The 72,089-nt window shown below is 33.0% G+C and overlaps 4 protein-coding genes across 6 annotated transcripts; 2 read left to right on the forward strand and 2 right to left on the reverse strand.

Annotated features, from left to right (window-relative positions):
- Window positions 1-10,862: 10,862 nt before the first annotated feature.
- LOC127097054 (epsin-3) lies at window positions 10,863-12,140 on the forward strand. Its single transcript, XM_051035568.1, has 4 exons — window positions 10,863-10,969; window positions 11,133-11,255; window positions 11,351-11,512; window positions 11,615-12,140. Exons 1-4 carry the CDS (start codon window positions 10,863-10,865, stop codon window positions 12,108-12,110), a joined length of 888 nt encoding a protein of 295 aa, XP_050891525.1. The 3' UTR covers window positions 12,111-12,140.
- Window positions 12,141-29,980: 17,840 nt separating this feature from the next.
- On the forward strand, window positions 29,981-36,659 carry LOC127097030 (COP1-interacting protein 7). 2 transcript variants are annotated; one of them, XM_051035546.1, is made up of 14 exons: window positions 29,981-29,996; window positions 30,081-30,438; window positions 30,984-31,163; window positions 31,335-31,455; window positions 31,536-31,575; window positions 31,691-31,743; window positions 31,823-31,878; window positions 32,147-32,299; window positions 32,427-32,623; window positions 32,737-34,208; window positions 34,375-35,322; window positions 35,681-36,083; window positions 36,202-36,267; window positions 36,400-36,659. In XM_051035546.1, exons 2-14 carry the CDS (start codon window positions 30,392-30,394, stop codon window positions 36,465-36,467), a joined length of 3,804 nt encoding a protein of 1,267 aa, XP_050891503.1. In that variant the 5' UTR covers window positions 29,981-29,996; window positions 30,081-30,391; the 3' UTR covers window positions 36,468-36,659. The 2 variants fall into 2 exon arrangements, with proteins under 2 accessions (XP_050891503.1, XP_050891504.1); XM_051035547.1 differs by lacking the exon at window positions 29,981-29,996 and having other exon boundaries at window positions 35,684-36,083.
- An 891-nt stretch (window positions 36,660-37,550) lies between these two features.
- LOC127097031 (putative protein phosphatase 2C-like protein 44) lies at window positions 37,551-39,324 on the reverse strand. 2 transcript variants are annotated; one of them, XM_051035548.1, is made up of 4 exons: window positions 39,052-39,324; window positions 38,632-38,916; window positions 38,312-38,555; window positions 37,551-38,226 (listed from the first exon to the last, which is right to left on the reverse strand). In XM_051035548.1, exons 1-4 carry the CDS (start codon window positions 39,082-39,084, stop codon window positions 37,967-37,969), a joined length of 822 nt encoding a protein of 273 aa, XP_050891505.1. In that variant the 5' UTR covers window positions 39,085-39,324; the 3' UTR covers window positions 37,551-37,966. The 2 variants fall into 2 exon arrangements, with proteins under 2 accessions (XP_050891505.1, XP_050891506.1); XM_051035549.1 differs by having other exon boundaries at window positions 37,551-38,214; window positions 39,052-39,320.
- Window positions 39,325-48,963: 9,639 nt separating this feature from the next.
- Window positions 48,964-50,119, reverse strand: LOC127097033 (probable 60S ribosomal protein L14). Its single transcript, XM_051035550.1, has 5 exons — window positions 49,928-50,119; window positions 49,753-49,854; window positions 49,526-49,655; window positions 49,296-49,408; window positions 48,964-49,164 (listed from the first exon to the last, which is right to left on the reverse strand). Exons 1-5 carry the CDS (start codon window positions 49,928-49,930, stop codon window positions 49,111-49,113), a joined length of 402 nt encoding a protein of 133 aa, XP_050891507.1. The 5' UTR covers window positions 49,931-50,119; the 3' UTR covers window positions 48,964-49,110.
- Between the last annotated feature and the right edge of the window lie 21,970 nt (window positions 50,120-72,089).

Below are 72,089 nucleotides of genomic sequence, written 5' to 3' on the forward strand. Positions count from 1 at the left end.
ATTAGTATGGTTATGTTAGTTTGTCATAAGACAATGTAGCGCTATGTTAAGCAATCGTAAGTGGACTAATGTAGTAGTCACACCTATCTGAGGTCGGTCAATAAAACTATAGGCAAATAAACACAAGTTAGAGATCATGACTAGTAAGCCAAGCTCCTAAAACTTGCCATGCCAAAACAAAAAGGGAAAGGCCTTGTATGGACTTTAGGTTTTTGGCTTGACCAAGAAGCAACCTATCTTGGACACAAAACAACTCACTTGATCTTGGATCAAGTTGAGTTTGGTTTGGATCAAAGAAGGTTAAACCTCTCATTTGTCAAGACCAGCCATAAGACATTAACTCATTGGCCAAAAATAAAAAGAAATGGGATGAAGATGAAATGGATGGAAAGAGAAAATAAAGTATCAAACTCAATTGATCAAATGTGAACCAAGTCATCATCAATCAATGCCAAACATAAATGAAATGAAGATTACAGGTCAGCAAGTCAATCATAATTTTTTGGTATTTTTGGAATTAAAATAAAATGCAAAATAAAATAAACAAAATATGGTCAAACCTCAAATTTAATTCAAATCAACTTCAACAAGTCCAATTAAATTCTCATAGGTGTAACAAGGTCAAACAAACTTTGACAAATTTTTTCAACAATTTTTGAAATCAAAAACTATTTAAAAACAATTAAAAACAATAAAAAAGAACATAATATGAATTAAAATCTCAAATAAATCTCAAATCAATTAAGAAATTGAAGAGACTATTTTTCATTCACTTGTCATCATCCATAGGTGTTATGAAAATATTTTTGGATTTTTCAGATATCAAAAAGTATTTTAAAATGAATTAAAAATATTAAAAACCAAATAATTCACAAAAAATATTAAATGAAGTCACAAAAATAATTAAAAATCAAAATATGAAACTAGATTTTTCAAGAAATTTTTTGGCACTGGTCTCATATTTTTGTGACTTCAAATAAAATATTTATGAATTTTTGAATACAAAAGGAATTAACTGAAATTAAAAGAAAATAAGAAAAATAGGAAAATCCAGCGCCATCAGATCATCTCATTAATTGACGTGGCAATGATCATATGGCTCTAAGGCGCGGATACATGGTAGGTGTGAGTCAAACGCGCAGCACATTGTATTAAAACAGGTAAAAACATTGGACGCTCGTGATTAAAACGTTTCAGCATGATCCAAAGGCTGGAAGGCTACCACGTGGGGATGGTGGTGGAAACCACCATCTTCTCCGGCGATCCAACAAGATCCGGCCACCACGCGCAGGAAATTAAAGTGCAATGAAAATAAAAAAAGAGGACATCAAAATGAAGTTGAGGTGATGTACATCACCCCTGTAACCATGGATCATCCTCACAGTTCCTATTTAGAGAGAAACATGAGCTTGAAGATCATGGTGCATGAACTGAAATGACACGATTTGTAAAATTAAGACCACCTCTGGCTTGCCTCATACACGAGGACTTCAGAAAACAGCACAACCCAAAGAGATTCACATTATATTGCAAGATCTAAATCAAAAAAGTTTGAGGTTTTACCTCTGAAATGAAGCTTCAAATAGCACGAATCCTTCAAGCTCTTGATCTACTTTTGCTCTGGAAGTGTGATGATGATGCTAGGTTAAGGAATTGAGCTTTGAAAATCAACTAATGATGTTGAAATTCAAGCTTGAAAAAGAGAAAGAAAATTGAAAATTCCTTTAGTGAGGGTTTGGATTTCAATTCAGCAACAATTCAGATCTCCACTTGGTTCCCATTTGAATGAGAATGCACACTTATTTATAGCTGAAATGTGATGCAAGGCAATGGTTCCCTCATGTGCATGAAGTTTGAATCCTCCTTGCATGGGCCTGTACAGGCGCATGTGAGGCCCAAGAATGAATGCAAATGCATGCTGAGATCAAATGGAATTGAATTGGACGTGCACCATGGACTGCACAAGCTTGCACATCAAGTTTTAATGTGAAATGCAAAAATGAACATAAATATAAAGCTCTTCTAAACTCCCACATGGAAAGTCAAAAAAATTAATGTGAGTAATGGTTGTAAAGTCCTTGAAATAAGGAACAAAAGTCATGTTGTGCAAAAATTCATTTGGAGTTTGTAACTTAATGAAAAATGGCTGTGAAAGTTTGGGTACAAAACATGTTTAAGTCACCTTTGAAAATTTTCTCTAAAAACAATCATCTTCAAGCCCTTATGTTTCTATGATGAAAGCCTCAAATGGAGAAACCTCCAACAATAGAGTTGTAGATCTTTCCAAGATGATCAATTTAGACTTAAAGTTTGCATCATTTGGACTTTTCATGAGAATGTTATGGGCACTTGAAGTTTGACATTTTTCAAATTCAATGACTTAGGTCTAAAGTGACCTATAATGTTTTGTATTATCACATGTGTTTCTTTTAGGATTATGAAATTTTGTCCAACATAACATTTTACGTAGACATCTTAACATTTCCAATTCATTTTGTCTCACCTAAAAATCACAAATATTAAAGAAGTTAGGTCCTTGGGAAGTTGACCCAAAATTAGGGTTTCAGTCAAAATGACCTATAATGTTTTGAAATTAATGATGACCTTACAAGTTTCAAATGGATTTTTGATGAACACGAAAGTTGTTAATATGGTTCTTAAGAACATTTTTACTCTTGGGGTCATCTTCATTTGACAAACACATCATAAGTTGTATCTCAGTGATCTTCAGTTTAGTCAGATGACTTGACTGGTCAACTTCTATAGGCCAAACTTCAAATCTTGATGAATGAATGATTGAGGATCCTCAAATAGGCTCATATATGCATAAAATAATGAACGAAAGAACTTCCCTTGATTAAATTTGATCATAGGTCGAGGTTGCTTCATGAGCAAGGCACAGTCAAAGCACAGTTGACCCAGGGTTTCCTTGGGAAACAATCCTCAAGCCCTTTGGGTTATCTTGATCAAATTGGAAAATTGAGATACTTGGGAATGATTTCCACAAAGAAAATATTCATGGGGAATGATTGCAAAATAAAATGTATGCATGCAAAATAAAATCTTCATGGGGAATGATTGCCACAAAGAAAAAGAAATTGGGAGAAACATGAAAAGTCCATAGGAGTAACACACTCACTAGAGAGACAGAGACTCTAGGGGAAAACATGATAAAATGGTGAGCAGGTCACGACTTTAAAACTTGTTGGGAGACACGAAGGGATTCCATGAAAATAAATCAATGGAAAGACTCGAGCTGACGCAAAGATGCATGTATTGGGGAATATGCCAATATAGCAAAACTATCCACAAAGGATACTTCAGATAAAAATCTGGACTCAGACGGGGATGTCCACAAAGGACTCAGCTGAAAAGAAACAACGAGATATTACCGGCTATTGGGTAATAAACTCAAAGAGAGACATGTAATCAAAACATCGGTTACTGGGTGAGAGAACAACACGCTCAGGGAGAAAGAATATCTAAGACTGGTATAAGGGTGCGAGATATCAATCATCCAAAACATCTGAGGAGGACCCAAAAAGGCACATCTCAACTTAGGAAAATCTGACTCCACAGGGGACAAAAAGTCATAATAGGGAGCAGAAGGAAGGAACACCAGGGATACCGGTTACTGGGCATATAATAGGTGACCAACTTGGCGTGAATTGGGAACATATCCAACACACTCATCATCCGAAAGGAGGGTTGAAAAAGCAAACTCAACTTACCGGATGGACATTCGATTCCACAAGGAAATACGGACCTTACTCAACTGGGGAAGAAAAAGACTTCGACTGAAGAGCACATGAGATATATTATCTATTACCGTCATAACGTAGATAACATACTCGCAAGGAAGATTATCCACAACCAGTTACTGGATTAATGAAGGATAAATCAACCGAAAAGAAAGGACATCGGGATACCGGTTACTGGGTATAAAATGATGGCCAATCAGAAGGAAAAACGATCATTACCAAACAAGGGTACATGAAAGATGACTCGGCGGGGATGAATTGCTTGATAAAAGCAATTATCCAAGAGATATATCACCGGTTACTCGGTGGTATACTCAAAAACGAGGGAGTATCAATATCGGGTACTAGGTAAAGATAACCAACAAAGAGGGGATTGCATCTACCGGTTACTGGGTAGAAAACCACAGAAATAGGACTTACAACTACCAGTTACTGGGTAGAAGGCCATAAGATCCACTAGGGAAGAGATGGACAATTACTGGTTACTGAGCAATTAAACAACTGAACCACAGGGAGCTGCAGGGGAATAACAAGAAAGGAGTCAATCAAGGAACAAACTAGAAAGAAACGATTAAACAAGACTCATCCTAATGAGGATATAACTCAGGGGGAAAATTCCAAACCCATATATAATTGGGGTGGAATACTGAAACAATAATCATCCATGAGGACATAACTCAGTGGGGAAGAAAGAAAGAAAGGTAGACACTTTCTGATTACGGGGCTAACTCTATATGGAGAGATCAGACACAAAACATCTTCTTGGGGATGAACATTTCACCAATAGCAGGGGATAACAAGCAAAGATATATGGCAAAGAATGCAAACATGAATATCTGAATGCTATGATTATGCGTATATATGCATGATTTGTGTATGATTAATGCTGACAAACAGACATATCTAACACAAACAAATTTGGGAATCACGAACGGGCATCCGGCACAACATCAAAAAGGAGGGCACAACCTATAGGAGAACTCAGTCCTGATGAGGATGCATCAAATATGGGAAGACATCGATCACCACTGGAGACAGGCAAAGTCACAGCTTCCGACTGTCGGGGATTTTCCAACAATTCTCGGGGGCAGGTGATCGAATATCAATAAGATCCATCGTAGCAGAAACTCTACTGGGGAACAACCGCCAAACATATACCCATCCATCAAAACACTCCCTTCTAACTGCTGGAGAGACCAACTCTGCCAAGGGGAGAAAAAACAAATTGCTCCGTTGGGGAAGGAAACAACACACCTTCCTCATCACCTCTCAATACTGGAAGAGACTTTAAGACTCGGAGGGCACACAAATTACCAAGCTTGGATCAGGCAACCTTGTAGGCGATGCTTGAAGGAAACTGTCCTGGCTGAGGGAATCAGAAATGAATCCTTCGTCAACACGTGTCATGCTGGGGACGAAAAGGGAAACAAGACCCTTCACCGAATGCTCTAGGTAACTTCTTGCTGAGGAAACAAACGGAAGCTGATGAAGAGGATATAAACATGCCAGAATATGAACAAATGTCTTACCTTTTGTAAATCGTACTATCCTTGAGAGAGCACTGAAGACGTTTCGACTATCCTTTCAGTCATTGTGAATGTTCATTTTGTTTTAAAATAGTTTATAAAACTTCATTCGTTTAAAACAATGATATTTATCAATTAAAATATGCAAACATTTGTTAAACAGAAACAAGTAAGAGTGCCAAGAATTGGACAAAGGCTCAAATTTATTTAATAGAATGGTAGTCCGTAAATGGCGAGACTCCATGGATCTTTACAAATTTGAAATTGGTGATATATATTGGAAAAAGGGCTACATTAAACATAATGACCATTTCTCCACCAACTCTGAATCCAATGTATCTGAAGCTTCAGTTGACGATGACTGAGCGAGAATCTTTGACAGAAGACAGATATAGAACAAAGTCTTGTCAGGATGCAGTTACTTACCAAATCCCTAATTTTTGCCTAGATTGCCCCAAGGTGAGGTAGTCAATCTAGTATATATATATATATATATATATATATATATATATATATATATATATATATATATATATATATTCATTTTTTCATGTCTCTAACTTTTGCCTGGACCGTCCTTTCGGGTTTTCAATCCACCGAGACGCTCATTTTTGCCTAAGCCGCCCTTTCGGGTTTTCGACTTAACGAGCTATTCTGTTTTTATTATTTTTAGGTGAAGTATTTCTTTACTGCATCTGAACTCACAGGACAAGTGAAATCCTCCCCATTCATAGTTGTAAGCAACAAAGCACCGCCTGAAAAGGCTCTCTTAACAACGTATGAACCTTCATAGTTTGGAGTCCACTTGCCCCTGGAATCGGGCGCGAAAGACAAACCTTTCTTGAGCACAAGGTCACCCTCTCGGAACACACGAGGCTTGACCTTCTTATCAAAGGCTTTCTTCATCCTATGCTGATACAACTGACCATGGCACATGGTAGTTAATCTCTTCTCTTCAATCAAGTTCAACTGGTCATAACGACTCTGAACCCATTCAGCCTCAGCCAACTTGGCTTCCATCAAGACTCTCATTCCTTGGTATTTTTTGAATATTACAGGTCAACAAGTCAATCATAATTTTTTGGTATTTTTTGAATTAAAATAAAATACAAAATAAAATAAACAAAATATGGTCAAACCTCAAATTTAATTCAAATCAACTTCAACAAGTCCAATTAAATTCTCATTGGTGTAACAAGGTCAAACAAACTTTGACAAAAAATTTCAACAATTTTTGAAATCAGAAACTATTTAAAAACAATTAAAAACAATTAAAAATAACACAATATGAATTAAAATCTCAAATAAATCTCAAATCAATTAAGAAATTGATGAGACTATTTTTCATTGACTTGTCATCATCCATAGGTGTTATGAAAATATTTTTGGATTTTTCAGATATCAAAAAGTATTTTAAAATGAATTAAAACTATTAAAAACCAAATAATTCAGAAAAAATATAAAATAAAGTCACAAAAATAATTAAAAATCAAAATATGAAACTAGATTTTTCAAGAAATTTTTTGGCATTGGTCTCATATTTTTGTGACTTCAAATAAAATATTTATGAATTTTTGAAAATAAAAGGAATTAACTAAAATTAAAAGAAAATAAGAAAAATAGGAAAATCCAGCGCCATCAGATCATCTCATTAATTGACGTGGCAATGATCATGTGGCTCTAAGGCACGGATACATGGTAGGTGTGAGTCAAACGCGCAGTACATTGTATTAAAACAGGTAAACATATTGGACGCTCGTGATTAAAACGTTTCAGCATGATCCAAAGGCTGGGAGGCTACCACGTGGGGATGGTGGTGGAAACCTGTTTAAGTCATCTTCAAGCCCTTTTGTTTCTATGATGAAAGCCTCAAATGGAAAAACCTCCAACAACAGAGTTGTAGATCTTTCCAAGATGATCAATGTAGACTTAAATTTCGCATCATTTGGACTTTTCATGAGAATGTTATGGGCACTTGAAGTTGGACATTTTTCAAATTCAATGACTTAGGTCCAAAGTGACCTATAATGTTTTGTATTATCACATGTGTTTATTTTAGGATTATGAAATTTTGTCCAACATAAAACTTTAAGTAGACATCTTAATATTTCCAATTCATTTGGTCTAACCTCAAAATCACAAAAATTAAAGAAGTTAGGTCATTGGGAAGTTGACCCAAAATTAGGGTTTTAGTCAAAATGACCTATAATGTTTTGAAATGAATGATGACCTTCCAAGTTTCAAATGGATTTTTTATAAACATGAAAGTTGTTCATATGGTTATTAAGAACATTTTTACTCTTGGGTTCATCTTCATTTTACAAACACATCAAAAGTTGTATCTCAGTGATCTTCAGTTTAGTTAGATGACTTGACTGGTCAACTTCTCAAGGCCAAACTTCAAATCTTGATGAATGAATGATTGAGGATCCTAAAATAGGCTCATATATGCATAAAATAATGAATGAAATAACTTCCCTTGATTAAATTTGATCATAGGTTGAGGTTGCTTCATGAGCAAGGCACAGTCAAAGCATAGTTGAATTAGGGTTTCCTTGGGAAACAATCCTCAAGCCCTTTGGGTTATCTTGATCAAATTGGCAAATTGAGATACTTGGGAGACATATATGATGATTAGGAACTTTGTGGACCATTTTCATGCTTTTTCTCATCTTCATTTAGCCATTATCATTGAGCTTAGGAGCCTCCTAGGAGCATGGGAGCACATGATCACTTGAGCTTCAAAACAAAAAGAGTTAGTGACATATTTTTGTGCTTTTGGTTAGTAAAAAAAATAATAAAAGCAATAATATACAAATACAAGCATGCTTGGTGGTCTCAAACCACTCACACAAGTCCTAACCCCATGGTTAAGGAGCCAAACATGCTATGATCCTTGAGGCAATGCACTGAGCAATGATATGATGCCATGAGGGATCTTAGGGTCAAAATTCGGGTCTTACATTATGCAATTGATCAAAAAACATCATGATCAAGATCAAATCTAACCAAAGTTTTATGCATGCTAAAAATGAATTTTTTCAAAACTTGATTTTGAGAAGTGCAATCATGAAGGAGACTTAACAAATCAAAATTAAATGAAAGATGAAAGTGATAAAACAAACAACAAAATAATCATATATAGATGCTCGCTCTGAATGAATTAGGTACATGCAACTACAAAACTCTTGACACAAACACACTTACGTTTCCACTCATATCAATCTATCAAAGGATGAACAAGGAATTGTTGTTGATCAAAGTCTCTATAGGAGTACGATTGGGATCCTCTTATATCTCACTGCTCGTAGTCTTGATATTACTTTCTATGTTGGTGTGTGTGCTCACTATCAAGCAAATCCTAATATTAGTCATCTCACTCAAGTCAAGTGAATCATTAAGTATATAAGTAGGACATCTAATTATGATCTTTTATATTATTTTGATACCAACTCATCTCTAGTTGGATATTATGATGTTGATTGCCAGGTTATGATGACGATAGAAAAAGTACCTATGGTGCATATTTCTTTCTAGGAAACAATTTAATATCTTGATTTAGAAAAAAAGCATAATTGTGTTTCCCTTTCAACTATAAAAGTTAAGTACATTGCTGCTTGAAGCAGTTACGCTTAACTTTTATGGATGAAACAAATGCTCACCGAGTACAATGTGATATAAGACGTCATAACATTATACTATGACAATTTGAGTACTATTAATATTTCCTAAAATCATGTTCAACACAACATAATCAAATTTATTGATATTCAGCATCATTACATCATAGAACAAGTAGAACAAAAGAAAATCATCCTTGAGCATGTTCAAACAAACAAACAATTAGTTAACATTTTCACAAAAGCTCTTGATGTTATACAATTCGAAAATCTTAGGCCACTTGTATCAAGAAAAATGTTTCTTGCGTCCTTCATCCCAACACGAAAATGTTTCATTTTATTAAAATTTTAAAAAAGAAACTTTCTTATCTTTTATTTTTTCACCTCAATTCTTTATCTAACCTTTCATCTTCCTCTAACATTGTGAATCTCTCCAATGATATGGTTGAAACTAGGAAAGGTATTATTAATTAGATAGTTCCGAAAAAGAGTGAAGTTGTCACAATGCATGTGGTGTTCGAATAAAAGACATTATGATTGAAAATAAAATTGATGGTAAGTATATTGGTATTTATCCTCTCATCAAGCCAAAGGAGTTCAAGCATAAGAAGTTAAAGAAACTTTTTGACTGCGCTCCTCTTTCCATGTCTATATAGCAGGTGATTCTTTTGGTCCTCTTAAGTACATAAAATCTACCAAAGAATCTTAAAAGACTCCTTCAAGTGAGGTCAAAACTAAAAGATCCCATTATGAAGTTCCACTCAACATTGTTCCTCTCAGTGGTGCTTTAAAATATTGAGCAAGGTAAGTCTCTGATCCTATTACCCTTAGTGACCTTACGCTAATGTGAATTAGGATGTAGATGAACTTAGAGAGGTTAGAAATGATATGGTTGATGAGGCGGATAAACTAAATCAAAATATTAAGACTATTAATGACTAATATAATTCGCCTAGTGATAATGTGATAGACATAATCTTAAATGTTGATCTTAAAGTTGATTATGAAAATATTAACAAAGACGGTAGTAAAGATGTCACTAATAATGTATGTGAACGAATTGTTTATAGTAAAAAGGAAAATGTTTAAGTTGATGCCAATTACAAAGAGGAGGAAATTCAAGATGTTGATAAAGATATTAGCAGAGAAATTTTATATTAGTTGTTGAAAGCCTAACACAACCCTCTTTTTATCTGAAATTGAGATCGACTATGCATAGCAAAGCCTAATAACTTGTAAACGCCTATTTATCACCCCAAAAAAAAAACTTACACGTGTCTTGGTATAGAAAAAAATCTTAAATTTTTCAACTGATTGAAAAACCATAGGACATCATTTATTTTTCTTTTAGTCATGTCATTTTTGTTTTAACTTTTACTTCTTGTAAACATTTTTTTGATTATCATTGTTGTTTTATTTTGATCCATAAAATATATTTTTTTAAATGTTTGAATGGATCACATTAACACATGATAAATTACATACATGGATTTTTTTAATGATTCAATACAATTAGATGCGGGTTATTTAACAAGTTAAAGGATATTAAAGTTGTCACCAAATCTTGGGAAGAAGTTAATAACCCAAAGAAGAAAGGCTAAGAAGAATTTCAATTAACTACATGAATCTTAATGGTCAGTATTGTGTGAAGATCCTAATTTTCAGTATAGCCAATATTGTATGAAAATTATGGTCAAACTAAAATTCATAAATTACATTTGGTCAACTTTCTAATATTGGTCCAAATTAACTCACACTGTTCCTACATTCTCTGACCTATAATTTTGGTCATCCATAAATGTGTTCTTATAGGAAGCAATTGTCTCACTTCCATGGTTAATCCTCTTCTCACCATTTTTGTTGGTTGTTTAGCTTATAGTATTATTATTATAGCAACTATTTTATAAAATACTACATTTCATGCATAATTGAAAGTTTGATCTTATATAGTTGAAATGGGTAGCTTATTCCTAGATCAAATTAAAAAGCATACAACAAATTTTCTTCAAGAAAAATACAAATCTGCTAGGATGACATTTACAGATGTTACAGGAACTGAATTGTAAGTATGTGTGCTAACGCACATTTTCTCGCTCATCCCAACTGTTGATTTTAGATCAGTTGGTATTTCAAACTCGATTTTATGTAATAAAATAATCTCATAAAATTTGAATCACGTAAAAATGTTACACTTAATTTATTAACACTTATTTATGATGAATTAGGTTAGCTGAGGAAGCAACAAACAAAGATGATTCCGGCCCTGATGCAAAAACAATGACAAAAATTGCTGAGGCATCTTTTGATATTGATGAATATTGGAGGATTGTTGATGTTCTTCATAGAAGGTGTATATATGTTAATATAAGAAAATAAATTATGAAATTAGTGACACTTGTCTAGAATTTTCAAATTTAATTAACATAAATGGCTCAAAGTGCAGGTTGTACAATATTGATTGGGATCAATGGAGGCAATCTTACAAAGCATTAGTTCTTCTTGAATTCATGCTCACTCATGGTCCTACAGATTTTGCTCAAGAATTTCAATGTGATGCTGAAATTATTGAAGAACTAGGAAATTTGACTTATATTGACAAAAGAGGGTAACCTTTTAGTCTAATTTTGTCATAAATTTTTTTAAAGAGAGAGCTTAAGTAGAGGAGACTCTGAGATCTCAAAAAGATGAATAATATTATTGATTTCAGGTTTAACTGGGGAAGTAGAATGCAAAACCTATCAAACGAAATACTAAAGCTTTTGCAAGGTGGAGAAGCTCTAAAACAGGCACGTTTGAAGGCACTGAAAATAACAAATGAAATACAAGGATTCGGAAGTGGAAGTTCATTGAGCTCTCCAACATCAACAGTTTCATCACCTAGTTCATTTTCATCTGATCAATTAGGCTCACCAGGGTCTTCATCATTTTGCTCATTTTCTACCAATGGTAGTCCTAAGAATGTGGATGAAAAGCATCTTTGGAATGGTCCAGCAATTGAAGAGATTTTGATTGATTCTGATGACGATGTCGATGATGATGATGATGATGATTACGATGGAAAACCAAAAGGATTTGTAAGTGAAATGTGTTCAAAGATTATTGGTGGTAATGGTCGCGAAAAGATTGAATTCAGATGCATTTCTGATGTTGGAAGGAAGGTTCCTAAAAAGAGTTATGATCGCCAATATTCACATTGGTTTTAAAGGAATATTGTTATATATATTATGCTAGAAAAGTTTATATGCATCATGTTTCTTAGTTTTTAGTACTATACAATGATGTCTCTTGTAAATTTCATCACTTATATATGAATGTACACATATGTAATATAAATAACACTTGGCTGGCTTTATCTATATGTTAAACTAAAATGAAATTAGAGTTATTATTCAAAACACATATATTTCCATTAAGACATGCTACATTAGTGATTTATATTTCCCAGCATTCATGCTTATATATTACTGCACTATAATTGTTTACATTATAATTAAACTAACGTAAATTAATAATAAATTTTAAATGAAATTAATACTACACTATAATTACTGCACTGTCAATAGATTAAATATATTAACGTAAATTAATAGTAAATCTTAGATTAAATTAATAGTGCACTATAATTAACATAAAAATATATTTATAGTATTTATTAATTATTTATTAAATAGTAATCAAATTAAATTAATAAAATATAAATCTTAAATATAATTAATGTAATAATTCTATTTTTTTAATTTGATTATTATTTATTAAATCAACGTAAATCTTAAATTATTTATTAATTATTTATTAAATAGTAATTAAATTAAATTAATAAAATGTAAATCTTAAAATAAACTAATATAATAATTCTATTTTTTAATTTGATTACTATTTATTAAATCAACGTAAATCTTAAATTTTTTATTAATTTTTTATTAAATAGTAATGAATTTAAATTAATAAAATGTAAATCTTAAATATAATTAATGTAATAATTTTATTTTTTTCAAATTTGGACAAATGTAATTAATCAAGTTAATAAAATATAAATCTTAAATATAATTAATGTATTAATTCTATTCTTTTATGAATAATTATTTATATCTTATTTATAAATAGTTATTTATGTATTATTAAAATAAATAAATATTTATTTATGTCTTATTAAATAATAGATAAATTTCAAATATAATAAATTTTATATTAAAATTAATATTTATATAATAAATTAATATTATTAAATATAAAATATTTTATATTTTATATATTTAGTATATAAATTCCATATTTAATAATATTAATTTATTATATAATTTAATAATATAAAACATATCATATTATTATTTAATTAATATTATTATTTAATAAATATCATAGACTAAGAATAAATGCAATAGGAATATTTAAGTGGGAAATAAATTCAAAGTGAATCGCATGGCTAGTGGTTGGGTTCAAGTCCCATTGTCTCTATAAATTTTTTTTAATAAAAATAACAACAATTTAGTCCATGTCAATATAAAAAAAAATTAAAAATTATCACATCATTATTTTTTATGACTGAGTTTTTTGAGGGGTCAAAATAGAAAAATCTTCGTAAAATAGAGAGAAAGTGTAGTATTTTTTTGACAAACTGAATATGTCAAAGAAAATGTGTTGGGTGTGGAACAAAAGAATAGACAATCGGGTTTAACTTTAGTATCCTAAATGAAATAGATTTATTAGGTTCAAACTTTGCTGGGTACTCCCTTCGATCACAATTATAATATTAATAAATATAATTACTTTCACACTAACTAAATTAATTTTTTTGATTTTATATATAATTAATATAAAATTTATTATAATATTTTTAGTTGTATTTGATGAATCAACTACCAATATTAAATGTTTTTGAACTAAATAAAAGATTTACAGATAATATAAGTATTAATTAATTTAAAAATTAATAACTTTTATTTATAATCCTGATCAAGATTTAAGGTCATTTTTTTATTTATAACAGCGATGAGACGATGAAGTAGGATGGTTTAGCTAAGGGGTTGCTTAGGAATAAGGCTAGATAAAGGCACAAGTGAGAGTTTTTATTTTTCTACCTCTAAAATCTATCAAGAATTTTTGGAATTAACAAAATTGTTTTTTGGATTCTTAAATCAGAATGTGTTTATGAAATTCCGATTTTAAAACTCAAATATTTTTATTATATCCCATGCTTAAAGTTAAAAACTCATGTTCATTATTTTTTTTTTCATTTTTCCAATTCATACTAAAAGTCTCTCAAAATTTTGAAATTTATTTTCAAATGACAATCAAATTATCGATGGACATTATACATATTATTTTCGTCTGAATGTAAAGGTAATGTGACTCTTATACTTTCTTATTGTATTTTGATCTTATCCAAACCAAAGCATTCCAATAGTGAATTGAAAATTGATAGATGACAATCTCCGTCAATGCTTTATCCTTGAGAGCTTCTTCTCGGTTTGGGGGTGACATGGGAGATGGTACCTGCGAAATAATGTGACGCCCAAGTCATTGACTGAATAAGGTAAGGGATAGTATTTTTAGGTTTTCAAAAGTGTGTACCTTGATTTTGAGGCTGAGGTCCTTTATATAGGGATTTTACTAGTTTTTGACGGTCTTCACCCTTCAGTTCCAATCATAGACGTCCAGGCCGACATATGTTAGTATTTAATTCATTTTATCATTTAATAATTATGTTTTGGTTTCCTGCCTAAATCAGGTACTTTTAGGGTAGGATCGTGTCTGCTCTATATGTTATAGAACTTTTTGCTTTAGAAACACATATTCAAATATGTATTTTACTAGATGTTACCCTTTTCGTAAATATCATTGCCTCTTGGGTTTAAATGGTCTAATTGAGCTCATTCTCATTGGGCTGAGTTTGAGGCTGAGACCAACTTGGACATGTTTTGCTTTTTTCTTTTGACTCATTACTCTAATTGACGAACTTTATTCCTTCCTCGGTCAAAGTAGGAACAGTTGCCCCACATGCCTAGTTTACTGGGATCGAGTTCTAGCTTATGATTATTCTTGTAGCTACTGTTTAAAAGCAGTCCTAGTGGAGTTTTTCCCATCTTCAACTTGTCTTTTCCATCTAGTCTTTTTGTATTCTTATACCTTTTTGTAAACAAATAATGTGACTCTTCGAAATTTGTCTCCTCAATCATCTATAACGGGTCGTCTTAAGGCTAATAACTTGATGGTCTGTTTATAGGACTTTTATTATAGGTGACTCTTACAATATTCTTGGTTACGTGTACTTTGTTCATTGGTTGGTGCTCGGTTCTCCATTTATTTCATGTATAGATGTTGGGGTTTTTCCCTCTCTTTTTCTCCCTCGTGTGAGTATAAATATTTCAAGGTACTAAGATTTTCATATTTTTCTCTTTTGTTCTTGCTTCATCATCCTTTACAACTATTTTTACTATTCTTTTCAACCACATTTGAAGTGTTCTTGATTCACTCTTTTATGACTACTTCATCGTCTTTAATTGGTAAATTTCCTTAGTTTTGTGTATTTAATCGCTTTAGCCTTTGTTACGTGATAGTAGTTTTAAGGATAGTGGTGAGTTGAAATGTTGCTTCCATTGACCCTACCTCAAATTAGGAGACGTGCAATTTCTTACATTAGGTAAATGATAAATATTTTGGGACACCTTCAGTATACTCTGATTTAAAAGAATCGGAGAACTACGACGTTATCGCTGAAGTAGGAGGTCCTCCTAATTGTTGGAAGATCACTATCCCCTTCCTTTACAAGTATGATATGTCAAGATTTCCCTCACCCATATTTCCCCATGTTTAGTGTAGTTTTTTTAGAAATGGGGTGTTTCTTACAAGTCACCAATATTGAGAGAGAAGTTCTTCTTTGCTTGGTTCAGGTACCCTAGCATTTGCACCATAATTAGTGGGAATTTATTCAAGCTATTTAATTCTTATGTTGGTACCTAGACCATGAAGCTTATGTCAAAGTCTTCTTTCATGTCATTTAGGTCGGATGGTGTTCCTGACCGCCCAAAAGGTAAAGGCCTAATAGAGAAATAAGACGAACTATTAAAGTGTGGAACATGTGGTCCATTCTCTCTCTCTCTCTCTCTCTCTCTCTCTCTCTCTCTCTCTCTCTATCTCTATAATAATATTATATATATATATATATATATATATATATATATATATATATATATATATATATATATATATATATATAATTATGTATGTGAGGACTATGCCAACCATCCAGATTAATTTGACGGTTGAACGTGATCCATGCTTTCTATTGCTAACAGTTTCTCCTATTTATAAGGGAAAAGTACACAATTTCTCAAGTATTCAAACTCATTCTCATTCGCATGTCACTTTTCACTGTCATACCAACTTGAGTGTTTGACTGTTAACCTTGCAAGTCATCCCTTTCTCTGTCGCATTGAAAGCTCGAGACCATCTTAGAAAACTATGTCTCCTTGTTTTCCAATCAACTCTGGCTCCACAACAAAACATAGTCACTATCTTTGGGAATCAGTTTCTGATTTCTGCAAATTTCCATTAAAACATTTCTCTTTATTCAATTGGATCTCCTCCATTAGAAGTCTAGACCTTAACTTCTCAATCACTTATCCCAAATTGTATCCTCTCTCCTTCATATATTTTATGATATCTCCTTCATATTCATCTACATTATTCGCTTCTAAATCTACTCGTTTTGTTCAACAATAAACCGCTGCCACCGCTAGTGAGGTTGCTAGATATCTATCACCTTTTGTTCAAAAAGTAGACGATCAAGTCTTAGTAGCTTCTCCATTTTTTACTTCACAACAAGATCATGTCAAACCTAGGGCATACCAGAGAACATTCCAACTTCTTATGTTCCTCATATCTGCTTCATTATTCCACCTGGGCAAGCCTTTGCTCTGAACTCCACCACTACCTAGGACGCCTCGATAAGAGATGTTTCCTATCTTTCAACTATTGTAGGCTAATCTTGGCGTGTAGGCTAATCTTGACAACTCTCTGATGATTGTGATTGACTTGGAGATATCTTAGTCATCATCCACAAGAAGATTCAAGTGAAATGCTTATATGATTAGTATATTCGACAAAAGGAGTTGAAGTTTCAGAATATGAAAGAAAGTAAGTGTGAAAGCTCGTCTATTCCTATATGTCTAAGTGATTAGTGTACTTAAAATACATAATGGTGTTTCTAGAAGTTTTATGTTTAACCCCCCCCCCCCCCCTCCACCACCACACACACACACAGTAAAAATTATTTTTGAAGTCTTTCTTTTTAATTAAAATCACCATACATGTTTTTCGAGCCTAGCTGGATAACTCGGAAATTGTCCAATTGATTAGAAGAGTTTTTATAACTAACTAATCGATTAGATAAGGTATAATCGAGACTATAATATATTATGATAGTATCTTAATGAATGACAACGACTCTATCAAAACCCATTGCAAGTACCTAATGGATTATCTAATCGATTAGGTCATTTATTTTTCCAATGGATTATTTCCTAAAATACACCATTTCTTAGCCTTTAAATATAGGTCCTCAATTTCATTTCAAATCATTAGAAAAAGTGAAATATCTCACTTTTCCTCTTTCTCACACAATTTTAGCCATAATGCTTTGAGAGCGTTCTTGAGTTTAGTGAGAAAACATTTTTGGGTGAGGGTTTTACTATAAATTTACCAAGAGTTCTTTTTCCTTTTGAGCAAATCATTTTCCTTAGGAAGTAGTTATTTTGTTTGGAGTCAAACTAGTGTAAAAGTTCTTTTGGGAATTAGTATAAGTCTTTGTTTGGTTTGTGAACTCATCCATTGAAGAAAAACTCTCTTTTAGGTTCGTGAAGAATAACCAGTGAAAAATCGTCACAATTATCCTTGAGCTCAACCCGGTTAGAAGCTTTATCATCTTGAGATTAACTCGGTATAAAATCTCACCCAGTTTCTGAGTTCAGCCTGTGTAAAAGCTTAGTAGGTTCGAGATCATCCTGGTAAAAAACTTTGTTTGGGTCGTGGTAGCTATGTGTAAATCTTCAGTTAGTGTTGAAATGTATATTTCGTGTCGGGTTTTTGTTATCGTATCCACAGAGATTGTAAGATATCACTGCCGTTCAATGGTTGAATTAATCTTAACTTAATGTAACAATAGGGTTTTGGTTTTAATCAAGTTATCTTGCATACAAAGTACTTAATTGCGGTAAAAGTTATGTTTTGATTAAATGAGAAATATTGTCAAAGTTAGGTTTCAATGATCACTTTGCATGTATTAGCTCGGTCAACAATCTTATAAACTCCTTTAGATGATAAATAATTTCACAAGGTCCTCTCAATGCGTTTCTCTCGAACACCCATTGTGAGTTTTGCCATTTTGATCCATTGTTTCTCTCGAACACAATCTATCAAAATGACAACCTTTTGGTTCAACCTTATGGTGAACAAAATCATTCGTTACTATCTCTAGCTAACAAACAAGTTTAGATGAAAACCTAGGTCAAGAATCGGTAAACATCTCTCGATCATAAACCAACACAAAGAGTTTTAAATAGAAACAAAGTTTTCATCATATATTTACCGTTAAAGAGTTTACATATGAGGATCCTTACATTTACACACAAAGCTAGAAATCACCTACATCTAACCTTGACAAATGGATGACTTAGCTACTCATTTTCATGGTAGCTTGGTTGGCAAGTAAGGAAAGAAGGTTGATCAACATCCAAGTCGGATAATCGAAGTTGGATGGGAATCCACCTTCTTTTTGTGGAAGATGGTTGCTAGATGAAGAGAAATGAAAAACTAGGGCATAAAAGCTCCCAAAACAATGCTGCAAAAATATCTAGAAAAAGTACAGAAATGGAAAAGTTGGTAAAAATGAGGTATGGTGCTCAAAAGTGGCACCTGCTACTTATAGACCTCAGCTGGTCTGTCATGTTCGCTAGGCGAGCAGAATAGCTCGCCTAGCGAGGGTCTAAAATGGGCACAAAAGGCCTCTGCGCTCAGAGAAAACAGGGTCTTGGTGAACTGTCATGTTCGCCTAGCGAACATACCTTCGCCTAGCGAAGGACACGCTTCAACCTCGCCCCAGCGAGGTTGAGAGGTTTTGCTACTGGAATGCTCGCTGGGGACTCGCTAGAGCTTCGCCTAGCGAGTGAGTGCTGGCTGCGTTTTTCACCAAAATAGAATGAACTCGCTACCACATTCGCCTTGAGCTCGCCTAGCGAATTAATTTGCTAATTTACTGGAGCTTTTCGCCAGGAGCTCGCCTAGCGAACCAAAAGCTTCGCCACAGCCTCGCCTAGCGAGCAGGCAGATGAAATGCTTGTATTCTTTGGTTCCTTTGCCAATTCTCTTGTGTCTTTATTATCAATTAATTCATGCCTTTCCTGCACAATAACACACACATCAAAGGCACCAAGCTTGTTTATCAATGTAATGCATTCCATGTAAAACAAATGTGGTTTTGACAATTTTAGCAAGGAAAAAGAGTGAAAGATGCCCACATATGATAGCTCAAATAAGCACTTTTGGGCATCTAACAGTTAGGTTCAATGGATAGTCAAATAAAAACTCCATCTTCATCCAAAATCATCTTGTGCAAAATATCAGCTTGGCTTAGAGACTAACGACTCAAAGCTTTGTTCGTTGTTTGAAGTGAATACTAACTGTTTCATTCCATAATTCATTGCTTGGTTGGAAGTTTATTGGAACAAAATTGGTTTGTACCATATCTCTAAGGTTTTGATGATAACAATGTATTTAAATAATAATAGGGTATACTGAAAAATGTTAAAGTTTGCAGGACCATATACTAAAATTTCTGAAGAGAACTTAGTACTGGAACTGATAATGAACATTTAAAGAGAAACTAAAGATCTCAATTCTGAAAGATCAAAAGATAAAAACCAGACTCTTAATGAAGTCATCCTCTGAAGATCCGGACTTTAAAGCATCAGCATTTAAAGATCCAAACTCTAAAGATCCAATCAACGCAAGGATGAAGGAGATTCTGATAGGTCACTATCAGACTTTGGGGTCACTTTGTATTCTTTTGATCACGTGAAGACTTAAGAAAAAATCTGCATAAGAGAATTGGGATGCAATGTATAATTCCTTTTGTAGCAAAGGGATTTCAAATGAGCTTTCGACGGTATTAACCATATCAAGAAGCATCTCAACATATCTTAATCAAGCTTCTCAAAGACTCTCTTGTGCAGACTTTTAAATGAATCTTTTTCTTCTTTAGATAAGGAGCTGAAGACTTGAAGAATAAATATAGAACTATTGACATTCAAAAGAGTTGTTACCCTATCAAATAAAAAGCACAAGTTTAACTTAGAATTTCTTAACACTTGTATATTCTAGAAATTCTTAAGTCTTAAAGATTCTTTTTGTGTTGTATTTTGTCTATACCTCTTATTGTATATCAAGTGTAGTTTTTAATAATATATTAACTGTAAGTTAGAGTTTAAGAAGTCTCTTGCTTGTGTGCTTGAGAATTTGAAGTCTCTTGCTAAGTGCTTGAGCATCTGAAGTCTCTTGCTTGTTTTCTTAAGCGTTAGACGTCTCTTACTTATGTGTTTGAGCATTGGAAGTCTCTTTATTGTGGGATTGAGCATCAAAAGTCGCTTACTTGTGTGTTTGAGCATTGAAAGTCTCTTGCTTGTGTGTTTGAGAATTAAAATTCTCTTACATGTGTGTTTGAGCATTGGAAGTCGTTTGCTTTGTGCTTGAGAAATTATAATCGATTTTGATTATAGTGAAATTCCTTGGAAGTGCAATGGGACTTGACTAATCTCGATTCATAGGAGGAACCAGGATAACTGTTTGTGTCTCTCTTTATTTTCTATCTACCTTTGAAATGTTTTTAATCCACTGCTAAACACTTAACTCTGATTCAGACTCTAGACCTTGTGTTCATAATCTGATAAGAGATTTTTAAAAAAGAAAGAGAAAGCCAACATAATTTAACCCCTTTTCTTGTGTTTTTTTCACCTTCAGTTGGCATTAGAGCATGACATGTGCTTTTAACAATTAACAGTGGTACAGAAAAATATCCTAAGATAAAAACATGACTGGTGTATCTAAAACTTATGGTTCTTGAAACAATGATGTAAACTATGTTTATAGTACATCTGAAAAGAACAATTATACTTCTAAACCTCCAATCTTCAGTGGAGATTCCACTAAGTTTGAATGGTGGAAAAGTAAGATGTACACTCACATCATAGGTGTTTATGATGAGTTGTGGGATATTCTTAAGGATGGTATTGACATTCCTGTTAATGGAGTAGGAATGGTGGCTGATAGAAAGAGCCTCACTCATGCTCAAAAGTAAAATTATAGAAAACATCATAGAGTGTACGGAATTCTGGTAGATGATCTGCCCCATCATGAGTATCTCAAAATTATCAACAAATCTACTACTAAAACCATCTTTTAATCGTTATGTGCTACATATGAAGGAAATCAGCTAGTAGAAGAGGTCAAGCATAACCTTTTAGTTCAACAGTATGAACTGTTCAGAATGAAGGAAGATGAAGACATTGAAACTATGTTCTCAAGGTTTCAAATACTTGTATTTGGACTTCAAGTTCTGAACAAGAGTTGTACAACTTTTGATCATGTGAAGAAGATTTTTAGGAGTCTTCCTGTTAGATACGGACCAAAGGTGGCAACCATTCAGGAAGCCAAAGACTTAAACACTGTAAGTTTTGAAAGCCTAATAAGCAATCTCCAAAGTCAAGAGTTGGAGCTTAATGGAGATGAACATTCAAAGAAATCAAAGTCTCTTGCTTTGAAATTTTTTGCTCAACGTTCCAAGTCTTCTAAAATTTGGAAATCTGAAGAAGCAACTCATGTAGGAACCTTTGAAGAAGATTCTGATGATGAATAAATGGCTTTTATATTCAAAAGATTTCAGTACTTGACTAAAAAAAACAAAAGGTTATCTAGAAGAAGAAGTGGCTTTAGAGGATCGAGCTCCCAAGAAAATAAAGAAGACCGGAAGGGATGCTTCAATATCAAGAAGCATGGTCACTTCATTGCTGACTGTTCAGAGTTGCAGAAGGACAAGTCAAAGAAAGGAAGCTATCAGAAAGACAACTTATGAAACAAAGTTAAGAAGAGTCTCATGTAAACATGGGATGAACTTGATAATGAAGAAGATTCTGATAAAGATGAGGAATAAGATAATCCATATTTGATGGCTCTTACATCTTCAGACACAGAATCTGACTCAAATTATGGTTTAGGGTCTGAAGAAGAAGATAAGGTATTTTATAAATTATCTCATTCTAATCTAATTACTTTTGTTCAAGACCTTATGGATCATTGTCAAGAAAAAGAGAGACATATGAATATCTTGAAAAAAAAATGATCTATTAAAAGATAAATTAAAATCTTCTCAAAGTAAAAAATGAAGCTTTAGAAAGAGATCATATTTATTTAGTAAAATAAATGTGTGATAAACCTCTTGATGAACATGAAATGGATCTTCAAGAGTTTATCATAACTGGCTTTAACGGAAAAAAAAAACTTACATACATGATTTATGGTGTAAGTAGGAGCAAAGGAGAGGGTCTTGGTTATTCTCAAAAACCTTGATTAAACCAATAAAACCTTCTTCTTCAAGCTCTGCTCAGTAAGAGCTAGATTTCTATTTTGCATATGCTACTGACAAAGCAAAGGTTCTGAACCAGTCAGAACCTAAAACTATAGAGTCATGGGTTCTGAAGAAATCAGAACCTAGGACTTCAAAGTCAAAGGTTCTGAAGAAACCATTTGACTAAAACGGTTGAGTATTCTCCAAAGAATGACTTAATCAATTAAAAATTACCACTAACACTTGACTAATTCTTATTAATATTGCTTTACTTTTAAGTCATTTATTTTATGTAATTTAAATTTCAATCGTTTATCATTCATTGTCATTTACATTTCATTTAACTTGTTTATATTTATGTCATTTTCACTTTGCTCATTTGAGTCATATCTTGTGATTATATATATTGTTTGTGTGTTTTGATTTTGTTTGTGGTCTTAGGACCTTAAAATACTTAATAACAACAAAAACACTAAAAAACATATGATGGATTGTTGATCTTGATATGACCTTTTGGACTTAGGATTAGGCAATATTCCCTATGCAAAAGGATTTAGCCAATGCCAATATTTTGAGACTGAGCTATATTGAACTGAGCCTTCATCTTATGCAAGCCTTGGGATTTGTTTGAATTCACCTGCTACTTTGTCTTTATGCTCAATTGTTATTTCGATCTTGTGTCTGATGTTTTGCTTTAAGTTGATCAAGGAATAACTCATCTGATACATGGGAAGATAATGAAGACTGCTAGCTATTGGGATTGCTTGCTCGGATGTGGATATCTTTATTTGATTTCTTGATCTTCATGATGTCTGGATATTGCTCATTGCTATTTGATTAGTGCTTGATTAAAGTCCAAAGGAAAATGGGTTTCTATATGACATTCTTGTTTGTTGGATTGCATCCCATTGGTCAGATCTTTTCAACTCTTAAATTTTAAAATTGTGCTTAGGATAGTCTCTTCATCTCCTCTCACTTCTTAAATTTCAAAATCTCTCCCCCTTTTCAAAACTTTCTTTGTTTGTGATTTCAAACTTTGACTTTGTTTTAATACTTAGAAACTTTGTCCTTATGCCATTGAATTTTCAAACTCTCTTAATCAAAGCTTGCAAATAAACTTAATCATATTGACTTAAAATTTCAAAGTACAAAAAGAACTAACAACTTCATTCAAACTTTTGGGTCATTTGTGCCTTTTTCTTATTGAACTTTTGTTAAAAACAATTCACCAACTTTAAATTTTTTACCATGAACTACGAGGTTTTGATCCCTCATTTTTATGTTGGTATGTAGGCACAAGACCGAAGGTCTTGTCAAACACAAAAATATAATTAATGAATTCTTTTCTCATCCCCACACTTTATTTCATCAAACATCATTTATACAAAAAAAACACATGCACACATAAAAAATGGCTCTCTATGAGTATCTAGGATACTTTGAGTGCTAACACCCCCCCCCCCCCCCCTCTGTGTAACCAACCCCAAACAAAAATACATTGTTTCCTTTATTAGAGATATTTACACTACAAGGTTCCGAGGCAAGTCTAATAGTAGGAAAATGATCATGACTAAACCTATAATACCACAAAGAGCTGGTGTTAGGTTTATTTACATCAATAATGACAGAACATGAAATTGAATTAACATTTATGCTAAAAGTAGGAGAAACACTATGATTGATAATACTCAAAGAAGATGCCCTTGAAGGCTCTACTAGAAATTATGGGAAGTAATATAAGCCACTTGAGTCAAGATATCATTCAAGAGAGGTGAACTTAGAAACCTGAGATTTAACATAACACTTGTTAACAAGTAATTCAAACATAACCTTCTTATCTGTAGAGAATTTAGACACTGATAACGGATTTCTTGTTAGGCAAGGAATAGAAAGTGTGAAGAAAAGTCTCTTATGAAGATGTTTCAATGGATACAAATATACATAATATATAAGGAAAATATTCAATGGAATAAAATTTTAAAGATAAGTTTCAAGTCTCCTAGTAATGATGATTCAAAGATATGGTTTAAACTGAATTAATTTGATCAAGTTATAGATTTTGGAATTTATTCAAGATAAGTTAAGGTATAATATGTTTTGATGACATAAACATTATATGCTCAAATGAAAAGTTTAAAAATCATTTTATGAATTATTTTCAAAAGGGAAAAAAGTAGCATTGTTAAACTTTGAATTTCTCTAAGTCCGTAAAAGGCTAATCGATTAACGCCATAGCAAGAGGGCATGGGTAATTAATTAGCCATGCTGTTGTTTGAAGAAAATTTGATTTTTCAAATAAGGGTAATTGATTAACCCCTTGGTAATAGGACCAAGCTAATCTATCATCTGTTACACTTTCATCATATTTTTGAATGTTAAAGTTAGGGTAATCGATTAACACAAGGAAAATAAGTTTGGGATGTTGTAGAAAATAGTTCGTTCATTCTCACAAGTGACGTCAATGACGTTAGTACAACAAAGATCAAAAGTTTTTGGATTGATGATAATAATTAAAAAGTTCTCTATGACAAGAAAGCAAATAACCGACTTCAAGCAGTGTTATGCATGGATGAATTCTTTTGTGTTTCTCAATGCTCAACAACAAAAGAAATATGAGATATGTCAGAAGTCACTCATGAAGGAACCGTGGAAGTGAAAAGATAAAAAGTGAACACATTATCTCAAGAGTATGAAATGTTCAGGATGCATCCCAAATAATTAATTCTTAACTTGCAGAAAAGATTCTCACACTTGACAAATCACTTGGCGGCGCTTGGTGAGACTTTTTCTAATAATGAACATAATCTTAAAATTCTTAGATCTTTAACCAGGGCATGACAATCGAAAGTGACAACCATATCAGAAAAGAATATCTTATCAAAAATGACGACGACAACATTATTCTAAAAACATCAAGAACACGAGATAGAACTTGAAAAATTAGAAATGTATGAAGATGAAAGAAAGAATTCAAACAATCTTGCCTTAAAGACTAAGGTAAAAAATCATGATAGAAATCAAGAGGATGAGTCTATTAATGGTGAAGATGATGATTTTATCAAAAGGTTTGAAAAGTTCTTAAGAAAATAAAGGAAAAAGGAGATCATTCTAAAAGAAGCACCGATAAGGAATGTTACATGCTTTGAATGTGGAGAAAGATGACATGTTAAAAGTGAATGCTCTACACTTTAAAAGAAGAATAAATTCAAGAACAAAAAGGACAAAAGGCCAAAGAAATAATATATATATATATATATTATATATATATATATATATATATATATATATATATATATATATATAATATATATATATATATATATATATCACGAGATGACAACGAAATAAGTTCATCATCAGATGAAGATCATGCAAATAATGCATTTATGATATCACATCATTCAAGTGATGAAGAATATATGGTTAGTGATTCTGAAATTGATGATAGACATTCATATAATGAATTACAAAGTGATTTTAATGAATTATATGATTAATTTTTATTTTCTAGAAAAAATTCTAAATAAAAGAAAACTATTTTAAATCTAGAAAGTTAGGCTAATATCGCAAAAGTGAAGTTAAACTTAATAAAAAATTCAGCATGTAATAATTGTTCATCTTTTGAGTTAAAAATTATGGAATTAAACCAAGTCATTGCTAAATATTAAAAATGGCCAATTGACTTGGATAATATGTTGAGTATTAAAAAAAAAATCAAATGATAAATTTGGACTTGACTTTTCTAATTTTGATAAACCTAGTACAAGTTAAACTATCTTTGTAAAGGCTACTAGCAAATTCAACAATAAGGAATCAAATAAAGAACATGTTGTAAATCATCATAAAAGGTAAAATGAATCATTTTCTTAGACCTACTTATTTTTATTATAATGCAAAAAGGCATACTTTTAATGTTTGCTACATAAGAACTTATGGAATTCCTTATGGTGAGCATGTATGGGTGAGGAAGGGATATAATCCACGAGGACCCAAACAATATTGGGTACTTAAGTATCATTATTGTTTTGTATGTACTTGAATATCATATGATAGTATTGTTTATTCAAGATTGATTCTTCAAGATACAAGACCATATGATATGGTAATTCTAAAAGTTTCATTGAAAGAAAGATGTTTTGAATAAGCATCAATATTGATATCGACTTTGACTTCATATGATAATATAGTGAAGATAATAAATTCTCTTGTGCTTAATTGAATCCTGTATGTGTTTATACTTTTTCATATTTCACACATCTTTCACTTCTTTTTGATAATGTCAAAAAGGAATTCAAAGGTTCATGAACTAAGGAGGGTATAATCAACCTAGGGGGAGTTTTTCCAAAATTCAACAATCATCAATGATTTTTCATCATAAAAAAGGGGGAGATTGTGAAGACAAGTCTCTTATGAAGATGTTTTGATGAAGACATATATATATATATATATATATATATATAAGAAGGAAAATATTCAATGGAATAAAAGTTTCAAGACAAGTTTCAAGTATCTTAGTAATGGTGATTCAAACATATGGCTTAAACAAAATTAATTTGATCAAGCTATGAATTTTGGAATTTATTCAAGATAGTCTAAGGTACATTATGTTTTGATGATATAAACATTAGATGCTCAAAGAAAAAGTTTAAAATTCATTTCATGCATTATTTTCAAAATGACAACATGTGACATTGTTAAACTTTGAAAAGTCCACAAAAGACTAATCGATTAACCCCATAGCAAGGGAGATATGGATAATTGATTAATCATGTTGTTGTTTAAAGAAAATTTGATTTTTCATATAAGGGTAATAGATTAACCCCTTGGTAATGAGACCAAGCTAATAGATTACCCATTCCATTTAACCTCATATTTTTAAACGTTAAAGTTAGGGTAATCGATTAACCCTCTAATGGTAATCGATTAACCTCTGTTATGTTTGGAAAAATACTGAAACATTGCATTATTTTGTCACCTCTCTTCATCTATAAACCTTTTCATAATCATGACAATTATTCATAATCATTTTCCAACGATTATTTTTTGAAAATCAAGAGGTGCATGGATCATTATAAATAGAGGAATTTTTAAATTCAAACTTATCTATTTACTAACATATTTTTACCATGTTCAAATACTTTAACAAGAAAATTTTATACTGCATAATTTTCATATCAGGTAAAAAGTTTAATTTTTTTCCTTTGAGCACTTGAGTTATATATCATTTGATCATATTATTTCAGGAAAGGGAAGAACACTGTTAGAATTTTATCGTGCTATCAAAATTCTACTGCACTTATATTTTTCATACAAACTATTGTATATTTCACCGTATGTGTGGTGATTCTTTATATGTAAGAAAGTGTTGTACTTATTAGAGGTTGTTGCAAATAGGAAAGTTTGCTTTTCTATTTGTTGGAAAGGTTATTTGAATCGGGGTGATTCAAAGTCCACCATAGTAGTTGGTGTTTGAAAATCAAGAAAGTGGTGTGCTTCTTTGTTATTGTAAGAAGATTGTAAGAGAAGTCTTAGTGGTTGACTTGTACAAAGATCTGACAATTGTGAAAATCTCTCATAGGGTGTAAAGAGACTGAACCGCTTTTGTTTGGAAATAGAAACTAAGATATATCTCTATGTTATTTATTTTTAATGCATTTTATATACGGTCAATTTTATCATATATCTCTTAACTAGAAAATGAACTAGACATTTTGTCTTCTTTACAAAACCAATAAAAATATATAAACCAGTAAATTACCACAAATTTAGAAATTTCAATTAACTAAAAAACAATCAAATAATTTCATAAAACCTAATTCACCCATTCCCCGCGCTTACACAAAATATGGACTCCATTAAGAGTTAGAGAATCAGTAGGCTTGAACTTGAAAAACACATAGGAGGACCTTACATAATTAATGAAAATGAACTTCATTGCATTTTGCTTAAGTGAATTGTTTTACGGAATCACATACATGTATTCATATTGGTATACAATGTGCAATTTTGCTATATTACTATAATACTAGAATGTTATATAGCTATTGATTTGGACAAATTAAAGATAAAAAAAATTAAGACACAAATCAATGTCAATCTACTTCAAACGACTCAAGATATAAAAAGTCATCTCACAAGAAATTCAAAGAATATTTTTCTAATCTCTATCCTTATTATATTTATATTAAATTTTGAACCGACTTAAACGCATTGGAATGTTAACATTACATATCCACTCTACACCACCGTATCAAAGATGAATATCACTCGTTCAAGATTTTTCACTATCATATATATATATATATATATATATATATAATTCCAGTTCGGAATAGTAACACATATGGTATACATCTCTCTAATTCTAGAATACAAACACTAAACATTAGTTTTTATATGTAATTATTTATACTGTTTTTTTTATTTGAATTCTAGGATCCCAATACTCAAGAACACATAAAATAATTTCACTTAGTAACTAACATGTGTAACGTGCGTGCTGTAACTTTTCACTGCAAGCTCTTTACCTACACCTTTTTATTTTACAATTAGATTGGTCGGAACAAAATAATTTTTTGAAAAAAAAAAGGAAAGGCACATGCAAATGAAAAACGATTTCGATTTCAGAAATAAAGGAGCACTGCAAAGCTGCTCCAATTCATATCTTTTAATTGTTGGAAAAAAATTGGTAGTGAGAGAACTATAAAATAATATATAAAATTCTTTTCAATTTTATGGAATAGTCCCACAAAATATCTCAATGAACTTTAAATTGAGAGACTTTTTTTATTTAGATTTAAAAAGAAAATAATAATTTACACCTTTAATTCAAACCATTTTAACTTACCATTTTCTATAGCCTTGCATAATTTTGTCGGATTTGAGGACTAATTAGTAATTATCGATTGTTCCCTGTGACATGCATTGTAGGGCTACCCGTGCATAACTCTCTCTAACTACTACTACTAATTAATTATCTTAATGTTCTGTCCCTTTTTTCACACATAAAACACACATTATTATAAAATTAATTATTCCTACAATAAGAAACTAATAAGAGAAATGGAAGCATCAAGGAAAAGCATAACAATCTTCATTTTCAATTATTGACTTTTAGTGGCTTAGTAGTGATGAATGAAAAAGTCCATTTCTTCCATCATAACTTAAACATGTAGATTCCTTCTCATCCTCTTTACTCTTTAAGTATAGAGTTTTGCAACTATACTTAGATATCAAATTTTTTAAAAAAAATACTAATTTTTTTACATCAAAAATAAAAAAATAATAATTCAATGACATCATTTAATTATTTGAAGAAAATTTGCAAATTAGTCTTTAATAATGAAACGGACGCAAAGGTTACCAAACAATGGAAGAAGAAGGTAAAATGGTAATTTCCGAGACAACCTTGAAGCTACAAAACACAGATCTGTCACTCTGACCGTGTCACTGTCAAACCTCGGCGCTTCCAATTGTTAGTGTCTATTTTTATGTATTTCCATTTTTACCCTTATTCTCTTTAAATTCGTCATTATTTTATTTTGTCACATTCACACAGGTATTCGTTGGAGTTGGAATCCATAGAGGAAGAAGAAAATAAATAAATAATAATAACAATAACAATCTTTGGATCCTTTTTCTCTTTCTTTCACAATTTCAACTTAACCTTCTAACTCTCTTTTTTTGTTCCTCCTCAAACTTAACCCTTTTTTTTTTTCTTTTCTTCTATATATATAAAAATACTTTTTTTTTTCACTGAAACTGTTTTGGTTTTTTCTTTTGATAATCTGATTCTGAACCCTGTTGGTGGATTATTCGTCTAAGCTGTGTTGGTTTTTTTTTTGTGTGTGACTGAAAGTGAATTCTTCAATGAGGTTGGATTCGGCTGTTTTTCAACTCACACCTACTAGAACAAGGTAATAGTTCATTGGTCAATGGGTTTAATTGAATGTTTTGTTGAAAACTTTGAATTAATTAATGAATAGGTTTGAGTTTTGCAAAGGTGGAGTTTTCTTTTTTTGGATGGTTTTGGTGTACTTGGGTTTGTTTAAGGATGTTAATGACTTTAGGTTATTTCTTTAATTGGAAATAAGTGGATTATATAAGTTACAATTTTCAAGTTTGCTGGTATAATTGGAATCTAGTAACATGATATGGTTTTTGCAACATAAGTGTTATAAGCAAGTTTAATCATAGATTTTATGGGTTAGGGTATTTTGTATGTGATAAATTAGAAGTTTTGTGGATTTTACAGTGTTGTTGTTTTTATGATTAAGTACTAAATGCAAATTTTTAGAAAGGTGCACTAACTAGGAGAGATGAGAAACCCTTGTTTTTATACTTGTTATGATTTTGTTACTAATTGATTTATGTAAAAGCTGGATGATGAAAGTTACACATTGTTTGTAAAAACTGACTTATGTGTATGATTTTTCAATGTTTCTGCTTTTGTAAAAATCAGGTTTGACTTGGTTATAACTGTGAATGGAAAGAAAGAGAAAATTGCCTCTGGTTTGCTCAATCCATTTCTTTCTCACTTGAGGGCGGCTCAAGATCAAATGGACAAGGGCGGTTATTCAATTGTTCTTGAGCCTGATGATGGCAGTGATTCCACATGGTTTACCAAAGGAACTCTCGAAAGGTTTGACTTTTAATGTTTCGGTTTATTAATATGTTCGGTTTAGCTTCAAAAACGTTATCATTTGTATTATCGCATGATCTAGAATAATGTTTTTGAAGTACTTTTTTGAGTTGCTGTTGCATGTAATCTCTAGACTGAAGTTCCTGTCGTAAATCGTCTATGGTTTTATAGGTTTGTTCGCTTTGTAAACACTCCTGAGATATTGGAACGTGTGTATACTACAGAATCTGAAATCTTACAAATTGAAGAGGCAATTGCAATTCAAGGAAATAATTCTATCGGGATTAGCCCTGTAAGTAAAACATCAAGCATTATTGTATGGTTGGTTATCTTCTCGTAAAAGACTGTTTCAGTAATCATGTATTTCTACAGGTGGAAGAAAACCAAGCAAAACATTCAGAAAACACAGAAGGTACTTTTGAAAGAACGAGTTTATTTCTAATTATCATTGAGAACTACTAACTTGTATTCAACTGAGAATTTCAAGATTTAAATTTACAACTTATTAAACTTGCTGCTGTGGACAGGCAGGAGGGCTCAACATGATACTAACGAGGAGAAAGCGATTGTTCTTTACAAGGTTAATAGGTCTTCAATAATAAATGTCGTATTCATTTATTGACTTAATTTGTTATTCTAATTGTATGGTTATGTCTCAGCCTGATGAACATCTACCTGAAGTAAATGGAAACGCCACATCAGAAGGAAACTCAAAGTAAATTCCATTTTCTGATGCAATTAGAGACTATTTTCTAATTCATCCATCATAGCTTAAACTATTGGGACGAGTTTTTCTATACTGTTGTAAATTTTTAAGTAAAGCTCGGTTGGACTGAGTTTCTTGTTTCTCAGCGTTGCACATAACTATGATATGATAAAATATGCTGTTATTTTCTTAATTTGTTCGTTATCTATGAAGCTTCTTTTCACTATCTGAAGCAGATTATTAACATGTTTTATTCAATACTATCACATTTTCTCAGAGTTCAGCTTTTGAAAGTCCTAGAGACGCGGAAATCAGTGCTGCAGAAAGAGCAAGGCATGGCATTTGCACGCGCTGTTGCTGCTGGTTTTGAGATTGATTATATACCTGCTTTGATGTCATTTGCTGAATGCTTTGGAGCATCTCGATTGATGTAAGAGAACTCCGTTTTTTCATAAACCATATTGACCTTAATTGGTCAATTGTGTTCTCTCTCCCATTGACCTGTAACGTGTGACATTTGGCCAATCGTGCTGATATTGATTTTTGTCACTTATCAGGGATGCATCTGCAAAATTTAGAGATCTTTGGAAAAGAAAACATGAAAATGGACAATGGCTTGAAATTGAAGCTGCTGAAATGATGTCCAACCACCCAAACTTCACCGCATTAAATGGTTCTGGCATTATACTTCCCAATTCGCCCTTTGCATCCCATACTGAATTGGACTCGGAGAACAATGGGAAATCAAGTTCAGGTACCTTACAATTTCCAGAGCACTATGAACTTATGAATTTATGGATTCCTCAGAAGTTAATGTATAGAATTACAATAATAGCTTGTTTCACAATTTACTTTTCCCTTTTCCAGATGTGCCTCCAATGGACAGTCAAGGCCACCAAGATCATATGCATGGTCAATTTCCGCATCACATGTTCCCTCCTTGGCCTATTCATTCTCCACCAGGTGCTCTACCGGCCTATCAGCCATATCCAGTGCAAGGAATACCCTACTATCAAACATATCATGGAAACAGTCCATATATGCAGCAAAATTATTCGCCTATGGAGGATCCTAGACTAGCTGCTGCTCAAAATATGGGTTTTAGAAGGCATTCCATGGATAGTAGACACAGCAATACCGATTCAGAAGCATATGCTGTAGAAGCTTCAAAATCTAGGTTGCAGGATGAAGTGGATGTGGAGAGGGAAGGTTCACAGACAGGAGATCGACGGAAGAAGGGTAGCCGATCGGGTAGACAGAAATCTGGCATGGTGGTTATTAGGAATATCAATTACATAACAAAGACAGAAAACTCTTCTGGCAGTGGATCGTATTCAGATTCTGCTTCTGAAACTGATGAAGATATTGATAATCCGGAGCTTGTGAAGACTTCAAAAAGAAGGGGATCCAGAAAAGAATCTTTGAAGAAGTTGAATTCATCTGATAAGGAAGAAACGGACCATGTAAAGGATGCAGATGGAGGACACTGGCAAGCTTTCCAAAATTGCTTACTCAGAGATGTTGATGAAGATAGGCATGCCATTGACCATGACCAATTTGGTATGGAAAAGGTGGATGATAGGAGAAGAAAAAATCATGTTTCAGTCAATGACCCTTTAGTTTTGAATGGGCGGGAAATGCATGAAGTTCAAGGCAGTCGTTCAATAGATGATGCACAATCTTTGGAAGCAAATGGAAGAAGCGGCGGTTACAGGAGAGGTGCTAGTGATGATTTCATCGTTTCAAAACAAGAAAATCAGTCAGGTAATTCATATCCTTCCTCGGGTCTGGAAATTACCGGCAGTGGACTTGGTTATTCAAACGATAATTTGCAAAGGAAATTGTTTCACGACATGAATGATGATTCCTACATGTTGGAGCATAGATCAATCCAAGTCAATGATGCAGGAAATGTTGAGAGAAACATGATGGACATAGATTCTGAGTTCCCGATGGTGGGTCAAAAGAAAGAAAAACCTTTAAATGGGATCGACAGTTTGAATTATCAACTAGATGTATTAAGCATGATGCCGGAACGAGGAGCTGAAGGGGGGTCAATGAGTTACGACCCTGCTTTAGACTATGAAATGCAGGCCCAAGCTGGTGGTGCTTTACAAAATAAAAACAAAGAGGTATTGGCCGATGCTAAACCAGGATCTAAGAGGCCGGATAAGGAGCCAAAATCAAAAACTACTCCAAATAGTTCTGATAAAAGAAAGAGCGTCGGACCAATAAGGAGAGGGAAGCCTTCTAAACTTAGTCCTTTGGAAGAAGCACGGGCACGTGCTGAGAGTTTACGAAACTACAAAGCTGATCTCCAGAAAATGAAGAAAGAGAAGGTACTCACTCCTACTCCCGTAACACACTCACGTTTCTATGTCATACAATTAGCTTAAAATTGATGTGAAAATTGTTTACAGGACCTTAACATGGTTTTTTAGTTACATTAAATTGAAAAACCATTCATTTATTAAACAACAATGTTTCTTTCCTTCTAATATCTAGGAAGAGGAAGCAATTAAACGCATAGAAACTTTAAAGATGGAAAGGCAAAAGAGAATCGCTGCCAAGAGTAGCTCAGTCACTTCACATTCACCAGCGGCATCTCATGTTACAAAGAGACAAGTTCCTACAAAACTTTCACCAAGCTCTCATAAAGGCTCAAAATTTAGTGATTCAGAACCAGGGCCATCCTCACCCCTTCAAAGATTCCCCGCCAGAACTGCTTCTGTTGGTTCGGCTGATTCTTTGAAAACCTCAAAAACCAGCAGGTTGAGTACTAGAAACCACTTGAATGAAAACAAATTAAGCCAATCAGTGTCTTCTTTGCCTGAATCTAAGCTAGAGAAAAGTGATAGTGCAACAAATACTAAAGCATCGATGGCACGGATTAGAAGATTGTCAGAACCTAAAATGAGTTCCATTCCTCAGACTTCTTCGGTTAAACCACGTAGTACAGGAACAATATCAAAGGCTAAAGCATCTGATGGACCGGAGAGCAAAAAGATCTCGGCCATTGTGAATCATGATAAAAGCAAAATAGCAGCCCTTCCAGAACTGAAGGTTAGAACATCTAAAGCAAGTGGCACTGTACAAAATGTATCATCAGTGAAAGTAAAGACACAGAAGCTGAATGATAACAAATCTTCAACAAATTCAGAAGGTACCAATAGCATGCTGAAGAAAAAGGAAACGGGAATTTCATCCATTGATGATGGAGATGACAATCCTGTAATTGAGAAAACTGTTGTGATGCTTGAGTGTGAGGAGAAATCTTACGCGCCTGCTATTTTTGCCCCGATGAAAGAATATGATAGTGCTAAAGTGAAAGAGAAAACTGAGACAACATCCAATTATGTTGCCATTCGTGCTCCTGTTTCACCATTAAGCATGGACACAATAGATAAAGAAACCTCGGAGATCCAGTCACACCTGCAACCCATATCTACTGAGGTATGTATTCACAACAACTTACTAGATTCGATGAGAACAAATGTTCTACTTTCTAATAAGCATGTCCTGTTTTATTTTAAATAAGTTACAGTAAACATGAGTATTGCAAACACCTTAGATTCCAGCTATATTTCTTCCATATTGTTATATGTTGATATTATGTTTCCTATAATCTGTGCTTCATTAATAAAAATGATGCACTTCAAATTCCATACGCTTGTTGTAATATGTGATATAGTACTATGATTTTGGATATAATCACATGCGTAACTTTGAAGAAAATGTACTTCAAATTCTACATGCATCTTCTTGGATGAGATGTGCATTGGCTAATTTTGAATATACTATCTTCCAAAAGCAGGTCAAAATGTATAATACAGAAAAAGAGCCTTCAAAACCATCCAGCATTAGTATTGCTGAGGAAGCATATCGTGCCCCATATGCTCGAGTTTCTTCTATGGAAGATCCCAGTACAAGAAATAGTGAGTATGGCAAAGCAGCTCCCACAAGTTTAGAAACTGCCGCAATTGGTGCAGACACTGGTAAAGCACGTGTGTCTGACATCAGGAACTCAACACTTGAAAAGATTCCTGAAGCAACCGAGAAGCCTCATGTAAAGGAAGCACCAAAAGGGTTCAGACGACTGCTGAAGTTTGGGAAAAAGAGTCATAGCCCGACTACACGCAACATGGAATCAGATAATGTCAGTGTCGATGGTTCTGAGGCAGATGAGATTGGAACTAACAGTTCCTCTAATGAAGGTAATGCTTTCATCAAAGTCATCAGCAGATTAAAATTGTTAGTTAAACTAAGTCCTACTTTTTCGGTCATATTTATGTGTGCATAAACTGAGTATCAAATTTTTCATGTCATCTTCAGTTAATACTTTAAAGAATTTGATCTCTCAAGATGAAACTCCCACTGCCAGCACAACTCAACAAAAGTGTAAGCACTCAATGCATGCTCAATTTACTAAGTGAACTTGAGTCAACTTTTCAGATATCACTATCCTTTTCGGTATAGTATAGTCTATATAGTAGTATTACTGATTTGAATATGGTTGTGGTTACTATGCAGCTTCACGCTCGTTTTCGCTGTTATCACCATTTAGAAAAAACAGTGAGAAAAAGATACAGATGGCTTGATAGAGTGGATGCTGTTATTGGTAAGGTTGATGCAGTCACAGGCTGAAACCCTTTACTTGATATATATTTTTTGGTCCTAAATGTGAGGAGGAGGAAAAGATAACTGAAGTATGTATTGCTGTGAAATTTGATCTTTGTATATTCATCTAACATTATTCATATCCACAAGTGATTAAGGATGACATTTTGTTATTTTCTTCTTCTTTCACTGGAACAAATATTTGAGCATTTTTGTTTTGTAAATTCGAAATATCTGGAACATATGAAGTGCTTACCGCATTTTTCAAAAGTCGAAAGTGTTAACTAATTGATCAAAATTTATGTTTTTCATTTTATTGGTTAAAAATGGTAATATAGTTTTTTTTAAAGGATTTTGGGGGGTGGGAGGTTTGGGATGGGGTAGCAAGTAGATTCTTCCTCACATGGTTGAGGCTTTTTCCCCTCTTTTTTAAGATTTGGGTGGCCCTCCACATTTTGGATTTGGCTGACATTTATGATATTCTTTCTTGTCTTTAAATTTCTTTGTTTGTTATGAGCATAAACTACAAGAAATCTCTTACCCCACAACTACAAGAAATAAATATTGGCTTGCTCAGAGAAACAAACAATCCTCAAAGGCAATTAATACAACTGGAATTAGTATTGAGATTTACTTTACATTTCATTTTTAGATGTTTGAAAGTGATTCTCTGGGATAATTAAACATTGTGCCAAAATCTGTTTGATGATAAATTAGCTATAAATAGTTATATTATATGTATCTTTTTGGTCCCTCATAAAATAATGTCAAGTCCCGCCGCCACTTATGTAGCACCGACACTTCTGAAAAAACACGTGTTTGTGTCGGTATCGGACACTTGCACCGACACTTAAAATAACATTTAATTTATTCATTTTTTTAAAATTATTACTGGTGTCACGTGTCCGTGCTTCATAGCCTGCCTCTGTGCATTTCACGTGATATTTTCTGTTATATAACTGTTGAAGTCAATGGAATGTGTAGTGATATGAACCATGCAATGTAAACAAATAACATGACTATGACTATGATCAATCAATAGTAAAGTAATAAAGTGTCAGTGATGTAAGAAACAATTCTGCATTCAAAGTGTTACTCTATCAGGATTGCAATATGGTGAAACTTTCACCATAGAAATCATTTCTGGATAGCGGCGTATTCGACCCATATGCCCCAAATGTGTGATAGGATAGCGTATAGCGGGATGCCTGTTAATGTAAAATTAAACAAATAATTCAACTCATAAAACATTCATAAGCAAAGCACACGCGAATCTCTTGAAGTGTATTAACGACTAAGAAGGAAGGGGGGGATTCTGGGATGGGAACTGCTTTGCTCCGCTCCGCTATCCTGCTATTTACTCTATAGTTGCTGCTATAGTGTTCTGCATTGCTAAGGCTCTTCCCATAGCAGTCGTCCTCCGCTCCGCTAAAGCGGGGTACCGCCGCTATTGGCCGCTACTGACTACTCGGATGAAACATCAGTCAAAGCGAATGATTAAGCATGAGATGTTACTTTTGCTCATCCTATTTAAAGCTTCATTTGCCAAGCATTCAGCTGCTTCTTGTGGATCTTCAATGTGACTTATTAGACTCACAGCCTCTTGGTTCTTCATTACCTCCCATATGCCATTGCTTGCTAGTATCAGAAATTCAGTATTAGAATCAATACTCTCACTTCTGATCACAAGTTCTGAGCTGCTAGAATGCCTCGTAGCTACACCGTTTCCTGATTCATATGCTAGGAAGTGAATAATACTTCATCAAAGTCAACATTCATTCTAAGTTCTAACAAAACCAAACACATATTTTTTAGTATAGAATACCTGAAAATATTCTATGAGACCAATGTCTTTTGGCTGATTGTTGATATGTGTCAGTTTTCTGATGAGCCATGCCATCTCTACACACAACAACTCTGTAATTTCCTATATTAGCTATTACAAGTTTTTCTCCATTGATCACCATAACAGATGCTGAACCCATTCTAGATGTCTCTTCTCTCATCTTTGCCCTTACACCAACATAAGCTCTCTTCATCATTTCTTTGCTTTTTCTCCATATTTGAGCCTAAGTTAACACAATGAAAGCATTAGAATAGATCTAGCTTATGAGATAATCAAAACAATAGTTACTCAAAGTACACCTCTTGAAGCTTCTTTGAAAAGAAATGAGACTGCATGTACTTGGTAACCTTGTCTCCAACCAGTGGATCAAAGATTCCAAAATACCACAATTCTGTTTGATCTATTTGCTCTCTTTGTACCACTATAGAATCAAAATCTGAGTAATCTGAACCATCTATGATCATATGATGCTCCACCACTTGATAACCATGTGTTACTGGTGTCATCCATGAAGGCTTCTTTGCTGGCATAAGCCTTCTCTTTCTGCCTAGAACTCTTAGCAGAAACCTCTTCAACCTAAATGCCTGTACAAATAAGTAGTTAGATTAACTCTATATCCACACGTGTCTGTTTCAGATACTGACACGTATCAGACACGATACGATTTGAAGTGTCTTGCTATAACAAAATTAGTAGTTAACAGAAGAACAATGGCTTACCTTGCGCCTGAGATGAAGATATCTGATTCTCATGTTGTTCACACTACTGTTTGATTAGAACTTGAAGGGAAGAAATCTTATATTTGCAGAAGTTGACTATATAAAAGTTAGTAAATCAAGTATAGGTGTTGAGTAAGAAATGGATTGGCCTTATTTTAAAAGGGCACATGCAGAATCTTGAATAAGATTTTGACCATAAATAAAAAACTTAGACTCAAAGATACCCTTCAGAATTCCTAAGCTACTAAATTTTTGAAATAACCAAAACAATACAAAAAAAGTTGAATATGAGAATAATAGAAGAATAAATAAGTGTAAACGGCAAAGGAGAGAGAAAAAGAATTTGGTGGAGAAATGACAAATGGCACATGAATATTCATGGTCTTTTGGTTACTTCATGAAGTTGCTTCAAAATTCAAAGTGTTGAACATGAGTTAGTTTAACTTGAATACTATTAATTAGGTGTCAATATATTCATTTACTTTTTGAGTTAACTGCGTGTATATATAATACAAGTTGAATCTTCACTTACTTTTTAAGCATTTTTTTGTCTTAACCCATAAATGATATATATGTTTGGTGGTTTGATTTAAGATAATTTGTATAATTGAAAATTTGGATGTTGTGGAATAAAAGTTACTTAGCATGCTGCTAGTTCAATGTAAGTTGCCATAGAAAGTATTTAATGATTGTGCTCTTTAGATTAGGGTTTAAAATATTCAATAGAAGGGAAATCTATTCAATAGAAAGTATTTAATGATGTAGCATTCCGGAATTTTCCACCATCTCTCCTCGTCGTCACCCATTATTTAATTATTATTAAGATCAACAATATCAAAATCGGTAGTTTTATCAATGGAAGCATCTCAAAAGTGTAACAATCCAAGTAAAATCAAATACTCATTATTTAATAATTATCAAGACAAATAATAAGTACTTAGTTGAGCATTTTAGGGTCATAAATAAAATAAAATGAGACATCAAATAGAATAAAATACAAATCAAATTTTTATTATCATAATGGAAAACAAACTCCTGTATGCAAAAATTATCTTAAAGCTTTAGAACCCGGCTCGAATGACAATGAGTAATAGAAAAGATAAAATAATATATTCTTTATGTTTTGCAATAAAGATTTTTTCTACCTTGAGTGAAGATGAAGATCGAAATAGAGATCAAGTAATGTCTTTAAAATGAGGTGTTTGTGGTTATATGAAAAATAAATATTAGTATTTGAAGAAATGATGATTATTTTAAAAGAATGTCTACTATAGACCGCGTTAATATCCTTTTAATTTTAAATAAAAGAATTAAATTTTTAACAAAAAAAATCCACAGACAAAACCAGCTTTGTCCTGCCCTCAACCCATATTAAAAATGGATTAGACGAGAGTGGACAATTTAAGACACTAACCCAAAATCTCGCACCAATCTATTAAAAATATTAGATTAAATGACCAGATCCGACACATTTTACCACCCCTATTTGGATGGAGTCCTTTTTGTGTAATGAAATATTTGAGTATGATTTTTTTTAATAAATATCTATAGTTTATATAAACTATCGATTTATCTTTTTATATTTATTATATCTGTATTTTTTTAAGTGAGTCCTTTATATATTTTTTCTCAAATTGTCTCTCTCGCTTTGTTCTTTCAATGAAAACAAAAACGGCTACTTAGAACATGTAAATAAATTTTATCAACACGTATATATTCAAACTTTTATATAAGGGTCACCCACATATTCATGCACTCTTTAAAAACAAAAACAAAAAACCTTTATTATAGTGTAATTTAGTTTTAGCTCCAACAATATCCTAGTTTCTCTTATTTTACGATTTTTTTTCATTTTTTTTGTTACACCTACTCATTACCAATATAATCAAAAGGATTAAGGGGGTGTTTGTTTCGTGGATACAAATATTATTCCCGGGAATATGACATTGGAATTCACATATTCCCTTGTTTGTTTCAAGTTTTGATAGTTTATGCCTGGGTACTTTTTATTCCCAGGAATATGTTTTGTTCATAAATTTCTCCATTTTTATTCCCATGTCAAATGATGGGAATCTTATATTCCCATGGGAATATAAAATAACCAACCATAACTTCCCACTCTCATGTTATTTTAACACATTTATTTTTAATTTTTTAATTTTTAAAATTTAATTAAATAAAACTTAAAAATATTCCTAGGAACTTTATTGATTTTGCCAAACACATTGATGGGAATAAAGTTCCTGGCAATACTATTCCTAGGAATGATATTCCCGGGATTATAATTTTAATCCATCAAACAAACACACCCTAACAAATGTAGTTTTTTGTTTTGTTTTTCCATTCCATAATTAGAGTGTGCGGTTATTTCCAACAGTGCACAGTTGTGCAAATATATTTTAAAACAACTTAAAATAAAAAATGGAGTATAGTTTTTGCGGTCTAATATATTTTATTTTCCATAAATATAACTTACGTTTTTATATATTTTTAATATAAATATCATTTATTTATTTCAATCATAAAATATATTATATATTAATATACTTTTTATATAAATATATACTTTTTATTTAAAGATCCTACATAGCATTATCATATGTATCTATATATAAAATAAAATTCTCAAAATATATAATATATTCATTTTTTATGATATTTATGTTGTTATGGACATTCTTAATATCTTCAATAATTTTAAGTAAATTTATTTATAAAATTTTATATTAACAATATTTTTATTTAACATGTATTCATGTACTCAGGCCGACTAATTATAAATAAAAAATATAATTTTGAAAACCAACACTTCACTGATTTATACCGTAAAAAAGTGAAAATTGATTTTAAAATAGGGAAACTAATTATGTAGAAATAGAAAAGATATGAGGATCAAAATTATAATTTAAATTAAAAATATAAAAAAAATGAAATTGATTTTAAAATTGGGAAAATAATTATGTAGAAAAAATACGAGGACCAAAATTATAATTTAACTTAAAAATATTAAAAATATTCATACGGATTGAGGTTCAATTCTTCATCTCCCATATCTGATAGAGAAGGAAAACATGTATAGAATTAGAAAAGGTTAAAACTCTCTTTCTCTTTTTAAAAACAGACGTTCCAACCGTTTTCTCAGCCGCTTAAGCTGTAAAGTAAATGATATTCTCGTGCTCACTGAGAACTTTTTATCCAAATAACCCTAATCTTCAAAAAAAATCCAAAATAACTCACTTTTCAGATTATTTCCCAAAATACCCCACTTTGAAGAGAAGGCGCCTGCTCTTAAACTTAGAGAGGAGACATCAATTGGATTGGCTAGTGCACCTAGTGCTGCCAATCCAATTGGCACATGTTTGTTAAGTTTTAAAGGAGACGCCAATTGGTCTGATACATGTGTGTGTTTCATAATTATTTTTTAAAAAACATTGTACATTTTAGATAAAGTCGAAATCGGACCAATTAATATTAATATTAATACGCGTTTACACAAAAAGACTAATGTCGATGATCGGGATCACCTAACCAACCTCCGGTCCCACATCCCCTAGCTACCCGAACTCGTGGCCCTAACCCACGTTGATGATTCACCCTGAGTGTTTGAGTATCTGAGGGCCCAGAAACATCACCACCAACTGTTGGAGATTGCCTAAGATATTCAGACAAATCAGTGTAGTCTTGTGTATGCATTGAAGGGTTACCGCCATAGCTGAGTTCATGATCCATGGCAGAGTAGTTGGGTTGTGTTTGAGTTGTTGGAGGGCGACTAGGACGATTGAAGGGATACATTGGTGTGAATGACGCATCGAGGAAAGGTTGAAATGATTGTTGTGGTGTTTGGTAGCCATATGGTTGTCGAAGGTTTTGGTTTTGTGATGTTTGGACTTCTTAGCTATAGTAGGAGGAGGGACGATTGGTGTTAAATGATCGCTGAGTGTTTTGGCTAAGGCGGCTATGATAGGGTGATGTGTTGGGTGCATAGCGATGTTGGGTGTCTTTATGATAATCTACTTGTTGGTGGTGGTACGGGGTATGCTCTTGGTATTATGGTTGGGTGTTTGGCATGTTAGGATTGTAGGTTTGTGTGTTTGTGGATCGGAAATTTTGATGGATAGGGAGTTGTGATTAACCGGTCTGACAATGTTGTTAGGGGTTAGATGTTGCACCTTCTGGTGTGTAATTTGCCTGGCGTGGATCGTATAGGTACATATCATCGACGATGAACTCAAATCCAACTGATATGTAGCAAGCCATATAATTTCGAGTTGGTTTTTCTTTGGTTGGAATCACAGCGTCAGTTAAGACATGGTCTTGTCGGTGCTTCCATTTTCGACACTCAGATGTAGCGAAGCTTTGCCATGTGTTAAAGTTCCATGGGTCGTTAACTATGCGTAGATGCCATTCTCCGAGGTTTGTCGGGGAATCTGGGATGTGTTGAAGCATATCGAACTGCAATTTAACACGAACACTATTGTGCGTCTCCATAGTGGTGAATCTTATGATCGGTGTACATGCAGTTCAAACGGATGCGTCTTGTTCGTTGATTTCATGGTCATGATCCAAATTTAGATATGGATGCCAAATGAACTAAAATGTGAACATATATTAGATTATAAATTTGTTAGAAGAAATTAGCAAATTTTTACAAAATAATTAGGTTAATGGCAATATATCTGTCGGTCGAAGGTGATCCAAGAGATTACGATACTGGATAATACAATTTCTAGGACATCTGTTATAACTCATACCACGTGTCGACCATCTGCACCATAAAAGTAAAAATATTATTTAGAGATAATAATTGGTAAAGTAAGTAAATATAGTCCATTTTTAAGAATTTACTTTTGTGCGTACGGGAATGTGAATGGGTTGTTGTTGACGGTCGCTAGGGACGGTAGTCTAGACCAACCTCATGCTTGGAGCAAAACAACACATCCATAAAATATAGATGTGTCTTTGTGTGCATTTTTACACAAAGAGCTATAAAGATAATCCAAACAAGCGGACCCCCAACTGTAACTTCTTATTCTATCTACATATCTTAGTAAAGGTAAATACATAACATGCTTACTATAATCACTTTCTTCGAGAAATAAAAATAAACCAATTAAAAGCATAATATAACACCTAGTTTTTATTATTCGAGCATCTTCGGTAGAATTCTCATTTAACTGTAAGTTATTATAATATGCCTTAAGGCATGAAAGGAGTATACATTGACCTCTCGAGTTATCATCTAACAAGTCAGCATCCAAGAGGTCCATGCAAATTGAATTCGCATAATTGGTTTTACCATTTACCACCTTACCTTCGATAGCAGGCCCAATAATATATAGACATCTTCTAATGTCACGGTACATTCACCGGTTGGAAACCAGAATGTGTGTGTCTCGGGGCGCCATCTTTCACATAATGCAAGAATAAATTTAGTCTCAACTGACCAAGACATTATTTTACTTACATGTCCAAAACCGGCGAGCTCGACATAAGGTTGAATTATCGCATCCATGTGAACAAATTCGTGGACACAAGTTCGAAACCTAGAAACATCCTAAAAAATAAACAACAAAATAAGTTATTTTATAAAAAATAAACAACAAAATAAGTTACTTTATTAAAAATTGTGTTAGAAAAATAATACAAGAATTAAACGCTTACATAAGTTGCTATGTTTGCAACTGCGCCTCTATGTGATTCACCCATAGTGAGCAGAGACATCTTGTCGTAGTAAATATATGAAAGAGTGGTTGTTGCAGATGAAAGAGTGGTTTTTGCAGAGGAAGAAGTGATTGTTGGTGATGAAGAAGTGAATCTTGCATGGCTATTTATAATGAGAGACATGCAAAGACATGCACAAGTTTAAATGCATGGATAAATGGGATTGCATGCAGGCGCTAAAGACATACACATGCAAACTTACAATGCTAGCGTCATATGGATTGGCGCCTCCTAAGCTTGCATGCATGCATGGTCTTCACATAGGCTGTAGGCTGCATGGCTATCTGCATGCAAAATTTCGAGGTCTGCAAGGCGCCACATGGACTGGCACCCATGTACAACTAATACATGCAGACGCCAATAGGACTAGCGTTAGGGCTTGCATGCATGCCATGTCACCTGGCTATTTAAGTGTCTTACCATTTCATCCTACAATCAACACAAATTCATCTACACCAAAATTTTTACTTTTCATCTGAACTCAAATATTACAATGTCATCTGCACCTAAATATATTATCAATGCTCACTACAACGGTGAGACATATGAGTGTGATGTATATGGGTTTTGTTTTCGAAACACTGATACTATCGGACTTACGATCAAGAGAAATGCAAATTTCTTGCATTTGAAAAAACGAATTGAATCATGCATAGGATCTGGTCTTGTGTCACAAATCACGTATCAAAATCCAATTTATTTCGAGAATAGTCAATGTAAATTTTACCCGCTAAAGGTACGGGACGATGAAGATGTTGAATATATGTTATTGAGTTATATATTACTCTTCAACCAAGTATACCATCTCAGTAATCTCAGATAACTAATCAAGTTGAATATGATGAATTTGATTCAGAAAACTCAGATGAAGTCGACCTAGAAGCAGAAGCAGAAATCAACGTCGTTGATGAAGAAGACGAAGAGATTGAGACACAGGTCGATTAAATGTTGAACAACAACATTGAAGATGACGATCATCCAACGCCATTACCTCCAAGTCATGTATATAATCCACCTCAACATATGACAAACATGGATCTACATGACGATGAAACATCCAACGTTGTTTTTTATAACATGTATCCACGATCAGAGGGTGAGTTAAAAGTGGGAGATATGTTCCGCACTAAAGACGAATGTGTGCGAGCTATCAGAAAATTTCACATGAATAACTTTGCTGATTTCACCGTGAAGCGCACTAATTCGAGAAGGTATGTCATCGAATGTCGTACCATACTTTGCAAGTTTCGGTTGGCTGCGTCTCACAAGAAGAGAAGCGACTCTTGGGAGATAGCTTCTATAGACCCACCTCACAGTTGCATTTCCACTAATGTTGTACAAGATCACCGTAAATTAAGCGTTGCATTGATATGTCAAGACATTTTGCCGCTTGTTAACAAAGACCCATCAGTGAAGGTGAGTATAATAATATCTCATATTGTCACAAGATATAATTATACTCCATCTTACAAGAAAGCGTGGATTGCAAGGACAAAGGTTGTTGAACAGGTATTCGGGAACTGAGAGGATTCATATAAAGAATTGTCACGGTTTTTATGGGCACTTAAAACATACGCACCACGAACTGTTGCAATTATGGAGACATTGCCAGCATTTACGCCAGACGGAACTTGTGTTGCTGGAAATAGAATCTTTCACCGCCTCTTTTGGGCGTTTCAACCATGCATCAAAGGTTTTGCATTCTACAAACCTATTATTCAAATTGATGGAACATGGTTATACGGGAAATACAAGGGTACTTTGCTTATGGTTGTTGCACAAGACGGCAACAATAATGGCTTTCTCATTGCCTTTGCTATGGTTGAAGGTGTAACCGCTGGTGGTTAGGGTTTCTTCGTTCGACATCTCAGAACACATGTCGCTCCACAAGTCAGTTTCTGTTTGATTTTAGATAGACATGTTGTCATTAAGAGTGCTTACAATAACCATGATAATGGGTGGCATGATCCTCCTTCTACCCATGTCTATTGCATTAGACATATCGCACAAAACTTCATTTGTGCAACCAAACACAACAACTTTCGCAAAAAAATGGTGAATGTAGGGTATGCTCTAACTCAGCCGTCATTTCAACATTACCGTAACGAAATTAGATTGGTTAATGCATATGCAGGAAGGTGGATGGATAACATACCAGTAGAGCAGTGGACAATGTCATTTGACAGAGGTTGTCGATGGGTCCACATGACAACAAACCTTGTGGAATGCATGAACGGCGTATTCAAAGCATTAGAAATCTAACAATAACCGCATTGGTCAGAACAACCTATTTTAGGTTGGCATTTACCTTCGCAACCAGAGGTGAAAGATGGAGTGCAGTGTTAATGTCAGGTCAAATATTCAGTGAATGTTGTATGAAAGTGATGAAAGAGGAAAGTATCAAAGTTAACACACACGCGATTACAGTCTTTGACCGTCATAGGCAAAATTTAAGTGTATAGGAAACAATGAAGCACAATGAGGGGAGACTAAATTTATCCTATGATGTCAAACTAAACAGAAGTTGATGCGACTGTGGCAAGTTCCAGACCTTCCGTATTCCTTGCTCCCATGTCATTGCGGCATGTGCACATACTCGGCAGGACACTTACAACCATATATCTGATGTTTACAAGGTCATTATCGTCATGAATGTGTATAACAAAAGCTTCTCAGTGCTACCAATGGAGGAATATTGACCTCAATATGAAGGTGACATAGTTTAGCACAACGATGAGATGCGAAGAAAGAAAAAAGGACGACCAAACAGCATGCGTATTAGAACAGAAATAGATACGACTGATAAAATAATAAGATTATGTAGTATATGTCTTCAAACCGGACTCAATAAGAACGAATGTTCCAATTTAGGAGCAACATCTGCATCATAATTTAGTACCTCATTTTAATTTTTGTAACATTTGATTTTTATATATCATTAATTTTTTGATACATCAAGGTTAACAACAAACATAACTACATAAGCACACTTAAAACAGAACCAGTCTAAATAAACAAATAAATTCCACGAACACCAAACATGTTTGCGATATGACGAAATGAGATTTGAAAAAATGAATCACACAACACCAGTGTTTTATCCACATGGGCATTAATTGAATTGTCAGCACCATGTGCTATAGCCAACATAATTGACGCCCCTTAAAAATTAAGGGTAGGAGCCAATTGGTCTGGTGCATATGCCTTGAGTATTTTTTTTTTAAAATTTAGGATACATTGAAAATTAGTTTGAAAACTGGAGTATTTTATTTCATTTTTTTAAAACGTAAGGTATTTGAGTAAAAAATTCTAAATACGAAGACTTCATAAATTTGGCTGATAATAAAGTATATTTCAAATTTTAACAATTATATGTTAGCTAATATTAAGTATAGAATATTGACTAAAAAAAGTAATGTTGTATAGAAAATTCTATATTGATTATAATAAAAATATAAAATTAATTTTTTAAGTATTTTTCACAATAATAAAAATATAAAATTAATTTTTTAAGTATTTTTCACAATAACTTATGCATCTAGTATACAAGTTAGCATCTAAGTTAGCTATACGCATCACTAAAATATCGGCACTCAGTTCCGTTCAACTTTTTTTACTGCCATTCCGCTTCGTTAACATCGGTTAAAACCATCTCTTCCTATTCTCATGCCTAATTTGTAAGAAACACTTGCTTCCAATTTACTAAAGGATGCCCTTTATGTCTGGAATAACCACAGAATTCTGCAAACTAACAATTTCTTGAAAGCCTGTGGCCTCGTCAGCGAGAAAAATGTCCTACGAACCTAGAATGAATTCAGATAAACCTTCAAACCAGAACCAACTAGAGAAGGAGAACCACGATACAATTAATCTGAGAACCCACTATAAATTAAAGATTATATGACTCGGAGTTAATCAGTATATAAATTGTGACAACCAGCGTAACATCTGAAACATGATCCCATATCCAACTCTTACATCTACGCATTAGATTGCATTGCAAGCAGCAATGAAGAGAGACTTCAGATCCAAATTCCAACTCGAACTTCTAAGCGTATGTTCTATTCAGTCCTAAATTGGAGAACTATTACAAAATATTGAAGCATTTGAATGGCAATATAACAAATCAAACAAAATATTGAAGCATTTGAATGGCAATATAACACCAAACAAAATAAAAAACTGAATAGGTAAAATAAATCACAATACTAAAATAAATATCTGATAATCAAACATTTTACCACTGTCTTAATGATACAAAACACTCAAACATCAAAAGTAGTACTAAAATAGAGAAAATTGACAACAAAATTTGAAAAATGTATCAAGAAGTAACGCCTAAGCTGCAGTCTTCTTTAGCTTGGCAAGTTCTTGCCTGACACTAGCAGCTCTCTGCACAAATTGAAATCATTTCATCAGAATCACATAAAACCAACATTGACAGCTTAGAATTAAACCTTAAAACCTCAAACTAACCTAAGCCCTTAACAACATATAACACAAGACAACAACTAAAAACAAACCTTAATCTTTGCCAACATAATCTTGAACCTGTCAAAATCATTCAGTGCAGCCCTTCTCTTCCTAACAATCAGTTTCCTTCCCCATGAGCTTTTCTCCCACTTGTTCTTCACATCTATCCAACAAGTGAAAACCAATCCAATTACAAATGTTTCAATTTTCGACTAAAAAACAACTATATACGAAAATACATTAAAAAAACAATAGATTAAATAAAATAGAGAAAACAAACCTGCGGCTTCCATGGCCTTGATGAGATCCTTCTTCTTAGGGACTCTCTTGATATCAATCTTGATATCAGTAAGAGAAAGCCTCTTAAAATTGATTGGGATCCTCTCCATGTCAGGTGCATCAACAAGGGCCTGTAAACAAAAAACAAAAAAGCACACATTTTTAAGAAATCATTCAAATGGGATTGGTTGAATATGAAAAAAGATGAGAAATTGGAAAAAGCGTTACCCTAGTTTGGTCGATAACATCGACGATAACAACTAGCTTTCCATAGTCTTTCCCGTAGTTGACAAGTGCAACTCTCCCGATCTCAACAAACCTCTTGAACGGCTGAACAAAGAACAAACAGTTAGAGAGAGATAACAATGAAATCCATTGGACAAGAAAGGAGGAAGAGATTCACCATTTTCGAGTTTCGGCTTGAAGAGAAGCTAAACCAGACACCGTAGGTTTCAGAATGTTACAAATTAGGGTTTTTGTGTTAATTATAAGGGGTTCGTTTGGTTTGGGCCTGTATTCGGGTTTGGGCCCAAAATAATTTGTTTGGTATTTTATTTTGCAAACTTTACTAATCCCACCTCCTCTTTACTTCTATACCCAATTTATGAGTTTTTACTTTTTACTGCTTTGTTTTATCCGTCTCTCATTTATAAATATATGCAGGACATTGCAAAATAAAATAAAAAATTTAGCAAATTAATCGCCAAAATTACAATTGTTTAGTTGCTTCATATTCTACAACGTTTATTTAATCTCTCATTTAAATATTCTATCTATAATTTAGTTTATGATTATTTATAATTACGGATATTAAATTTTATAACACCTGGTGGCACACTTCATACATGTCCATATATAACTTTGTGTTCTCTGGTTTAAACATGCACAAAGAAATTAAAGTAAAATTGTGCAATAGTAGTCTCCAAACAAATATTAGGACATTCAATGACACTCTTCAATAATTTCATGCATATGTAAGAAATTATGTTTAATTTCATGCATATGTAAAATTGTGCAATAGTAGTCTCCAAACAAATATTAGGACATTCAATGACACTCTTCAATAATTTCATGCATATGTAAGAAATTATGTTTAATTTAGTTAATATGCAAATTTCTTAGGGTCTAAAAATACACCTATAAAATTATATTAATCACCTAAAATTAATAAAATAAAAGAAAAATAATATATATTTTTCGTAAACTTAAAAATTAATTTATATAAATTTCTTTTAGCACTAATGCACTAAGTGTGAAAGATAAAATTGATAGAGAATAATATCCAACAAAATAAAAAAGTTATAAAAAAAATTAATAAATTACAAAGTAAAAAAACTAAAATAAGGGATAAAATCCATATTCTCATGAATCAAAATCAAATATCTATAAAATAAAAGTATATTTATTAGAAATACATTTCCTTATCTTAACTACCGCGATAAGGATTATTACCATCTTTATGTTTAATTCTGCATCTGTTGTCGAACAAAATCTTATTTATAATAAGGAATTCAAATTATTAATTGTCTCACATTGAATTTGTGACTTAAATTTACCTTGTGAATTTCGGATATGGATTCTGACGATATGATCCTACGATATGATCCTGTATGTAGGGTAAATGAGTAAAATTTGGGTTGGAAAGAGAAACAATTAGAGAGGATAAATGACATAAATAGCATACAAATTTCACTAATTCTTACGGTATGCTTGTTGTCAAATGAAATAGGTGGTGGTGGTCATGGAGTAGGTGGTGGAGACCATTTCCTAATTCTTTGTAAAGGATCATACGAAGAATATGTATTGGATATTTAATGATATATGTAAAAAGATGGGTGGAATGATGTTGGTGATTGTGGAAGTGTAATGGTAAGTGGTAGGAGTTAAAGACACGATTCCTTGATTATTGGATCATATCATGATAGCATATCTTATACATAAATAGCAATTATATGCATATCATGACATCAATCGTATACATAATTAGCAACTAACTATTATTATAGCTCATTGTAGTGTCCCTCTTACAAATACAAGTTTTATATCTTGGCACCAGAGCTATTAAGCTGAAAAGATCCTGATCCATCAGAAAAACATGGCATCCGCTGCCAACTCCAACAACAAGAATGTGACCTACCATTATCTGTATCTGTCGAGTTGGACATAAACAATTATCCCCTATGGAAATCTCTGGTTCTACCAATGGCTAGAGGATGCAAACTCGATGGATATATGTTGGTAGGGGTATACGCAGGTTGGGATAGACCGAGTTTGGCATAACCCATTACCCAACTCGTTCAAACTTCAATGGGTTGGGTTCGTCGTTCAACCCGCAATTGCATTGTCAAAATCAACCCGAACCGACCCGTTCATTAATGGGTTGGGTTTGGATGGGTTCGCGGGTTGTGTTTCAAATAAAAAATATATTTTGTATGATTCTTTTGTTGATTTCAAAAAAATGTAACACAAATCAATACAATCATATTCATTTATAACACTCAAATCAATGAAACACGTCATATAATATCTAATAAAATTCATCAACACGACATAACCTTTTATAATAGTATAAAATTCAACAAAACAAATTATTTTCATAAACTATATAAGTTGGAAATGATACAAAAGAAAATAAGAAACAACATTTAATCTTATAATTACGTAAACTCATTGGTCTAGTAGTATTATTGGTGGGGAATAACTTTTTTATAGAAAAATTATGGTTATTAGTGAGATATTAATTTTATAGTTTTATTTAAAATAATAATAAAAATAATAATAAATTACTAAAGTCACATAAATGGATTTGGTCAACGGGTATGCGGGTTAGAAAACTCAAACCCGATACTCGAACCAAAACTATATGGGTTGGGTTGGATATACCCGTAAATAAATTGGTTCGGGTAATTTATGAGTTTGGTTGGTTTGGGTCAGCGGGTCCGTGGGTCAACCCGCACCCATGAGCACCCCTATATGTTAGGAACGAAAAGGTGTCCTGAATAATCCATTACCTCTTCAGACTCAAGCAAGAATAACAACTCTGCATTTGAAGAATGGCAAGCCAATGATCAGAGCCTCCTTAACTCAATGGCTGGTGAAATTGTAACACAAGTGCTACATTATGAGACCTCCAAATAACTTTTGGACAAGGCTTAAAGTTTGGACGGAGCATACACAAGGTCTCAAATCATCTATCTCAAATATGAATTTCACAGCATTAGAAAGGGGGAAATGAAAACGGAAGTCTATCTAATCAAAATAAAGAACCTTGTTGACAAACTCAAACTTGTAGGCAATCTGATTTCAACCTCTGATCTGAACATTTAAACTCTTAATGGTTTGGATTCTAAATATAATCATATAGTTAGCAAACTACATGATTAAATCACACTCAGCTAGGTGGATTTACAAGATTAATTGCTAACTTTGGAAAGTAGAAATGAGCAACTGAATAATCTCACCAATCTGACTCTCAATGCAACAACAAATGTTGCAAACAAATTTAACCACTGAGGCAACAGGTTCAATTCCAACAACAATTGGAGAGATTCCAACTTTAGAGGTTAGAGATGAGGCAGAGGAAGAAGTGGGCCATCAAAGTCACCATGCAAAGTCTGTGGCAAATGTAATCACACTACAACAAATTATTTTCACAGATTCGACAAAAACTACTCAAGATACAATTATTCAGCAGACACTGACAAGCAAAGACCTCACAATGCCTTCCTATCCTCTCAGAACTCATTCGAATATTATGACTAGTACTTTGATAGCGATGTAAGCAATCATGTGACACATCAAACTGATAACTTCCAAGACTTAATTGAGCATCATGGTAAGAATTCTCTAGTTGTTCGTAATGGTGAGAAATTATAAATTATGGCCATAGATTCTTCAAAACTTAAGTTACTCAATTTACATGATATCCTATATGTACCTAGCATTACCAAAAATCTATTAAGTGTCTCTAAATTGGTTGCTAACAACAACATATTTGTTGAGTTTGTTTAAAATTGTTACTTTATGAAGGACAAGTTGACAAGGAAGGTAATACTGAAAATGCTATTTAAAGATGGACTATACCATCTTTCAAGAACCAAAGGAAACCTAAGTTCTTATGTATCTGTCAAGGAAAGCTGGCATATAAAACTTGGTCAACCTAATAATAAATTCTTAGACAAAGTCTTGAAAAACCATAATGTCAAAGTACCACTTACTGGTGACTTTAACTTTTGTGAGGCATGCCAATATGGAAAAATGCACCTTTTACCTTTTAAGTTTTCTTCTTCTCATGCTCAGGAACCACTTGAGTTGGTCCACCTTAATGTATGGAGTCATACACCAATAGTGTCATCCTCTGGTTTTAAATATTATGTGCACTTTGTAGATGATTTCAGTGGGTTTGCCTGGATTTATACATTGAAATAAAAGTTTGAAATTCTGCAAGCTTTCACTCAATTTAAAAACCTAACTGAAAATCAGTTGATTAAAAGAATCAAAGTAACTCAGTGTAATTGTGGTGGTGAATACAAACATGTGTAAAAACTTGCAATAAATGTTGGTATACAATTTAGAATTTGATGTCCATATACCTCTCAACAAAATGGAAGAGCTAAGAGGAAACACATACATATAGCTGAATTTGGCTTAACCTTACTTGCACAAGCTCAAATGTCCTTACACTACTGGTGGGAAGTCTTCTCTACTGCAATATACCTCATAAACATATTGGCATCCCAAGTTACTCAAATTGAGAGTCCCTAATCACTCATGGTTCATAAAGAACCTGACTATAAGTTGTTAAAACCATTTGGTTGTGCGTGCTACCCTTGCCTAAAACCTTATAACCAATAGAAGCTATAATTCCACACAACCAGGTGTGTGTTCTTGGGATATAACAACTCCCACAAAGGGTACAAATGACTCAACTCTCATGAAAGGACATTTATATCAAGATATGACATCTTCAGTGAATTCCTCTAAAAAGGACATTTCCATTAGGGGGTTCTCAATACAACAAGTCCTCTAAAAGCAACAACTAACAATCCATCTAATTTTTTCCTTTGTGCACTATAGGTAATTCCATCAATGATACTACCATACCAATCATTGAAGAAGAAAATCTAGCTGAGATAAACGAAGAAGACTCTCAAGATGTTGCCAATGACATAGAACAAACTGATAATGGTTCATCAGAAGGTGACACCACTCATGAAGGGACACCGGAATAACTCAGCGTCAAAATATGGGTGAATCAAGCCTGAACATAAGTACGGATAATACAATACACACAAGGAGTAAGTCAGTCATTCACAAGCCAAAGTTACCTTACGTTGGACTTACTGAGACTTACAAAGACACAATGTAACCTACAAATGCCAAGGAAGCTCCCACAAGACCATTATGGAAAGAAGCAATGCAAAAGTAGTTTCAAGCCATCATGTCCAACAAAACATGGATGTTGGTGCCTTACCAAGATCAAGAAAACATAGTTGACTCAAAATGGATCTTCAAGACAAAATTCAACTCAGATGGTTCCATATAAAGGAGGAAAGCTAGACTAGTTGCAAAGGGTTAAACAAATAGTTGGAATCGACTGTGAAGAAACATTTAGCCTTATAGTCAAAGCTAGCACAATCAGAATTATCCTTTCCATTGCAGTACACCTCAATTGGGAAGTCAGGCAACTAGACATCAACAATCCATTCCTAAATGGATACCTCAAATAAACAATATTCATGCATTAACCAGAAGGATTTGTTGATCCCACCAAACCCGATCACATATGCAAACTATCTAAAGCAATTTATGGGCTAAAGCAAGCACCAAGAGCTTGGTTTTGAAGTCTCAAAACTGCATTATTAAATTGGGGTTTTCAAAACACAAAAAGTGACTCTTCTCTTTTCCTTCTAAAAGATAAAGATCATATCACGTTTCTCCTTATATATATGGATGACATCATAGTCACTGGCAACAACAACAAGTTCCTTCAAGCTTTTATTAAACAACTTAATGATATCTTCTCTCTCAGAGATTTGGGTCGTTTACACTATTTTTTGGGCATAAAAGTACAAATAGATGACAATGGAATGTTCCTTAAACAATACAAATACATCAGTGACTTACTAAATAAATCCAATACGAAAAATGCATCACAATGCCCAACATCAATGATAATAGGAAGGAAATTCATAATCGAGAGGGAGAAATTAAAAGATCCAACTAGGTTTAGACAAGCCATATGAGGGTTATAATACTTAACTCACACAAGACCTGGCATAGCCTATTTTTGTTAATAAACTCAGTCAATACATGAATTCACCCACAATTGACCATTTGCAAGGCATAAAAAGAATACTGAGATATCTCTAAGGCGCCATCAATTATTGCTTGCATATCAAACCATCCATTGACTTGGATATAACATGTTTTTCTGATTCAGACTAGGCCACTAGTGTTAATGACAGGAAATCCATGGATGGTCAATGTGTGTTCCTTGGTGAAACATTAATTTCTTGGTCCTCAAGAAAACAAAGGGTAGTATCAAGGCAAAGTATAAAGACATAGTACAGAGCTCTAGCTGACCTAGATGCTGAGATAACATGGATTCATTCACTACTTACTGAACTTAAACTCCCATTGCCAATGAAGCTCGTACCATGGTGTGATAACCTGAGTGCCAAGGCACTACCTTCTAATATAATATTGCATGATCGTTTTAAGCATATTGAAATTGATGTTCACTATATAAGAGACCAAGTATTACAAAATGAGGTTGTCGTGGCTTAGTTCCTAGAACGGGCCAAATTACATATTGTCTCACCAAACCATTAAGTCGCACACGTTTTGATCAACTTAGAGACAAACTTGGTATGCTTCACTCACCATCAATTTTAAGGGGGGAGTTAGAGACATGATTCATTGATTATTGGATCATATCATGAAAGCACGTCTTATACATAAATAGCAATTATATGTATATCATGACAACACATCTTATACATAAATTAGCAATTAACTATCATTATATCTCATCATAGTGTGTCTCTAAACTTTATGTACAATAAACATTACTAGCCTTATTGTAGGATCGTGCCCCTCATACATTGTTGTATATATATGTATAATATGTTCCACATATTATGATAAGAAATACAAATACAAGTTTTTTATATATAGGTTATAAGAAAATTCAACATGAAATAACGTATAAGTTAAAATGACTTCATTGTTGAAGTAATAGTGGTCATCATCATAAAGAGAGAATTTAATGTAATTAGCTAAGAGTAATTAGAGATGAGTTTTGCAAACTCTACTTTACCTTTTTATAGGTGAAAAACTTTCTTAGGTGCATATTTTCATTTTTCTTCTTCTTATTACTAGAGTTTAATTTTAACTATGATACATGAACATGCAAAATATAGACGGGTTACTTGTTTTAACTGATTTCTAGTTGCAATTATTTAATAATAAGACAACCATACACCCAAATTATAATTTAATAAATTAATAAAACAAAAATAATGTATATCTCAAATGTGTTGAATTGTAATTCCTTATGTTGAAACAAGTTGCTCGACGGAAGCAAGGAAGTGTTGAATCACCTAGAGTGTCGAGTTGTATTAGTGTGTCGAAGTGTCGAAGCATGTTGCTTCACACAGGATTTTGACTTAGGCCTATTTTTAATAGTGTTAAATATTTTGGGATTTTATAGTTTTGGGTTTTGACTTAGGGAGTAAGTTAACCTAAATCTATAAATAGAGGGAGTAACCCTTATTCTTGTAATGTTGTATTCATAATATTGTATTCACAGAATTTTGCAGTTGCAAAGTAAATAAAGAAGTTTTCCACAGGTTGTGGGCAAAGAGACACTCTGCAGAAAATATTCTTCTTCTCCATCGTTCTTTATCTTCTTTCTCAATTGTTCTTCTCTTTTCATTGTTATTCTGTGGGTGATGATAATTTTATTCATCAAGATTGATAGAAATTCTCCATAGGTTGTGGTGCATTTCCAACATCTAGTATCAAGAGCTCCGATTTAAGCGATTCGTGGGAAGAAAATCACCATGGAAATAAATCATTCAAACGAGCATTTTCCAACAAATCTTTCGATTCTCAAGAATAACAATTATGAGAATTGGTGCAAGCAGATAAAGGTTATGTTCTGTTATCAAGATCTCTAAGATCTTGTGAAGGAAGGAGTAACAACGCTTGCAGAAAACTTGATAGATCAAGAAAAGGTTGCACATAAAGAATTGAAGAAGAAAGATTATAAAGCTCTCTTTATAATCCATCAATGTGTTGATGCAAATAACTTTGAAAAGGTTAGTGATGTAGAGTCAGCAAAAGAAGCATGGGAAATTTTGGAGAAATCATTTGGAGGCGCAGAGAAGGTGAAAGAGGTGAGATTATAAAGCCCTCGATGAAAAACATGGTGAAATTTGCAAATGACAACACTCTAGCAGCTGAAGGTGTTACCGATGTTCTGATTATGAGGAAAGATGGCAAGAGGTCAGTAATTTCAAATGTGTTGTACATACCAGGCATGAAGAGAAATTTGCTCAGCATAGGGCAGTTAGTTGAAAATAACTACAAGGTGTCGATCGAAGACAAGATGATGAAAGTTCTCGACTCAAGTAGAAGGTTGATCTTGAAGGCTCCAATGTCTCAGAATAAAACCTTCAAGACTGAACTTAATATGATGGAGCATAAGTGCTTTGCAACAGCAGCCAACAAAGATGAATGAATACGGCATTATAGACTTGGCCATCTCAATTTCAAATCAGAGATTTGAAGATAAGAAATATGGTTTTAGGATTACCAGAAATCGACATTCCAAACGAAGTGTGTGAAGAATGTGTGCAGGCGAAGAAACACAAGAACATTTTCAGTAATGATGCAGGTCAAAGGCAATCCTTGAAGTCATATACTCTGATGTATGTGGTCCTATCCAGGTGGACTCGATTGGAGGTAACAAATACTTTGCTACATTCATAGATGACTTCAGTTGAAAACCGTGGGCTTACCTGATCAAGAAGAAAAGTGAAGTGATTGAGGTATTTGCCAAGTTTAAATTTATGGTCTAAAGACAAAGCGGTCGAAAGATCAAGATTCTGAGGAGTGATGGTGGTGGAGAATATGTGTCGAAAGACTTCGATGCATTATGTGTGAAAGAAGGGATTATGCATGAGGTGGTGCCACCCTATACTCTACAGCAGAATGGAGTCGCAGAAAGGAAGAATAGAACCATCATAAATATGGTTAGAAGTATGTTGAAAGGCAAGTATCTACCCAAAGAATTATGGGGAGAAGTTGTGTCAACTGCAACATAGATCCTAAATAGATGTCTGACGAAGAAGCTAAAAGGAATCACGCCAGAAGAATGTTGATATGGTGTCAAGCCTAGCTTAAGTCATCTGAAGATGTTCGGATATATAGCACATAAACATGTGACAGATCAGTTGAGAATAAAACTTGATGACAAGTCGAGTCAGATGATCCTGATAGGATATCATTCGACTGGAGAATACAAGTTGTTCGACCTAGTGAACAAGTAAGTGGTGATCAACAGGGACGTGATCATATATGAGCTTAAGGAATGTGATTGGATTGATAGTGTTAAGAAGGATTTAGTGAGAATCTTATGTGATGAACCAGCTAGTGAAGTCGAAAGAGAAGTTCGACAAGAAGTCAAGGGTGAAGCAGGCCCAAGCAGACCTCAAAGAACAAGACACGCGCCTACAAGGTTGCAAGAATGTGTAGTTACATCAGATGATATGGTCAATGAAGAAGGTGATTTGGTACACTAGGATTTCTACGCAGATGTTGAACCAGTCAATGCGGTTGGGGCTTTGAAATATTTGAAGTGGGTGAAAGCAATGAACAAAGAACTGAAGTCAATCAAAGTTAACAACACTTGGTCACTTGTCGAATTGCCCCAAGACAAGAAGGTAATCGATGTGAAATGGGTATGCAAGGTGAAGTTGAATCACAAAGGAGAAGTGACTCAACACAAGGCAAGTCTTGTGGCGAAAGGATTTCTTCAAAAAGAAGGAATCGACTTCGACGAAGTTTTTGCACCTTCTGCTAGGATCAAAACAATCACGTTAGTTGTTGGTCTATCAAATATAAACAAATGGCAGATGTGCCAGATGGATGTGAAATGTGCATTCCTGAATGGCCTTGAAGAAGAAGGAGTTTATGTTGCACAACCAGTTGGGTTTGTGAAACAAGGTGAAGAAAGAAAGGTGTACATACTGCATAAAGCCCTGTACGGACTTAAATAAGCTCCAAGAGCTTGGAACAAGAAGATAGATGGATTTATAAGGGAAAAGGAATTTGTAAAGTGAAAAACTGAACTTGGAGTATATGTAAGAAGAAGCAAGAGTGAATTGCTTATACTATGTCTCTATGTCGATGACTTGTTGATAACAGGTAGCTGCAAGAAGGAGATCGACGACTTCAAAGGTGATTTCAACAAGGAATTCGAAATGTCAAATCTGGGTGACATTTCATATTTCCTTGGAATCAAATTTTACAAGAGTAGTAGAGGTTTGATGATGCATCAATGAAGGTATGCAGGTGAAATACTCAAGAGATTTGAGATGCAAGATTGCAACCTAACTTCGACTCCAGCTGAGTCCAGATTACAACTATCGAAAGATTCATATGAAGATGATGTCGAACCAACCCAATATAGAAGACTTATTGGGTCACTTCGATTCCTTTGTCACACAAAGCCTGACTAAACATATAGTGTATGTATGGTGAGTAGATTCATGCAGAAACCAAATGTATCACATCTAGTAGCGGCGAAGAGGATACTAAGGTTTCTGAAAGGAACTCTCGACTATGGCATTTTGTTTCATGCAACTGATGAAGGAAAAGAATGCAAATTAGTGGGATACACCGACTCAAGTTGGTATAGTGATGTTGAGGATCAAAAATCCACAACTGGCTATGTGTTTATGCTAGGTAGTGCACCAGTTGCTTGGAGTTCGAGAAAGGAGCCAGTAATGGCATTATCATCGTGCAAAGCAGAATACATAGTTGCTTTCCTTTGTGCATGTCAAGCAACATGGATGGTGAATCTGGTCGAAGAGATAACAAGGAAGAGTCATGGAGCAATTACCATGAAGATCAACATCATGTCAGCTATTAATTTGACAAAGAATCCGATAGCACATGGTCGAAGCAAGCACATCGAGATGAGGTTCCATTATCTTCGAGAGCAGGTAGCAGATGGGAAGATGAATATGGAACACTATGGAACTGAGAATCAGATTACAGACATCATGACAAAGGGAGTGCAGGTCGAAGTGTTCAGAAGACTAAGAGATATGATAAGTGTAGATAACTTAGGCACAATGAATTAGGTGGTGTGTTGAATTATAATTCCTTGTGTCTAAGCAGGTTGCTCGACAGAAGCAAGGAAGTGTTGAATCACATAGAATGTCGAGTTGTACTAGTGTGTCGAAGCGTCGAAGCATGTTGCTTTACACAGGATTTTGACTTAGGCCTATTTTTAGCAGTGTTAACTATTTTGGGCTTTGACATAGGGAGTAAGTTAACTTAATTCTATAAATAGAGAGAGTAAACCTTATTCTTGCAATGTTGTATTCATAATATTGTATTCACATAATTTTGCAGTTGTAAAGTGAATAAAGAAGTTTTCCACAGGTTGTGGGTAGAGAGAAACTCTGTAGAAAATATTCTTCTTCTCCATCGTTCTTTCTTTTCTTTCTCAATTGTTCTTCTCTTTTCATTGTTATTGTGTGGGTGATAACAATCTTGTTCATCAAGTTTGGAAAAAATTCTCCATAGATTGTGATGGATTTCCAACAAAATGGACATAGTTAGCTAAATCCTAAGGATTTTTTATATAATTTGTCTCCAGTACTAATGGAAACTTTCGTTTTTCATGATGAAATATTACTAATAGTTTCAAAAATACTTTAAAAATTAAATAGAAAAAATAAAGGAGGAGAAAATTCAAAGCTGACTAATTAACAATAGTCTAAAGTAAACAATAAATTGATCATTTTAAAGAGTTAATCAATTAAATCAATGTATTAGTCGATTAACCAAGCTAAGATAGGAAAGTCTAAAATTCGACGACACTTAATCGATTATTAAACTTCTTATTCAATTAGGACGTTATTCATTTCGATTCTAACTGATTAGAAAGAAGTTTTAATTGATTAGACAATATATACTACATTCATAATCAATTAAACAAGTTTTCAATCAATTAAATATTTATTCGGATTGGTTTAAGAGATTTTAACAAAAGAGAATAATGGGTTTAAAAATATATTGTATGAGTGTGGATAATATGGATGGAGTTTAAAAACATATTATCCATATTATTCATATATAAAAATATTCCATCCATATATATAAGTGAAAGAGACGGTGGTGGAGACTTTTTCCTACTTCTTCCTAGAGGGTCATATGAATAATATGGATGGAATATTTGATTATATATGTGAAAAGGTGGGAGAAACAATGTTAGTGACTATGGAAGTGTAATGGTAGGGGGTAGGTTATGAGAAAATCAAATATAAAATAAAGTGTAAATTAAAATGACTTTATTATTGAAGTAAGAGTAGTCGTCATCAAGAAAGAATGTAATGTAATTAGCTAAAAGTATTTAGATATATGAGTTTTGCAATTTTTACTTTATCTTTTTATAGGTAAAAAACTTTCTTCCGTGTATATTTTTATTTTTCTTCTTATTATTAGTGTTTAATTTTATACATAATACATGAATATGCAAAATATAGATGAGTTATTTATTGTAATTGCTTTCTAATTGCATTTATTTGATAATAATACACCAAATTATAATTTAACAAATTAATAAAACAAAAATAATATATATCTCAAATGGACATAGTTAGCTAAATCCTATAGAATTTTTATATAAGTTATCTCCAATACTAATGGAAATTTTATTTTTCATGATGAAATATTTCGAGTAATTTCAAAAATACTTTTAAAAATAAATAGAAATATATAAAGGATGAGAAAATTCAAAGCTGACTACTAATTAACGATAGTATGAAGTAAACAATTCATGGATAATTTTAATGAGTTAATCAATTAAATTTGTGTATTAATTGATTAACTAAGCTAAGATGGAAAAGTCTGAAATTCGACGTCACTTAATTGATTATTAACCTCCTTAATTAATTAGGAGGCTATACATTTTGATTATAATTGGTTACAAATACCTTTATTAAACAATGTATATTACATTCCTAAATAATTAAGTGAATTTCCCATGTTTGACTTAGTACCTTAGGACTTACTATTTTTTTTATATAATTAAATTAATAAGAATTAGGAAAAATCATAAGCGCAAGACCAGTTGAGCTTTCACACTTTCACGCCTTTAAACCTTCAAGCTTGAAGATCATAACTTCGACTCTTTGATAGATGCCATCAACATACTTAACTTATGTCATCAATCCAATTGACAATAGTCATCATTAAAATCATAGTGTTTCCTACCTAACACATACAACTCCCTTATAAGAAAGTATGCTTAATTTATTTTATAGACAAATTTGTTAGGTTCAACAATTTAGATTACATGCAATTATAAACTTATAAACAAAAGAGAATAATAGGTTTAAAAATATTATGTAAGAGTGCGTGCATGCATTGACTTAATATCTTATGACTTACTTTTTTTTTCTTTTACAATTAAACTGATAAGAACTATGAAAAATCTTAAGCGCAATACAAGTCTAGTTTTCAAATTTTCACGCTTTTACACCTTCAAGCTTCAAGACCATAACTTCCAATCATTTTCTTGATATAATAATTTTTAATACTGAACTTGGTATCTTTGACTAATAAGTATTCATATATTTCTTCTTTGATTGGATATCATTATTAAAAATCATTTGAATAGTCATCCTAATATAAACATCTTTGATAGATGTTATCAACATACTTGACACATGTCATCAATCTAATAAACAATTGTCATCCTTAAAACCACATTGTTATCTAAATAGCACATACAACCCCATTATAAGAAATTATCCTTAATTTACTTTATATACAAATTTCTTAGGGTTAAAATTTAGATTGAATACACTTATAAAATTATACTGATCTCCTAAAATTAGTGAAATAAAATAGAAATAATATGCATTTTTTTGCAAACTTAAAAATTTATTCATATAAATTTATTCTAACACTACGTGTGTTGAGAGAGAAATTAATAGAGTACAACATCCAACAAAATAAAAAAGTTTTAAAAAAGACTCAAAATTTAAATAATAGGAAACTAAAATTAGGGATAAAGTCTACATTCTCATTAATCAAAACCAAATATCCATAAAATAATAATATAGTCTATTAGAAATACATTTTCTTATAGTAACTACCACTATAAGGAGTATCACCATCTTTATATCTACGTCTATATTTGATGTTAAATTAAATCTTATTTCTAATAAGTAATCCAAATTATTAATTCGCCCACATTAAATTTGTGACTTAAATTTAATGTGTGTGTGAATTTTATTGATCACTTTTTATTTATTAAGTTTTCAATCACTATACTACAATTTTTTTAAGGATATCATTTGTATTATTTATGTTGTAAATTTTTAATGTCTCTTTAAAGTAAAAGTAAGAAAGAAATTTAAATAATTAGGTTGATCAAAACTTATGCAAACTTACTAGTTAACCTAGATAATGCTATTTACATTTTTTTGAATAATATTTTTTTAATGAAGACGATCATTTTCTAGTTTCTTCTCTATCGAACCAACCGATAATAAAAATAAAATTAAGTTACTTTTTTTATAACATAATAAAATAAAAATAAAAAATATATATAATTTAATAAAGTAAAACTTACATTGTTGATAGCAGATATTTTTCTTTATTGCAATCTCTTATCAAAGTGTCAATTTTAATGGGCCATAACCCATAAATAGTAAACCCGACTGAATTTAGAGGGACACAATTATTATTATTATTATTATTATTATTATTATTATTATTAATAATAATAATAATCTTGCAGTATGTTTGTTTTCAGGTAAGAGCTAGCAAAAGTGGTCAAATAAAAGAGGTGTGGTGGTGGAGACCTTTTCCTACTTCTTCCTAAAGGATCACAAGAGTAATATGGATTGGATATTTGATGATATATGTAAAAAGGTGGGATGAATGATGTTGGTGATTTTGGAAGTTTAATGGTAAGGGTTAGTTATAGAAAATTCAACATAAAATAAAGTGTAAATTAAAATACTCCATTATTGAAGTAAAAGTGTTCATCATCATAAAGAGAGAATGTGATGTAATTAGCCAAGAGTATTTAGAGATGAGTTTTGTAATCTCTGTCTTATCTTTGTATAGGTGAAAAACTTTCTTACATGCATATTTTTATTTTTTTTATTATTATATTAGTGTTTAATTTTAACTATGATACACCATTTTTCTTCTAATTGCAATTATTTAATAATAATAATATAACCATACACCCAAATTATAATTTAATAAATTAATAAAAAAATAACGCATATCTCAAATGGAAATAGTTAGCTAAATGATAAAAAAAATTATATAAGTTGTCTCTGGTACTAATGGAATCTTTTATTTTTCATGATGAAATATTATTAGTAGTTTTAAAAATACTTTTAAAATTAAATATAAAAAAATAAAGGAGGAGAAAATTCAAAGTTGACTAATTAGCAATAGTCTAAAGTAAACAATTCATGAATCATTTTAATCAGTTAATCAATTAAAATCATATGTTAATCGATTAACCAAGTCAAGATGGAAAAGTTTAAAATTTGAAGTCACTTAATCGACTATTAACCTACTTAATCAATTAGGAGGCTATACATCTTAATTCTAATTAATTGGAAAGATCTTTTAATCAATTAGACAATATATACTCCATTCTTAATAAATTAAATAAGTTTCCAATCATTTAAATGCTTATCCAAATTGGTTTTAAGAGATTTTAGAAAAAGAGAATAATAGGTTTAAAAACATTATGTATGAGTGTGTGCGTACATTGACTTAGTATTTTAGGACTTACTTTTTTTTCCTTTTACAATTAAACTAGTAAGAACTTTGAAAAATCTTAAACGCATGACTAGTCGAACTTTCATACTTTCACGCCTTTAAATCTCCAAGCTTCAATATCATAACTTCGTCTATACAATATCATTTTCTTGATATAACAATTTCTAGTACTGAACTTGATATCTTTGACTAATAAGTATTGAGATATTTCTTCTTTGATTGGATTTTATCATTATCTTTGACTAATAAGTATTGAGATATTTCTTCTTTGATTGGATTTTATCATTAAGAATCATTTGAATAGTCATCATAATCCAAACATCTTTGATAGATGTCATTAACATACTTGATATATGTCATCAATCTAATTGATTATTGTTATCATTAAAACCATAATGTTACCTACATAACACATACAACCACTTTATAAAAAATTACACTTAATTTACTTTATAGACAAATTTCCTAAGGTCAACAATTTTGATTGAATACGCTTATAAAATTATACCGATCTCCTAAAATTAGTGAAATAAAATAAAAACAATATGCATTTTTTATAAACTTACAAATTTATTCATATAAATTTCTTCTAACACTACATGTGAGAGAGGGAAATTGATAGAGTACAACATCCAACAAAACAAAAATTTTAAAAAAGACTGAAAAAATGCATAGTAAAAAGCTAAAATCAAGGATAAAGTCCACATTCTCATGAATCAAAATCAAATGTCTATAAAGTAATAGTATAATTTATTAGAAATACATTTCTTTATTGTAAAGACCACTATAAGGAGTATCACAATCTTTATTTCTAGTTCTATATTTGTTATAAAGCAAGGTCTTATTTCTAATAAGTAATCCAAATTATTAATTTGCTCCCTTTGAATTGGTGACTTAAATTTAATGTATGTGTTTGTGAATTTCATTGATCATTTTTTATTTATTAAGTTTTTCACTCACTATACTACCATTTTTTTAAGGATATCATTTGTATTATTTCAGTTATAAAATTTTAATGTCTCTTTAAAGTAAAAGTAAAAAAGAACTTTGAACAATTGGATTTATCAAAATTCATGCAAATTTGTCTAGTTAACTCATATAATACTATTTGCATTGTTTGGAATAATATTTTTTTAATGACGATAATTATTTTCGAGTTTCTTCTTTATCGAACCAAACTGGTAATAAAACTAAAATAAAGTTACTTTTTTTAGAACATGATAAAACAAAATAAAAATATATATAATCAAATAAAGCAAAACTTACATTGTTCATAGTAGATACTTTTCTTTATTGCAACCTCTTATCAAAGTGTCAATTTTAATGGATCATAACCCATAAGTAGTAAACATTACTGAATTTAGAGGGACACAATTATTATTATTATTAATAATAATAATAATAATAATAATAATAATCTTGCAATATGTTTGTTGCCATGTAAGAGCTAGCAAAAGTGGTCAAATGAAAGAGGTGTGGTGGTGGTGATAGAGTAGATGGTGGAGACCTTTTCCTACTTCTTCCTAGAGGATCACATGAGTAATATGGATTGGATATTTGATGATATATGTGAAAAGGTGGGAGGAATGATGTTGGTGATATATGTGACAATTAGCTTGAACCAGACATGTGCCTATTGGATTATGAAGTTCAAGTTCCTGAGGTTTTTCGTGGCACTAAGGTGAACGAATTACTAGATAACAAGGGAGAGTAGAACTAGTTTGATCTTCGGAAATGGATGTTGAATCTCTTGATTAACAAAATCCAAGTTGTTATTCCTCCTAATGAGACTGGTGTGGAGGATAAACTTATTATTGTAGGAATTGACACATGGGTATACTCAGTCAAGGAAATGTACAGAGTTTTATCTTATGGTAATGATCATTTGATAAACCGTGATTGGTTGGAGGTTTGGAAGATCAATGTCTCGGAACGAGTTCGAAGTTGCTTATGGTTATTGAAGCATGACAGTATTTTAACTAATCTCAGTAAGAGCATAAAAGGTTTGGGATTGACGAATTGTAGATTGTGTGAACCTATGATTGAGTCTATGTTGCATGTGGTCTGTGATTGTAACAACGCCATGTAGTTGTAGTCCAACATAGTTCAAAGGGACTTGGAGAATTCTTTCTTCCAATTGGATTTAGTAGGGTGGATTTCCTTAAACATCAATAAGAATGCTAGTGAAAATTTTGACTGGAAGTGCATACGGGTCTTGGGATGTTACTTCTTGTGGACTTGGTAGAATAAAGAGGAACATGTTGATGATTTTCATAGAACTTTTAATTTGAAAGCCTATATTTTTCAAAAGGCTAAGGAATATGGAGAAGTCATGAGCATAGATAGAATTGTCCATGGTAGAGATAGAAAGGTTAAGTTGATTGCTTGGTTGCCTCTAAAGAGATATTGGATAAAATGAAATGTTGATGGAGCAAGCAAAGAAAATAATAGAGATGGGTGTAGGGGACTAATCAAAGATAATAAGTGTAGATGAATGGGTGGTTTTGTTAAGTTACTTAGTGATTGTAATTCTTTCATGGCGGAGCTGTGGGATCTCTTCGAAGGTATCAAAATTTCCCTATTGTTAGGGTTTAAAAAGGTTGAGATTAATGTGGACTCCATTATGGTGGTTCATGCTATTGACATGGGTGGTGCTTATATGCGGGAGAGTTTGGCTATCATCAGGAAAATTTTGGGATTGTTGGGGAAATTTGAAGACGTTCATATGTGTCATTCCTTCAAGGAGGCGAATAGATGTGTGAATGCCCTAGCAAATATGGATTGTAGTCTTAGGTCGGATTTTGTTTTCTTTGATTCAACTCTGAATAATTTGTTTAGTCTGTTAGACGATGATGCAAGAGGTCTCTCTACCATTATATTGGTGTGTAGTTTATTTTGTTTTTCTGGGCATTGGGCCCTCTCTATTACCAAAAAAATATGAATAGAAAAAGCAAAACTTACATTTTTCGTAATAGATTCTTTTTTTATTGCAGAATCGTACCAAAGTGTCTTTTTTAATGCATCATAGCTCATAAATAATAAACCTTGGTGAATTTAGAGGGACACAATTATAATTATTATTATTATTATTATTATTATTATTATTACTATAATTATTGTTATTATTATTAATCTTGCGGTATGTGTCGACTCATCACACGCGTGAGTCAAATCTTCGCTGCCCGATACTGGGATTGCATTTGTTTCGGGTCCGACTGCGTGAACCCATGAGTCAACTCTTTGCTTCTTAGGTCAGTGCATATACTCTTGAAATCTGGTCAACTCAATTCTCAAGAAAACTTTTTTCCTGCATAATTGATTATATTGGTCACTTTATCTTCTACTTCTCTCCACCACTCTCCTTCACACAAAAAACCTAATAACATCTCACCAACAACACTTCAATGACATCAAGAGCTTCCGACAAGAGATTTGTTACAGGACCCTCTTCTCACACCGGGAATGCACCATCTCGATCACATGTTCCGGTAACCGTTTTATCTTTACTCTTTGATGATCTGGCTGAAATCTATGATAAGAAGCTTAAAAATAGATCTGTCATAAAGCAATACGTTTACTCACCATTAGTGGATGGACACATGCACATTCCAGATGTTGTTGAATGTATTAGCTTTCAAGGCAATGATTTATTCTTAAGCTGTATCACTGAGTACAACGACGATTTAGTTAAATTGTTCTATACCGGCGTGGATGAAAAATTCGAGGGCTTTAGGTTTTTCTGCAACATTGGTAATCATATTGTTGAAGTGAATGATGACGTGTGGAAATCCCTCTTTGAGATCTCTCCACTATCGTCTCCAACTGATCTCAAGATTACCGATAATGTATATGCACCCGACTATGATTTTAGGACTGCATTAAACAAAATGCTGAGGAAACCGTTTGCTCCGGAAGTTGTTCAGAGCACTCTATTCCCTACTAATATGACTACCGGGAAGTTGAAGCCTCTTGACAGAATTTTGCACTGGATTGTGACGCATATTCTGCGTCCTAAACAAGGCGGTTACTCCCATGTCGACAAGGCCGAAGTGCACCTGGTGTATGTACTGAAACACAAAATAAAAGTCAATTGGCCGTACTACATTGCAAGTAGGATCTTTGCACTAAAAGAGTCAGGAAGAGGAACTGCTCTCTGTTATCCCTCATTCATTCAAAGCGTACTTCATAGAGCAAATGTTTATGTTCAAGGAATTCCTTACAAATCCATAATGGTACATCAAGAATTTTGTCAAAAGACGTTGAGTTTAATGGTTTACACTTGGGATCGCTCTGCGCGAGTATACAAAACCTGTCAACCAGTCCTAGGCACCAATGCTCAGCCTGTGGAAGATATTGAGGATGATGATGATGATGATGATGAAGATGAAGAAGGTGAAGAAGGTGAAGAAGAGGAAGCAAATAATGAAGTCCACTTTCAACCAATGGAGCATGACCATCAAGTCACTGACCATGGTGATTGGCTTGGTCCTATTCCCGGACAACATTCGTCCGTTAATCAAGGATGGGGTGAATGGCAACACACAGGATGGACCAGCAATCGTTCATCCTATATGCCCACACCCTCTCTCCATCTGAAAACTCTGAAGTAATGGAAATGTTAAGAAACATGCAAATCCAGCAGCAAAACTTCACTACACTTAAAGAGGAGAGGTTCGCAGCCTTGCAGGAACAAATTCAGAGTCAAGGTGACAATTTTGAATCCTTCACTTCCATCCAATAGGAACGGTATGCGGAACTAAGGAGTCAAATCCAAACTCACAGTGAAAATTTCAACTCCTCTTCCTCTACCATCCTACAAAGGATCGGAGGATCAAATCGCGTTCTCGCAGGCTCCGTAAACATGTTGAACACGGACGCCATTGAATTAACCAGCCTCTATGAAGAAGAAATACTTGCACGTCCACCTTCCGGTTATAGAGGCAGACATGAATCATTCCGTGGACGACGACCTTAGGTGACTGCTCAAACTCAACACATTTCAATTTTCACTATGTGTACATGTTATTCTAGTTACTTATTTGTCTTATTGTATTCGTTGAACACCTATTGTAATGTTATTTTTGTATTGGTTCTCTAACCGTGTGTTAATTATGCCTATACTTCTTTCATTAACTACATGATTTGTGCATTGTTGTTAATGACCATATGTTGCAAATTCGCTGACTAAGTGATTCTGAATATTTTTTACTTCATCTTGACCGCTTCCTTGTCTCTTTTTGATGTTGTCAAAGGGGGAGAAAGCAATGGAAACAAACATTAGCAGATGGATAATATAGCAGGATGTTCAAAGGAATGCATAAAATAAAGGGGAGGATATCCATCAAAGTATACGTTTGTGCCACGGTTTGCCATCATAAAAAAGGGGGAGTATGTGAGGGCAAATATGCCTAGTCCTTATTTTAATGATGTCAAACCTCTCTAGTAGCCCACATCGTATCTTTGAATAATATCATCATAGCATTCATCCTTTAACATGTTCAAAATATAGGTTCCGTGTGCTCAAGCATATATGAGCATATCTTATATATGAATCATGCACTTAATCATGGTAAACATCCTAGGTTCATATGAGATCGACTTAAATTGGTCATAATATGTTGCACAACTCATTTTTGGAAGTTTAACCTCTATGAGTCGACTCATGACTCAAAGCAAGACCTTCAGGTCCGAACATGTCGACTCAAGGTCGACTCATTCTTGGAAAACTTGAATGAGTCGACTCATGCAATCCTTAGGTCGACTGATTTCCCAATCATATTGCCACGGGTCTGAATGTTGGTGTAAGCCCTAGAGGCCAGTACTTTTGGTACTTGTATCAAATTATTTATTAATAATAAAAGGCTTTTTCTTTATTATGTTTGTTTAATAAAGTACCTAGAATAGCTAGTCCGTTTAATGTATCAAGTGTGACTTAATCATGAGATCTCATTAAACATAAGGACATTATTCTTAAAGTATCCGTAGTCGAGCTTTGTTGTGAAGTGGGATAACATTAAATCATTAAGACTATTATGTATATAGACTGATGATCACATCTCATGGATCATGGATAAGGAGTTATCAAATCTTAAATATAAGTATGGATATTGAGAGTAATATTTATACTGGATTGACCCGCTATGAGAATACTATATAGAATGTTATGCTAAGTGTCATAAACTATTCTCATGGTGATAATGATGTATACCACCCTTTGAACTGAAACCACTATGTACCCTAGATGTAGAGTCAAATGCCTTATTGCTGATCAAACATTGTCCGTAACTGGATGATCATAAAGACAATTGATGGGTACTCCACGAAGCATACTGAGGGACATGAGTGACCTAGATGGAATTTGCTCATCCTGCATAACAGGATAAATGTCTATGGACCCAATATTGAACTGGACAAGGATGACACGGTCTATGCCTTGTGTTCAATATAGACATAAGGGTAAAAGGGTAATTATACACATAAGTATTATCACAAAAGGATTTGTCAGATCA

Source organism: Lathyrus oleraceus, chromosome 6 (assembly GCF_024323335.1).
Source record: "Lathyrus oleraceus cultivar Zhongwan6 chromosome 6, CAAS_Psat_ZW6_1.0, whole genome shotgun sequence".
Classification (NCBI taxonomy): domain Eukaryota; kingdom Viridiplantae; phylum Streptophyta; class Magnoliopsida; order Fabales; family Fabaceae; genus Lathyrus; species Lathyrus oleraceus.

Coding starts and splice junctions, on each gene's coding strand:
- LOC127097033 (XM_051035550.1), bottom strand. Junction 49,656..49,752: donor ATGTTATCGACCAAACTAGG/GTAACGCTTTTT, acceptor TTTTGTTTACAG/GCCCTTGTTGATGCACCTGA. Junction 49,409..49,525: donor CAAGGCCATGGAAGCCGCAG/GTTTGTTTTCTC, acceptor CTTGTTGGATAG/ATGTGAAGAACAAGTGGGAG.
- LOC127097054 (XM_051035568.1), top strand. CDS start 10,863: ATGGGTAGCTTATTCCTAGATCAAATTAAAAAGCATACAACAAATTTT. Junction 10,970..11,132: donor GATGTTACAGGAACTGAATT/GTAAGTATGTGT, acceptor ATGATGAATTAG/GTTAGCTGAGGAAGCAACAA. Junction 11,256..11,350: donor GTTGATGTTCTTCATAGAAG/GTGTATATATGT, acceptor CTCAAAGTGCAG/GTTGTACAATATTGATTGGG.
- LOC127097031 (XM_051035548.1), bottom strand. CDS start 39,084: ATGAGAATCAGATATCTTCATCTCAGGCGCAAG. Junction 38,917..39,051: donor ATCTTCATCTCAGGCGCAAG/GTAAGCCATTGT, acceptor TTATTTGTACAG/GCATTTAGGTTGAAGAGGTT. Junction 38,227..38,311: donor GTCTCATAGAATATTTTCAG/GTATTCTATACT, acceptor TTCACTTCCTAG/CATATGAATCAGGAAACGGT.
- LOC127097030 (XM_051035546.1), top strand. CDS start 30,392: ATGAGGTTGGATTCGGCTGTTTTTCAACTCACACCTACTAGAACAAG. Junction 31,744..31,822: donor AAGCGATTGTTCTTTACAAG/GTTAATAGGTCT, acceptor GTTATGTCTCAG/CCTGATGAACATCTACCTGA. Junction 32,300..32,426: donor TTTGGAGCATCTCGATTGAT/GTAAGAGAACTC, acceptor GTCACTTATCAG/GGATGCATCTGCAAAATTTA.